Source organism: Lycium ferocissimum, chromosome 2, assembly GCF_029784015.1.
Source record: "Lycium ferocissimum isolate CSIRO_LF1 chromosome 2, AGI_CSIRO_Lferr_CH_V1, whole genome shotgun sequence".
NCBI classification, from domain to species: Eukaryota; Viridiplantae; Streptophyta; class Magnoliopsida; order Solanales; family Solanaceae; genus Lycium; species Lycium ferocissimum.
The window spans coordinates 34,462,826-34,534,914 of NC_081343.1; the positions used below are offsets into that span (position 1 = coordinate 34,462,826).

A 72,089-nucleotide genomic window follows, 5' to 3' on the forward strand; every position below is an offset into this window, starting at 1 on the left:
CGGGGCTAACCACCGTGCACCACTCATAGTACTAGTAATCATACTTATTCCGTGATCATTCGTTAATAGCCTGCTCATAATCATAGGGAAACCATTTTTATTTGAAACATAATTACTGATATATACATAAGCCCTCTGGCTATCAAAATAGTGATACATATATACACATGGGAAAAAAATCGTGAGACCATACTACCCACACATGCGTATCTATGAGCCTCTACTAGAGTACTAGACACATGGATAGAACAGGACCCCGTCGTGCCCGAAATAGATATATACACAAAATCATAAGCAATGGCACCTCCGGAGCAATGGAGTGCTCTCAAGTCTGCTGATAGCTCCTATGACTCTAGATCACCTCCCTGTCTACCTGTCGGCATGAACACAACGTCCAAAGAAAGGGACGTCAGTACGAGTATTGTACTGAGTATGTAAGGCAAAAATAAAATGAGCATAATAAAGAAATCCTGAAACATAAGGTGAAAACATAACCTGATTAGCCTTTAAGAGTAAATGCATTTTAAACATATCACATACATCAACTTATCACATATATAATCCTCATTTACCGCGTCTGGGTACCATCATACGCCGCCCACTAGTGGTGTCATGTCCGGCCCTCTAGGCACGGTAAAATTACAAGCAACCCGCATTAGCGGTGACATGTCCGGCCATCTATGCGCGGTATAATCACAAGTAGCCTGCATTAGCGGTGACATGTCCAGCCATCTAGGCGCGGTAGAATTGTATCATCGCGTACATTACATAAACTCATCATAAACATACATTAGAGTCCCAAGATAATCTACAACCATATCGGGGTGACGCAAGGGCGAGAACCACCGATTCTATTATGGGGAAATCATAATCATTGTACCTCACCTTGAAGGAACTAGTATCATAAGGTGGGTCTATCAATAATAATTAATGTCATATCATAGGCTTTGGAATCTCTATATGATGTTGACTCATATTTCCCGGAATGTAAGAAAGTCATAGAAGGAAAAAGGGAACTCATTTCATGAGAATCATGCCTTAGAAGGAAAGGACTAGCCTTTCATACCTTAATGATTTGTTAGCTCTATCCCTTGGTTGCTTCTCTCCAATGCTCACGTTTCTACCTTTAAGGAAATTCGTACCAAAATTAGATAATCGAAGACATACTTATGCTTAACTAAAGCCAACGAAAATCGGTTAACATCTTCCTTTATTTTGATAACTTCCTCCACATAATAATAATAATAATAATAATAATAATAATAATAATAATAATAATAATAATAATAATAATAATAATAATAATAATAATAATAATAATAATAATAATAATAATGATGATAATAATAATTCCCAATATCACAACAACAACCACCATATCTTAATCCCCAATTTCGTCAAGCTAGACATTATCAATCCCGACATTCCCTATCACTCCTTTATAACCCTAGCTATGGCACCATCTGTGTCCATCCTCATACAATGCCTCTACAATATCTTTACCACCATTCATAGAAAGATTGCACTCATTACATATCAAGAACTATGATTCAAGTCAAGTCATGATTTAAAAATATCTTTATTTTCATACTTGCACCTCATGTTCCCTTTTTCTCCATAATTCAAGTCTTTTAACCCTTCAATAGTTTAAATAACATGGAAGAATCATAAAACTTACCTTAATCACTTGGAAATAAGCCTTGAGTTACTCCACTCCATTAGAATGAAATCCTCCACTTGCATGCCAAAGAAATTCTTACCCTTCACAAACCCTAATAGGCTTCCTAGTATTTGAATCTCTTAATCCTTGGCTTTGATCTTGGCTTTTTGGTATAGATTGTTATGAAAATGGAGGGAGGGTCTTTGGAGGGTTCTAGAGAGATATAGAGTCTGATATTTGTGGAAAATAATGAAATAAAACATGGGTTCTTATATTTATAAACAGGGCTGGAAACTTCCAGATCGGCGAGTCGACGAGCAGGGTCGACGGCTCGTCGACTTACGCCGTCGAACCGCCACCTGAAATGTCTGAGTTCTGAACCCTGTCGACGGCACCAGTCGAAGGTTCGTCGATGTGTCGATTGTTCGTCGATGTGTCGACGACTCGTCGTCGTGGCCGTTGATGCTGACTGGTTTCAGCAGTTGCCAGAACTGCTTCGCCTTACTACGATTCGATTCGTTTCACATCCAACTCCCCTGTAATGTCAAGGATGCCTACTTATATTCCTGTACACATACAACGTAAAGTATCTCGAGAGTAAAGCTCTGGTGCGGACTACCGAACCGAGGGTATACACCGCCAATAAGTCAAAATCTACTTAAAATAACATGGGAGGTGTAACAGTATGATTGCTGACTTCTGAACTGGTAGAATTTTCTCGAAAATTCTGCCCAAATTTTCTGATCTGCTTTGAGAAGCCCTTGCTTTGTTTTGTTATGCAGGAAATTTTGAGGTTCTCTAAAAAATTCTGCCCTAGTGTATGGCTTTTTTTTCCATTTTCTTTATTAATTGTTTGTGGTAGGAATTTTTGACACCCTCTCAAAAATTCTGCCCCAGTGTAGAGTTGACGCAGGCTAATTCTTGCGTCAGTCCTTATAGCTAGACCACATTGATTTCTCCTGCTCTATTGCCTCTGAGGTTTCATAAGGGTTTCTTGGGTTTTTCTTTTATGACGACCGAGCTCGAAAGCACCTACGTATCCTGTCGCAGTAGGAATTCAGGTCGAACGTAGTTAGGAACAAAGTAACTGAGCATTGGTTTTACTAATAATGTGACCGGGTCCGATATGGACTGCCTATGTATCCCACCACGGGAAAGTCAGGTAAATGCGTAGTTCATTACATAGACAATTTATTTTTTCCTATTCTATAAGAGAAGTGCGATTTCAAGAAAATGATAATGCGATTTTACAAGCAAATAGAATCCTAAACATAGTATCTCTTAAGTGCGTCTGCATTGATAGCTTTGGGACACTCTTGTCCGTCCATCTCGACTAGGACTACGACTCCTCCTGAAAGTACTTTCCTAACCATGTACAGTCCTTTCTAGTTCGGCGTAAACTTTCCTTTGTATTCTTCTTGATGAGAGAAGACTCTCTTAAGTACGAGTTGACCGATTTGAAAGAGTCGGGTTCTGACCCGCTTGTTGAAGGCTCGAGACATTCTTTGTCTGTACAGCTGTCTTTTGCATACCTCTACCATTCTCTTTTCATCTATCGTGGTTAGCTTCTCGTAGCAATTTCTGACCCATTCTGCATCGTTTAGCTCTGCCTTTTGGATGATTCTGAGTGAAGGGATCTCCACTTCTACGGGTATGACTACTTCTGTACCGTAGACAAGGAGGTATGAGGTTTCCCCGATTGAAGTTCAGGTTGTCGTTCTATACCCTAACAAAGCATAAGGCAACTGCTCGTTCCAATTCTTGTAGTTATCGATCATTCTTTTCAGGATCCTCTTGATGTTCTTGTTGGCAGCCTCTACGGCCCCATTCATCTATAGTCGGTAGGCGGTAGAGTTTCTGTGGGTGATCTTGAATTGTTCACATATGTCTTTCATCAAATGGTTGTTCAGATTGGCACCATGTTTGTGATAATGGATTCCGGTACACCGAAATGACATATCAGATTGTTTTTGACGAAGTCAGCCATGACTTTCTTGGTTACTAATTTGTGTGAAGTTGCTTCTACCCATTTGGTAAAGTAGTCGATGGCATCTAAAATGAAATGATATCCAATGGAGGTCAGAGGCTCGATGGGTCCTATACCATCCATTCCCCATGCCACGAATGGCTAAGGCGAGAGCTCATTGCATGTAATTCGCGGGGGGAACCTTAATCAGATCTCCGTGTATCTGGCACTGATGGTACTTTTGTACGAATTTTCACAAATCATGCTCCATGGTCATCCACTAATATCCTGTCCTCAGGAATTTCTTAGCAAGGATGAATCCATTCATGTGGGACCCGCATGCCCCTGCGTGCACCTCTTTTAGTAATTTTGTAGCCTCTTCAGCGTCCACGCACCTGAGCAACCCAAGTCAGGTGTCCTTTTGTACAAAACTTCTTTGTTTAAGAAGAATCTATTAGCCAACCTCCAAATGGTCTTCTTCTGATTTTCTGAACTCTCTGAGGGGTACTCTCCTTTCTTTAGGTATGTCTTTATGTCGGCACACCATGGTTGGTCATCCGGCCTCGACGTGGGCGTAGTGAGCCTGTTCTTCTCTCAGTGTAATCTCTAGTGGACCAATGTGAGCACTCTCGGGATCTTTGGATCATGGAGGCTATCGTAGCCAATGCGTCTGGAAACTCATTTTGAGGCCTCGGAGTATGCCTGAAATCAATACACTTGAATCTCCCGCACAATCTTTGCACTAGATTTACATATGGGAGTATCTTATCATTTTTGGCCGCCCAATTCCCTTTCACTTGATTTATGAGCAAATCGGAGTCCCTGAATACCAACAACTCTTGTATGTTCATGTCCAACGCCATCCTGAGGCTGAGGATACATGCTTCATAGTCCGCCATGCTGTTAGTACATCTGAAGTTGATCTTTGCAGCCATCGAATACTGTTGTCCTGTTTCTGATATTAACACTGCCCCAACGCCTGATCCTTTGTAATTGACTCCACCATCAAAGAATAGTCTCTAACCTGAGTATGGTTCTGTCACCTCTTCCTCCATAGCCATTACTTCTTCCTCTGGGAAAAAGTCTGTAATGGTTCAAGTTTGTCATCGACGGGACTTTCTGCCAGCAAGTCAGCTAGGGCTTGTCCTTTGATTGCCTTTTGTGCTACGTTTACGATGTCAAATTCTCTTAGTAGCATCTTCCATTTAGGCAACTTCCCCACGGGCATTGGTTGCCGAAAAATGTATCCCAATGGATCCATCCTGGCTATGAGGTGCGAGGTGAACACTGACAGGTAGTGCCTCAGCTTTTGAGTGATCCAGGTTAGGGCACAACAATTTTTTTCTACGAGCGTATACCGTGCCTCGCAAGATGTGAAGTTTTTACTAAGATAGTAGATGGCATGTTCCTTTTTACCTTCCTCATCATGCTGGGCGAGCATGCACCCAAAAGCGTTTTCTGTTACTAATAAGTATAGTAACAGAAGGCTCCCAGGCCCAAGTGGTACTAAGATAGAAGGATTGGAAAGGTATCTCTTGATTTTGTCAAATGCTTCTTGGCATTCTTCTGTCCAATTCGTGGGAGCGTCTTTCTTAAGCAATTTAAGGATTGACTTTATAATCACAGTTGACTGGGCTATGAACCTCCCAATGTAGTTTAACCTTCTTAAGAAGCTCATGACTTCTTTCTTAGTCTTGGGAGGCGGCAACTCCCGAATCGCTTTGATTTTTGTAGGATCCAGTTCGATACCCCTGCGGCTGACTATGAATCCTAGCAACTTACCTGCAGGAACTCCAAATGCGCACTTTGCAGGGTTCAACCTCAGATTGAACTTGCGAAATCTGTCAAAGAACTTGCGCAAATGCATGATATGTTCTGAGCTTTCCCTTGATTTTATGATTACATCATCCATATAGATTCCAATCTCTCGATGCATCATATCGTGGAACAGGGTAGTCATACTCTCATGTATGTAGCACCAGCATTTTTGAGGCCGAACGACATTATCCTATAATGGTAGACTCCCCAAGGGGTTATAAAGGCTATCTTCTCAGCGTCTTCTTCGCTCATGAGTATTTGATGGTACCCGACGAAACAATCCATGAATGACTACAGCTCGTGTTTGGCGCGTTTTGTCTATTAGAATGTGGATATTTGGGAGAGGAAAGTTTTCTTTTGTACTAGATGTTGGCCACCCGTGCACCCTGGATCCGAGTCATCCTTTCACTATTCCGCTACATGATTTTTCGAACAAGTTTGTGTTAGTTTGATGTGTTTTATGTGTTGTGCAGGTATTTCAAATTTAGAATGCTCGAAAAACAAAAAATGAGGAAAATAAGTGATCTATTTTGATAAGCATCAAGGACGGACCGTCAACATGCTCGACGGTCCGTCGAGTTGCCTCGTCGTTCAAGTTCCTGCAAAGTGACAAAGTCATCAGATCATCGACTTGCACCGTCGACATGATCGACGGTCCGTCGAAGTGCTTCGACGATGGAATTCCTGCAGAGTAAAAATATGTCATCAGATCGTCATTATGGTCGTCGAACATGTCGACGACCGTCGAAGTGCAACGACGACCCGTCAAAGTGCAAGCCGAGCTGGAACAGGACTGGATTGATTATTCCGAGTTTAACTTGTATAAATACCTGTTTAGGTTTTATTTTTCGGACATCTGGAGTTTTAGACTTGTAGTAATTACTTTTGAGTTGTTATTGCTTTTGAAGATTTTCCAGACAAATTACATTCATTACTTTCAAGTTTTATTCGTAAGTTCAATACAAAATTCAATTATGCAATCTTCAATCTTTTATTGTTTTCTTGTTGCCATGAGTAGCTAAACACCTTTACTAAGGTTGTGAACCCAAGGATGGGTGTGTTGTGATTGGGGATCGTGAAAGATATACGCATAATGGATTGTTAGGGTTTATTTGTTCTTCGTTTTCATCATATAGTTAGTGGTTGCAAACATTAGCTAACGCCATAAACTTTAGTTTATTTGGGAAAATAGCTAGGGTTAGGTAAGAACAAATAACAAGAACTCAAGGCTTTAAACCTTGTTTAATAAATTCACTTAGGAATAAGAGGAATTTACTTGGCATAATTAACCGTTCTTCATGCATACTTTCTTATCTTTGGAAAAAGCATAGAAAGAAATAATCTTTTCTTATTGGGAAATAGTTTAGATTCACATAGAGGTTAAGTGCATCCATACAAACGATCCATTAGAAGTATATCAAGATCGATACCCATGATCATACACTTTATCTGACGGGGACACAACCTTGGTTCTTTTTACCCATATATTTACAACTTTAAATTTCTAGTCACTTTAAATTAGTCCACAAACCAAAACAACTATAAAACCCTTTTTCTGGAATACACCAGGACCGCAAGATTAGTATAATACTTGTTTAGTAAACTTTTCACACCATATTCTCTGTGGGATTCGACCCCAACCTCGTTGGGTTACTATATTTGACATCGTCCGCTTTACGCTATTAAAAGTGTAAATTTGAGCGTATCAAATTTTGGCGCCGTTGCCGGGGAATACGGTTTTGAAATTACTAAATAGTGTTTACTCTTCTTAAAGTCTTTGTCATATTCCAACACACCTTGTTTGCTACCTTGTAAACCAGGTGATCATGGCCAACAACGAACTTCCAGTCGAGAATGTTTTTGCTGATGAATCAGAAGCAGATGAAGACTTTGCATCTGCAATCATTCATCCGAGGGTGATTGCTACTACTATCAAGTTTGATAATTCCCTCTATCATATGCTCAAACAAGAGGGATACTTTCGGAATGCAGTCGATGATGACCCTCACCAACATATAACAAACTTTCTGGATGTGTGCTCTCAGCATATCCAGCGGGGTGTGACTCAAGAAGCGGTTCGGCTGAAACTCTTCAAATATTCGTTAGCCGGAGAAGCGAGAAAATGGTTCACAAAGCTGCCCCGAAACTCTATTGCTACATGGGAAGAGATGGTCAAAGTGTTTCTCAGGAAGTGGTATCCCCCGAGTAAAAGAGCTGAAATTCGTGATCAGATTTACGAGTTCAAACAACGTAATGGGGAACAACTTTTTGAAGCTTGGGAGAGGTACAAAGAATATTTGGATAGGAGTCCAAACCATGGTTTTCAGATCAGATTTTGAAGGAGAAGTTCTATAGAGGGTTGGATCCTATGACCCAAGCGATAGCCAATAATGCTGCTAGCGGGTGTTTCATGAATAAGTCCTATGCTAATATTACTGATATACTTGATCGATTGACTACACACAGTCAAGCATGGCATTCAAGTAATTCTGATGGGCTATCACTTGGAACACCATTGATTCAAAATATTGTGAAAGATAGCCAGGAAACGCAGCAGACGTTGGCACAATTGGCCACTAGTCTCTCTTTACTGACAAAGAGGCTTGATGAGAGGGAATCGAAGAAGGTGAACGTGTGTGAAGATATCTCAGGCATGCCGCCTGGAATGTACCAATGCCAAGAAGGTCCATATCAAGAGGGTCCCCCTCAGCCAGTTGAGAATGTTCAATATGCAGATTATGTAGCGAAAGGGGATGTTTCTGGGCCAAATCAGAGATATTGGAGACCTCAACAAGGGCAGGGTGCATACAACCAAGGGAACTACAACAACAACCAAGGGAACTACAATAACAACTATGGTGGACCGAACCAAGGTAGATACAACAACAACAATGGTAACTTCGGGAACAGAAGTTCCAACCCTTACATTCCACCAAAAGGGCAGTCTAATGATCAAGGTAGTTCGAGGTTGGAGTCAATGCTTGAAAAAGTGTTGGCAAGTCAGACAAACACTGAAAAGACATTATCTGGGCTATCAGAGACAGTGGTTTCTCATTCAGCAGCTATTCAAAACCTTGAACAGCAGATGCGTGATCTTTCTAGAGAACAACATCCTGCTAGAAAAGGTGGGCTTCCTAGTGATACTATTCCAAACCCGAAGAATGGTGGGGGCGTGGAACGTACTTTTGCTATTAGCACGAGGAGTGGTAAAATACTTCAAGGTGCTGACAAGAAGGTGGTTGATCTAGATCCAATTATTGAGGAAGAAGAGGTGCATTCTGATGTGCCTATTATTGATGATGAGGTCCATGGTGAAGAAAAAGTTGTTGATATTCCAGAAGTTGCTGCTGATACAAGGAAACACACACGATAAAAGGGGCTCTTCGCCCTTTGACTCAGATGTACAAAGCAAAGCCTCCCTTTCCTCAGAGGTTGGCAAAGAAGAATGATGATGCTAAGTGTCAGAAGTTCTATGATCAGTTGAAGCAGTTAACAGTGAATTTTCCATTCTTAGATGCTGTCAAAGAGATGCCCGGATTTGCTAAGTTTGTGAAAGACCTGCTTACGAAGAAAAGGTTTGTTCAACATGAGACAGTGAATTTAACTCATCGTGTGAGTTCGATTATTGCTTCCACCACAGTTCAGAAGAAGGGAGATCCAGGGGCGTTTACCATTCCGTGCAATATTGGGCTTCATGCATTCGCCCGTGCTCTGTGTGATAATGGGGCAAGTATCAACTTGATGCCCCTTGCTATTTTCAAACAATCCGGATTGGGAATGCCTAGACCGACTTCTATGCGATTACAAATGGCGGACAGATCTATCAAGAAGCCAGTTGGGGTTATAGATGATGTGTTGGTGCAAGTGGGTAAGTTCATGTTGCCTGCTGATTTCGTTATTCTGGATTGTGCGGTGGATAGAGATATTCCCATCATCTTGGGAAGACCCTTCCTTGCTACGGGCAGAGCGCTTATGGACTCTGAAAAGAATGAAATTAAGTTCCGAGTGAATGATGAAGAAGTGACTTTCCAAGCAAGCAAGGGGATGAAGTTGCCAAGTGCTTATGAGAGTATCTCGGTTATTGATTCGTTTGATGGGATTGATGATGCTGTCGAACATAAAATGGAAGAAGAAAGTCTGGGAGAAGCTCTTGCTGCGGTTCTGATGAACTTTGATGCTTATGATATGGAGGGCTACGTGGAAACTATAAATGCGCTTGAGGGTCTGGGTTCTTACACTTACCACCCAAGAAAGCTTGATCTTGACCTTGCAAATAGAACTACTCCACCAGCTAAGCCTTCTATTGTTGAGCCACCAAAGCTTGAGCTTAAGCAGCTCCCATCACACTTGAGGTATGAGTTCCTTGGTCCGAACAAGACATTGCCAGTGATCGTTTCAGCATTACTGACTGAGGAACAGATTGAGCGTTTAGTGGAGATTTTGCGCGAGTACAGACGTGCTATTGGTTGGACCATAGCAGACATTCGGGGTATTCCTTCTGGTATTTGTGAGCATAAAATTCAGCTAGAGGAGGACAGCAAGCCGAGTGTTGAACATCAGCGGAGATTGAACCAAAACATGCAAGAGGTCGTGAAAAAGGAGATCATAAAGTGGTTAGATGTTGGGGTAGTGTATCCGATTGCAAACAGCAAGTGGGTGAGTCCTGTTCAATGTGTTCCAAAGAAAGGAGGTATCACTGTGGTGCCTAATGCAAAGAATGAGTTGATTCCCACTCGTACAGTTACTGGATGGCGTGTTTGCATGGACTATAGGAAGCTGAATACTGCCACTTGTAAAGACCATTTTCCCATGCCGTTCATTGATCAGATGCTGGATAGGCTGGCTGGGAGGTCTTACTATTGCTTCTTAGATGGATACTCTGGCTATAATCAGATCAACATTGCCTTAGAAGATCAAGAGAAGACGACTTTTACTTGTCCTTATGGGACGTTTGCGTTCAGCCGAATGCCCTTTGGGTTGTGTAATGCACCAGCCACTTTTCAGAGGTGCATGATGTCGATCTTTTCTGACATGGTAGAAGACTTCTTGGAAGTATTTATGGATGATTTCTCTATTGTGGGTGATTCGTTTGATGATTGTCTTGGCCATCTGGGTCAAGTGCTGAAAAGATGTGAAGAGACAAATCTCGTGCTAAATTGGGAGAAGTGCCACTTTATGGTGAAGGAAGGGATCGTCCTCGGTCACAAAATCTCTGAAAAAGGAATTGAGGTCGATCAAGCGAAGATAGATGTGATTGCAAAACTTCCTCCACCCATCTCAGTCAAAGGTGTCCGAAGTTTCTTGGGACATGCTGGGTTCTACAGGCGCTTCATCAAAGATTTCTCCAAGATTGCTAACCCGATGTGCAAGCTTCTTGAAAAAGAGGCTAAGTTTGTGTTTGATGACAAGTGCCGAAAGGCGTTTGATGAATTAAAGGAGCGCCTCCTGCTCCTGTTATTGTTACTCCTGATTGGTCCTTGCCTTTTGAGTTGATGTGTGATGCTAGTGGTTTCGCGATAGGTGTTGTGCTTGGCCAGAGGCACAATAAAATTATGCACCCGATCTACTATGCTAGTAGGACACTTAATGCGGCGCAGATGAACTACACGGTGACTGAGCAAGAGCTGCTTGCTATAGTATATGCTTTTGAGAAGTTTCGGTCCTATTTGTTGGGGTCCAAGGTTGTGGTGTACACTGACCATCTTTGCGCGTTGAGGTATTTGATGGCAAAGAAGGAAGCTAAGCCGCGACCGATTCGTTGGGTCCTTTTGTTACAAGAGTTTGATTTCGAGGTAAAAGATCGAAAGGGTCCGAAAATCGGGTGCGACCATCTCTCTAGGCTTGAGGAAAGCGGGGTGCCAAGCAGAGAACTTGATATTGAAGATGCGTTTTCAGATGAGCAAGTTTTGGCAGTGTCTATGCAAGTGGCACCTTGGTATGCAGATTTTGCTAATTACTTGGTGACTGGTATCATTCCTGACGAGATCAAATCTTATCAGAAAAAGAAGTTTTTGCGGGATGTTCGTCAGTACTATTGGGATGAACCATACTTATTCAGAACTTGTGCTGATAACATTATTCGGCGTTGTGTTCCAGAGAGTGAGGTATTGGAGATTTTGAAGGCTTGCCACGACTCTCCAATTGGGGGACATCATAGTGGTACGAGGACTGCTGCAAAGGTTCTCGAATGTGGTTATTATTGGCCTACTCTCTTTCATGATGCTAATTTGATGGTGCGTTCTTGTGATCAGTGCCAACGGTAGGGGAATATTGGTAGGAGGCAAGAGATGCCTATGAACTTTGTAATGGAAGTTGAGGTGTTCGATGTTTGGGGAATTGATTTTATGGGTCCCTTTGTAAGCTCTTGTGGCATGAAATACATCTTGGTGGTTGTTGATTATGTTTCTAAATGGGTAGAAGCGGTGGCTTTACCTAATAACGAAGCCAAGAGTGTCATGGGATTCTTGAAAAAGAACATATTTACTCGTTTTGGTACCCCAAGGGCGATAATCAGTGATGGTGGTTCTCACTTTTGCAATAAAGCCTTTGCGGGATTGATGGAGAAGTATGGAGTCAAGCATAGGGTGGCAACCCCTTATCATCCTCAGACAAGTGGGCAAGTTGAAGTCTCTAATCGGGAGATAAAGAGTATTTTAGCAAAAACGGTGAATGCGAACAGAACTGATTGGGCCCGCAAGCTCGATGATGCTCTATGGGCTTACCGGACTGCCTTCAAGACTCCGATTGGGACTTCGCCTTTCAAGCTAGTTTTTGGTAAAGCATGTCACCTACCAGTTGAACTTGAACATAAGGCCATGTGGGCCTTGAAGAAATTGAACATGAATTGGGAAGAAGCGACCAAACTCAAGTTGTTTCAACTCAATGAGATGGATGAGTTCCGCTATCAGGCCTATGAAAGTGCAGCGTTATACAAAGAGAGGATGAAGCAGTATCATGACAAGAAAATCCTGAAGCGGGAATTCTACAAGGGTGATCCTGTCCTGCTATTTAATTCTAGATTGAAGCTGCTACCGGGCAAATTGAAATCACGGTGGTCAGGTCCCTTTGAAGTGGTAAGTGTCTCACCCCATGGAGCTATTGAATTGAAGTCCGAAGATGGAACTCGGACATTTAAGGTGAACGGGCAGAGGGTGAAGCACTACCATGGTATGATTTCGGGGGATAGAATTGTTGACCGATATCGGTTGAAGCACCTTGGAACGAATGCTGACTCGGCGAGTCCTGACCAAGAGTAAATTGGTAACACCGTCGTGCTGCGACGTTAAATCAAGCGCTTCTTGGGAGGCAACCCAAGTTTAAAATTCTGTAATTTTGTTTCTGTAGGTTTTAGTTTTTTTTTAATTGTTTAACGGGTGTTGAGTGCGCAGGAACTGAAACTCGAAAAACCAGCAAAGTGACACCAGAGCACAAAGACGGGCCGTCGACATGTCGACGGACCGTCAATGTACAATGACGGTATGCAGAGTTGGAATTCTGAGAGTTAGCAACTGCTACTCTGCAGGTAAGTAAGTCGACGAGCATGTCGACGGACCGTCGACACGTTCGACGACGCCGTCGATGTCGAAGTCCGTCTTTTCGTCAATAGGTTCGGCACCCTTTTTTTTACTTTATTGGTCGTATTTACGCTTTGACGAGTCGTCGACATGTCGACGACTCGTCCAAAAATTCAAAAAAAAAAAAAAAAAAATAAAGGCAAAAAGTCGCGATTTTTTAAAAAAAAATAACGGGCGCAGAGTTTATTTTATTTTCCCACATACCGCCTTTCACTCTCCCTCAACCTCTCCACTTCTCCATAATTCCCTCCATAACTCCCCATTAATTCCTCCACATTCCTTCACCCATTAAAACTCCCAAAACCCTCCATTCTCACCACAAACCGAAAACCCAAAACCCTCTCGCCCTAGTTTCTCTGTTTTTTTTGATTTTCTTCAATTTTTTTAGTCAAGTTTTCTTCAAGTCTCTCACATAATCAGGTATGTTGCATTATTTTCGGCCCTTTCTTGGTTTTTGTTGGCGTTATTTGTTCGAAAATTGCTAGAGAGTATGCTTAGGGTTCCTAAATTAATGGCAAAATTGGATTATGGGACCTAGGTTTGTCTTTGACCATGTAATGAAATAAGTTGGGGGCATTTTTAACTGGGATAAATGTGTGATATCTGTGATGTTGAATGCTAAGGGTAGAAATTATGACTTAGGGTTTGTACTTGTTGAATGAAATCCATGCTTAAATTTGCAAAATTGTGAAATTGTTGGTTGGGGGAAGGGAATTTGGTATGATTGCTGTTAGTAGGACTCGTGGGGACGAGAATATCGTACCCCCATTGAGTCGGCGGGCATTTTGATCAACTTGTTGGTTCATTATGCCCGCCAATGGTCCGTAAAAGAGGAATTCTGTTAAACATGAAATTTGAGGAGTGAAGTCTGAGTAACTCCAACGGGTTGGAGGGTATTTCGATTAAAAATCTCGATTTGATATCGTTATACCCACCAAACAAAACCTGAACAATTACCAAGGGTTGAAACGGTCAAAAATAAGGGTGAAGTCTGAGTAACCCGAAGCCCCAAAATCGAAAATGTGCAAAATAATTGAATATGGGTTCTCTGATTGATTGGAGTTGAAAACGCAAAACCGAAAAAAAAAATTTAAACTTTACGGTTACAATTCGTTATACCCGCCGCTGGGCCGTAAATGTGTCGACGGCACCGTCGACAGGTCGACGGACCGTCTTTGTACAAAGACGGTACCGTCGAGCTGTTCGACGGTCCGTCAAAGCTCGACGGTCCGTCAAAGAAGCACAACGACGATCGTAGACTTCCAACATCGAGAATTGATATTTTTTTTCTGAAACTAACTGTGTTTGATTTCACTCGTACAGATTGACTAGATTTTGATTTTTGATGATTACAGGTATGGCGCCACCCAAGTTGACAACTACCCGAGGGGTGGCTCGAGGCAAACTCAAAGAACAACGGGTCGAAGGAGGCCCAGTGGCGAACCCACACTTAGAGATGAAGCCTCGGATGATGAGCCCGAGGTTATGCCCGAGAGGAAGAATAGGGCTGCCGTTCCCCCTTGGAACAGGCAGGTCACTGTACCGGCTCCTACACCACCCAGTTCCTCCCAGTCTGACGAGGAGGGATCATCTACATCTGGGTCCGGTGATGGATCCGAGGAGGAGGGTTCGGAGGCTGCTTCTGGAGATGCCTCACCTGCCGCACGAGCACGCCTCACGAGGATCGTTGCTCGGTCCTCTCAGCACCTTCTAGATCCCGGACCCGTCGAGCTCACGCCCGGTGATGATGATGATGATGATGATGATGATGCGGCTAGGGCTCGGGAAATCAGAAGCAAGAGGCTTGAGGATCGTTTTACTGTTGAGGGTGCCAGGGAGCTATATGAGTATGGCATTGAATTAAAAGGTGACGACACCCAGCATGAAAACCGCACCATAAATGAAGAGCGGCGGATCAGTTTTGAGGGGCTAGAGATCTTACCCAGGGCCAGAGAGCTCATTCGCCATTATCAGCTAGAGTTTATGCAGGAGCTGCCTGGGGATTATTGTCGATTTTGGTCCGAGAGATATATGCCGCATATGGGGCCTTGATCAAGAAAGTCAGAAAGAGGCGCCAGAAACTGCGGGAGTTAGAGCCGCTGAGAGAGGTTGAGATCAGAGGGGTGAGTGTTGATATATCTGCCCAGGCCATCAACAAAGTATACTTCGGCGATAATTACACCGCCCCGAGGCAGACAATTGAGTTGGAAGACAAGCTGCTGAGACGCAAGGAACAGTCCGTCAGGGACTGGGTAGCTACAGTGGTAGGTCGTCCGAGCAAGAGGGCCGAGTGTACTAACTTGGCAAATCGGTTAGTGAAGAGATGGTTGACTTTGGAGGGCAAGTTTTGGTGGAGCGTGGTGCAGTTGCGGCTTCTCCCCACTCAGGCCGATAATGCACTTACGGCTGACAGGCAGGTGGTTGTTGCTACATTGATGTCTAGATACCCGATTAATTTCGGGGCATTGGCGAGTACTGAGATTCAGTTGAGGGCTTCCCAGCCCAACACTTCACTGATATATCCATGCCTGATTACAGAGCTTGTTCGGAGGTCACATGTGCATTTTATTCCTGATATCGACCACCGGATTATAGCTTCGTCGACTTACTCTGTAGAGAAGAGCAAGAAAGAGGCCGTCGATGATGGCCAGGGAGAAGAGGATGGGTTCCCAGTGGCACTTGGAGGGGTACCTATACCTCAGGAGCTGATTCATCCAGGGGCCGCGGGTGACTCTACGGGAGAGTTACCCGCCACTACTGCCCCTATTACCGAGATCCGTCCAAAGCCGAGATCCGAGATTTACCACCGATATTGGTGATGCTTCCATTGAGACTCAGATCGCTATTCCGAGCCACGACTTCGCTCCACATAGCTCCCGAGGCTAGCCCCGCGGCCACGGGTCTTGGGCCGCACAAGCCCAGGGTACAGCCAGAGTTGATCCCTATGCCTTCTCGATGGAAAACTTCAGAAAATTTGCAAAACAGGCGGCTACAGCGGATCAACAGTCGAAGGTCATAGTGGCCCAGCTCGATGATTTTGTGAGACAGAGAGTGGGTGAGATTGTAGAGCCTGTGAGGTCGACACTGTCGGCTCGGCTGGATGGGTTTGAGATTAGATTGACAGCATTGGAGATGGCCCGCCCGACCACTTCCACTGATGCTTTGAGGGTAGAGCTAGAGCAACTTAAGGCTGATGTTTTATTGTTGAAGGCTCGTGATCCGAGCCTAGTAGCAGCACCACCATCTGTTGCGGCGGAGATTGAGGAGGAGCTTCCAGTGGTGTAGTTAGTTGCGCCTACCGCGGCGGGTGGTCGGGGAAAGAGAAAGAGAGTGGCTCTTGATGAGGAAGAGGAGGTAGAGGAGGTGAGAGAGAGTACTCGCCCGAGGGGTTCGAGTCTAGAGGAGCAGCACATGGCAGAGGCCATTCAGAGATCTCTTGTGGAGAATCTCCCTTTTGGGACCACAGGAGCCACTTCGAGCAGTGCTCCCATTTGAGAGACATTGCCACCGCCCCTTCCGACTCCAGTGCCAGCTGCTACGGGTACTACACTACTTGATCTTCGATGCGGCCACGCGATACTACTGCTGGTGCGGTTGCACCACCTGATGCCTCGCAGACCGATGAGTCGCGAGATGAGCAGCGCGCCTAGTGCGCCACAGGTATTCCTACTCCCTTGTTTTACTTTTACTGCATTGGGGACATTGCAGACTTTTTCAGTTGGGGGTGGGAGTATTTGATTTGTTTATATTGTATATATGTGTTTAGGACCCCCTCGGCTTTTCTTTGCCATGGTTCTTTTCCTGAGGGGTTTATTTTTTGTTGAACCTGGAATGTTTAGGTCGTGTTTAGATAAAATAGAGTAATTTTGACTTATGTGGTGGTGGTTTGATTAACTTAGGGCTGTCTTGTTTTGATTTGAGAAAAAAGTACTCCCCTCCGAATTTTTTGAAAACTTGGACTTGGTTGTTTAATTGACATGCATGCTTCTTTGTGTGACATTTAGATTATTGAGTTACCTTGTGTGCGGAATTATAGCGGGGAGACTAGTGTGTTGACAATTCTGATGCCATGTGTTGTGAGGTTTTGTAGATATATTCTCTAGTTGTGTATGTAATCTAGAACTTGCTCGGTTAGTCGTGCTCGCATTCTGAAGATAAGTGAAGCTGTGAAATGATCTTAGGCCTTGTTTGTGTTAGGAACCCCTGTTTAGCCTAAATATAAGCCTACCCATAGATTAATATCCCTTGTTAGCCATTTTGAGCCTTAAAACCTATTCTTTGACTAGCCGTAATAAGCCGATACCCGTTCTGAATATCCATCTCTTTGCACCCGGTCCCTCCTTGGCACTAAAATAATAAGATTGAGGCTAAAAGCCTAAGTTGGGGGTGATAGGTGGAATAAGGGAACATGAGGCGTAAGCCTAAAGTGGGGTAGAAGTGAATTGCCTAGTTAAAAGATATCGGTGTGGTAAGTGTAGAAAAAAAAAAAAAAAAAAAAAAAAAAAAAAAAAAAAAAATATATATAGAAGTAGAATAGCAATAAAACCACACCGAGGCAATAAAACGAAAAAAGGGAAGAAAACAAAAGGCGAAAAGGGTAAAAGAAAAGAATAAGATGTAGTGTTCAAGGAGGGTGAGTCACAGTTATCCAAATATCCATCCTACCCATCCCCGAGCCTACATTACAACCTTGAAAAAGTCCTAGTGTGATCACAGCCGAACTGTCCAAAGTCGAGGGCACTGAAAATAAGGGCAAGCTTATGGTATTTGCATGCTTAGCTAGAGAATTTCTTTGTGAGTGTGAGTGTTTCTCTTCTCCTTTGTCTTTTGTCCCATTCTGTGTGTACATATATGTTGGGACATTCTTTGGTCTTTGTGAGGGCATGAGAATTTGTTAAGTGACTGGTTTCCCGTAAGTCTTGATTCGTGTGTGCTATGGTTTCTTTGATAACTAGATGTCATAAATTGAAGCCTCATTGTTAGTTGCAACGAGTCCTTGATTGGTTTTGTCTTTATTGGGGGGAGAGTCATTGTGATACACATGATATGCCGGAAGTTAATTGCCACAACCACTGTAGACAGTTTTACTTTGTAATATCGAGACATTTGTAGATTGAGTCTGTTAGTTGACTTGCTTGAGGACAAGCAAAGACTTTAAGTTGGGGGTGTTGATGTGCCGTGAAATTATGGCACATCTAATGCTTTTTAACTCTAAGTTTTACTTGTTTTCGAGCAAGTTTGTGTTAGTTTGATGTGTTTTGTGTGTTGTGCAGGTATTTCGAAGTTAGAATGCTCGGAAAGCGAAAAACGAGGAAAATAAGTGATCTGTTCTAATATGCATTAAGGACGGACCGTCAACATGCTCGACGGTCCGTCGAGTTGCCTCGTCGTTCAAGTTCCTGCAAAGTGAAAAAGTCATCAGACCGTCGACTTGCACCGTCGACATGATCGACGGTCCGTCAAAGTGCCTCGACGATGGAAGTCCTACAAAGTTGAAAATATGTCATCAGATCGTCGTCATGCTCGTCGAACATGTCGACGACCGTCGAAGCGCAACGACGACCCGTCAAAGTGCAAGCCGAGCTGGAACAGGACTGGGATTGATTATTCCGAGTTTAACTTGTATAAATACCTGTTTAGGTTTTATTTTTCGGACATCTAGAGTTTTAGACTTGTAGTAATTACTTTTGAGTTGTTATTACTTTTGAAGATTTTCCAGACAAATTACATTCGTTACTTTCAAGTTTTATTCGTAAGTTCAATACAAAATTCAATTATGCAATCTTCAATCTTTTATTGTTTTCTTGTTGCCATGAGTAGCTAAACACCTTTACTAAGGTTGTGAACCCAAGGATGGGTGTTTTGTGATTGGGGATCGTGAATGATATACGCATAATGGATTGTTAGGGTTTATTTGTTCTTCGTTTTCATCATATAGTTAGTGGTTGCAAACATTAGCTAACGCCATAAACTTTAGTTTATTTGGGAAAATAACTAGGGTTGGTAAGAACAAATAACAAGAACTCAAGGCTTTAAACCTTGTTTAATAAATTCACTTAGGAATAAGAGGAATTTACTTGGCATAATTAACCGTTCTTCATGCATACTTTCTTATCTTTGGAAAAAGCATAGAAAGAAATAATCTTTTCTTATTGGGAAATAGTCTAGATTCACATAGAGGTTAAGTGCATCCATACAAACGATCCATTAGAAGTATATCAAGATCGATACCCATGATCATACACTTTATCTGACGGGGACACAACCTTGGTTCTTTTAACCATATATTTACAACTTTAAATTTCTAGTCACTTTAAATAGTCCATAAACCAAAACAACTATAAAACCCTTTTTAGTCCACAAACCAAAACAACTATAAAACCCTTTTTCACGGAATACACAAGACCGCAAGATTAGTATAATACTTGTTTAGTAAACTTTTGGCAAAATGGGAAATTCGAAAGTGAAACATGCAATTCAAGTCTAAGTGATCAAAACCCACTAATCAATTCCTAAAACAACTCAATATTAAGCTAAGTTCGTATTTAAAATGAAACCCTCAATTTTGGGTATAAACCCTAACTCTCAAATTCGTAAATTAGTTACTAATAATGAAGGATTCATGTTTATAATAGCTAGGCATAATACATAAACAGGCCCTTAAACTTGGCCTCAACTGGAAAGTATGCTCTCCAACTTTGGATGTGCACAAGTAGGCATCTCAACTTGTATAAAATTGAACATGTAAACACAAATTCTGACGTGGCAATGACGTGTCACATAAATTTTGAAGGGCCACGTCAGTGCCAAGTCAATGCCATATCAGCATTTGTGTTTACATGTTCAACTTTATACAAGTTGAGGTGCCTATTTGTGCACACCCAAAGTTGGAGGGCATACATGACAGTTGAGGCCAAGTTTAAGGGCCTGTTTATGTATTATGCCTAGTATATTTGAGAGTTGATTGACGAATATCCTTGTATGATTGTTGAAGGAAGTATAAGAGGCTCATATGAGATGTTAGTTGTTGTTGTTGGCATGTTATGGCTGGAATTCTATGGTAAATGGGTAGTAGGTGATGGTGTTATCATGTTGTTATGATTCTGCTACATAGACACGAAAAGGAAGAGAGTATAAATAATCATTTACGAAGTATATTTTGGGTTATTTGTTATGTAACTTTGGAATACTTGTTGAAGTAGGTTTAAGGAACTTATGTAAATTTACTATGGTGTTGTTGGCTGATGCATATGTTATTGTGACTAAGGATAAGGGGAAATGCTGCCCGTTTCTTCGTAAGAATCGAGTTATCGTTTGATATACGTGATATACTAGCACCATCTAAGTTATGTATGTGTTCCTTTGTTATAGGATTGGCATGCTAGTTGTGATAAGCTCATTGTTGGATTGCTTGGACGACTTGAGGTATGTTAAGGTTAACTTTCTTTCTTTTGGCATGATCCTTATGAACGAAACGAAAACGTAACGCTACTCCATAATAACTTTATTCTTAGTAGCTAGGGATGTTCCATGTTGATTCATGTTCTAGAATGTTATTCTCGCTAAGTCCTTCTTCAGGTTCAGTGTGATTCATAGAGTCACTTGTTGATGGAAATGCTACCTCATAATGATGTTAGAAGGTGTAACGACCTTATATCACTCCGACAGATTCAGAATGTACTCTTATCATATTCATGCGTTGCATTATATATATATGTACAGACCTATGATCCGTTTGGCGTTATATATATATATATAGGGTATGGGGAAGGTGACGACGTTACATACGCACTACCACCTGATTAGCTGGTCACATGATTATGATGATGCTCGCAGAGGCTGATATGATACGATGGGATGCCCACATAGGCTTGACAGGCGTTATATATGCATATATATGTATGACCCTTATGCATGCATGCACAATATTTATGCTTATCATTGGCCCACAGTGGCGTTTTTAGATGTGAGTTGATTCTCTCTTGTCTCATGTTACTTTCATGTCTCTATTTTGCTGTTTTTCCATGCTGTTTTTCCATGCCTTACATACTCGGTAGATTTTTGTACTGACGTCCCTTTGCCTGGGGACGCTGCGTTTCATGCCCGCAGGTCTTGATATACAGGTTGACGGCTCTTCCAGTAGGATATCAGCTCAGCAGACAGTGTTGTTGCACTCCACTTGTTCCGGAGCTACCTTGTGAGCGAGTATGGTTATATATGCATATGTATGGGTATGGCGGGGCCCTGTCCCGACCACGTTATGTCATGCACTCCAGTAGAGTCTTGTAGACAGTTATGTACAGTCAGATGTCGTACGGCCTCGTCGGCCCGTACAATATATCTAGCTTGTTTATGTAGTTACGTCCTTTCAGACTTGTCTTATTTCAGTCTATCAATTCTGTGAGTCAGCAGGTTATCTCATGGCGGCCCTAACGGCCCACCTATCCTTATGATTAGCTTACGGATGTATGTCTAGTGGTACTCGACAAGTAAGGCCAGGTGTCCGTCATGGCCCTCCAGTTTGGGTCGTGACATGAGAATTAATTATTCAACAAATATAGTTGTTAACAACGGGGAAAAGAAGATGGAAGAATACTAATATCATAATTTATGTGAAGAAAAGTTTAAATAAGATTTTCTATAAAATATTAGATAATAATACGATATTTTACAACTTATTATTCCACTTGAGCTAAATTTTGATATGTAAAATGGCATCAAGCTGTTCAAACTTCAAACATAGTCATGATTTTGCCATGTTGCGAGCTTACACATATGTTACAAGCTTACGGATACTCCATAATTATTGAGGTCTTTTTCAAGTATCAAAGTCTGATTAAGAATCTTCAAACCTTTTGCCACTATGATGGTCAAAGTTTGCCCCTTTATTCCTCACATTTTAAGTCTTTATGTTTTCTTTTAGTCTTATTTAAATAAAATAGAAACGTCCATGAAATGTCTAAAAAAAGAAAAGGATAAAATTCTTGAACACCCATTAAAATAGCTTTGAGATATAAATTAACCTTGTCTTGGTGATTCAGCAATCAAAACTATTGGAATATGGATGTGTTTGGTGTGGAGGAACCATTTTCCAAAATTATTTTTTTAAATCTTTTTCAAGTTTGGTTGGTCAATATGTTTTGTAAAACAAATTCCTTAAATATGAGGAAACGACTTCCCTAGTAAAAGTAAGGAAAACAAATTCTTTCAAGTTCATGTCTCCTCCTCCACCCACCCAACCCCATCCCTTGACCATTCCACCCCCCGCCAACGCCGAACCCCACCATATTCCACCCCTGTGTTTGCTAGATTACATATAAATATTCTTGGGATAATATTTTTTTTTTTTGCTCGCATACCAGACACTAGAAAATAAGTAAGAAACTCATTTATTTTTAAGAGAATATTTTCTAGAAAATTTTTCTTCATACCAAACACTCTTTTTCTTCACAAGAATAATAGGCGAAAAAACTTAACCGTACCCTCTATTTGTACCAATTTCAATTACATATCAGATGCGAGTAAGTTTTTACCGTTAATACAACGCTTTGAGATTTAAATTCTTTCTAAGTTGAATCAAATTACGGTATTTTGATTTATGAATTTTCTGTTAAGACATTAGAAAATCATCATTCTAAGATGTAAAATAAACATCAATTTTTAGAAAATTCACATCTCATATGAATAGATAGGCCACATGACTCACTCGTGGCCAAAGTGGATGTTCAAGAAGCATTAAGCTAGCTAAAGGAACACCTACATCAACACCTAATATTGTGGAGATTGACAGTCTTTTGATTTAACAAGCGTTGGTGAAATTTTGCGGCAATAACTCTTATTTTGATGTTATTATTCATGATTGTAACGCACTCGTGTGTTACTTTACTTCTATTTCTTTATCTTTTATCAAAAGATCAGCGAACCAGTGTGCCCATCTATTAGCTCGGACTTCGGATTCTACGTATAGTTATGGAGTGGATACTAGATCCTCATCTTTAATTAATGACGTACTCAACTTTGATTTGATTAATAATTGATCAATTAGCTCATTTATTAGGATCCACTAATTTTAGAGAGAGAAAACATACACATCCATAATACATATCATTTGGTACCAAAGCTAGGGGTGTACATGAGTTTAGTTTGGTTTTTATCAAATTTTTGTCTGTTTTTCCAATTTCAAAACAAGAAATTAAAACAAGAAAAAGATAACAAACTCTAAATAAACTAGTGGATTAAATTAAAGAGAATAATAATGAGTAAGGTCCCTACATTTGCTCAATAATAATCCTAACTTAAGGGCGTTGGTTGGGGGTGTACTTTTGCTACATACGCTAATACTTAAACTGTATCTATCTATCATTTTGACCCTTTTCTTCTACATTGGTTGAAACGGCGTTTACTGGTGGCGATGTGGGAGTTTCAAGAATGGAAAAAAAAGAAAAAGATAATGCATAGCTGATCTGATAGTACATATAAGGTGGCATTTTGTTTGTTGTTTTCTTGATTGATTGTTTTGTCAGCTCTAAAAAGTTTTGTTTTTTCTTCATCTCTTTTTTTTTTTTTTTTTTTTTTTTTGCTCCTTGTTGCTTGTCATTTGTGCTTTGATTTAGCTTCTGGGTGCTTTGAGATCCTACTTTCTTGATTTGGGGTTTTATATTGTTTCATTTTTTGTTAGGGAAACTGGCATTTTTTTAAATTATTGAGTATTGGAATGAAATGGGTAGGGAGAAATGAATGTTGAGAATTCTCAATTAGTTTGCGATTGAGGCGTAGCTGCTGTTGTTGTTGGCATTGTTGCTTTAAAAAAAAAAAAAAAATTATTACATAGGGGGTAGGGGGAGTGGATTAGTGGGCGGTAAAAGTTCAGGTAGTCAAGAAACTGAGCTACTGAGATTTCCAAAGAATAGAGAAAAATATAAGGAACCGGGGTTGATTGTTTTGCCAGCTCTAAAAAAGTTTTCCTTTTTCTTCATTTCTTGTTTTTCTCTCCTTATTGCTTGTCATTTGTGCTCTTATTTAGCTTCTGGGTGCTATGAGATCCTACTTTCTTGATTTGGGGTTTTCTATTGTTTTATTGTTACGGAAACTGGCTTTTTAAATTTCTGAATTGGTATTACTTGATTGATAAAGTTTTGATTTTTATTCGTGAATTACACAATTAATCGTGGAAATATCAATGGTTTTGTGGGCTTATTTCTTCCAACTTACTGGAATCTTGATGCTGATTGTTGGGGTGGTTATCAGTTCATGCCTTTTTGCCAAAAAAAATAAAAATAAAATATATATACATATATATATATATATATATTGGGTTTAATTCTTTATTAAAGACATTTAGGTAATCTATTTTAATTAAACAGAGAGGGTGAACCACATTGTTAAGATATGCTAGCTGAAGACATGGTATATGTAGTTAGAAAGGGGAAAATTGTAATTCTTTTCCATAAATGTTTGCTCGAGATAGACAAGGAAAGGATAGCCTAATCGTTAGGATTATAGTTGGGGGTTCGAGTACCAAAAGAGCTAAGTGAGAAAAGAATTACTGATAGGGTTTGGGGAGGTGACGTTTGTCATGTCAAAAGAATATGTGGTTGATGTTTGAAATGCAGCAATTATGCTGCCTTGTTGCCACTCCATTGAAGGAAAGACTTGGGAGATTTTTTCATTTTTGGCCCTCGTCCAAAATTAGGTGTTAGCCAAAGTATACAAAACCTATACACTGATTATGTGTATTATAAGTATATTTATGTATATTTATGTATACAATATGTATATTTATACTTAATATAATATACAAAACCTGTACATTTGCGGGCTATTATTATTTTGAGCGGTCCAAAAATGTAATTAATCCCAAGACTTGGTTGATGTGATCAACAGAAATGTCCTTCAAGAGCATTGTGCGTGAGCTGCGCGAGATGAAAGATGGGATAGGGAATATATCAAGGAGGAGGGGAGTGGAAGGAAGGAATTGGCGCAACAGAACCCGGTCACATATAGCCCCAGATGTGGCCCCTTTTGAACCAAGTGAAGAAGGGCAATGGGCAAATTTACCACCTGAGCTACTTTGGGATATAATTCGTAGGGTTGAAGAGAGTGAGACAACTTGGCCTGCTCGAACTGTGGTTCTCTTTTGTGCATGTGTTTGCAAGTCATGGAGAGAAATTACAAAAGAGATTGTCAAGACTCCTGAGGAATGTGGTAGACTTACCTTTCCCATTTCACTGAAGCAGGTGACTGTTCCTACTCTGTTCAGTTATCATCTTATTCCTATTGCCAATGTGTCAAATCAAAATGAAGAAAGTTTTTTTTTTTTTTTTTTTTTCTGTTTCTGTTTCTGCTTTGAACCAGCCTGGTCCCCGTGAAGCCCCAGTCCATTGCTTTATCAAACGGAGCCGAGATAATTCAGTTTATCTCCTCTACATAGGCTTGACTCCATGTAAGTCTCACTCTTCTTCAAGCCTGTTCTTTTTTTCCTTTTTGACACTATTATGAAATTGATTTCCTCTTCAATGATTGTGTGCTTTGTTGCCACCTTGAAGATGTGCCTTGTGTATCTGATTGATAAATCGATTTTCATCTCGTAAATCCTCGAAATTCTACTTCGATGAGATACTTACACATGGGTTGATGGGTCTTTTGTGATACTTTTCAAGTTATTGCACTGGAATAGAACTACAAAACTTTTAAAACTTCTGCTTAATGTTTGTGGTCTGTACTTTTTCATTGGAAAAATAACACATGAATTTTTTATAAGGAGGTGCACATCTGAAATTCTTTTTTGATTGTTAAAGGACATTTTATTGAGTATTCAGCAACAAGAAAGTATTTACAGAAAGATCTTCATTGTTACAAGTGTAAAGAACTCAAAAAGTCTGTCATGGCTTTTATTTTATTTGCAGTAGTCGTGGTACACCAAAACAACAGTAAGAGAGATATATTTGTACTTAATGCTAATTAACAATTCACTTTTGCTTTCAAAAATTCTTGCATTCCTTTTCCTTCCAAACTGTCCACCAGACAGCTGGGGGGGGGGGGGGTGATTGAGTTGCAAAGTTTCACTTTTGTCTTTCCCAACCGTTTATTGCACTACCACTCTATGATGCTTGGACTCTTCAAAAGTTCTGATGGGTGCGTGTCTGATCCTCCAAAGTAGTGCATTTTTGGAGGATCCAACACGGGGACAGCAAAATTCTTGGAGAGTCCGAGCAATATAGACTGTAGCAGTTCCATAGTTGTCTTTGGCATTATCCAACTAACTCCCTAGACATTTGAATTTTTACTTCATGACAGCTGGGGATGAGAGTGATAAACTATTGCTGGCTGCCAGAAGGATCAGGAGGGCAACAAGCACAGATTTTGTAATTTCATTGGTTGCATATGATTTTTCTCGAGCGAGCAACACATACCTTGGGAAATTGAGGCAAGTCCTCTCAAACTGCTAACTATCTTCTCATCACTTGTGCCTAAGTGCGTCAAAGTGAGCCCATGAAAACATGACCCGCATTGACCCGCCCATTTATTTGCTCAGCCCAGTTCAGTAGTCCAAATCAACCCGTAGAAACTTTGTCAAAACAATTTCAAAAAGATATTTTTTATTTGATAAATTACATATAGCCATAATAAAGAAACAGAGTTACCTGGTATCTGTTGTTGGTGGGAGGTGGCAGGTATCCCGTGGAATTAGTGGAAGTGCGTGCAAGCTGGCCCGGACACCACGATTATAAAAAGAAAAGGATAGTTTAAATAGGTACTTAAAAAATTATACAAGAACAAACAAAGAAATTTAAACTTCGAAAAAATTTGGCGGACTGGGTTATGACCCAATTTTTAGCCCAACTTTTGGGCGGGTCACTTAACTCAGCCCCTTTTGACCCGTCCAAATCCAGCCCAACCCGCCCATTTGACACCCCTACTTGTGCCTAACCATCCTTCCATAGTACCCATCGAAGTTTTTGTCCTTTCATTTTGCTAATGTAGTGTTGAAACAACTTGAGCAGGTCTAACTTTCTTGGGACGAAGTTCACCTTATATGATAGCCAACCTCCGAATGATGCATCTATTCAAGAAAGTAGTCAACATAATAGGAGATTCCGTGCAAAGCAGGTATCTCCAACAGTACCTGCATGCAACTACAGTATTGCCAATATCTCCTATGAACTCAATATTCTCCGTTCAAGAGGACCTAGGAGAATGCTTTGTGCCATGCATTCTATTCCTTTCTCTTCTATCCAAGAGGGAGGCACTGCTCCAACACCAACATCGTTTCCCCAGTCTTTTGGTGAGAAGACATCTCCATCAGTTTCAGATGTAAAAGAGACAGCTAATGATGTCGGCCCTCGAGAATCACTTGTGCTAAAAAACAAGGCTCCTAGGTGGCATGAACAATTGCAGTGCTGGTGCCTAAATTTTAAAGGTCGTGTTACAGTGGCTTCTGTAAAGAATTTCCAGCTAGTGGCAGCGGTTGATCCTTCTCACAATATACCTGCCGACGAACAAGAGAAAGTAATTATACAGTTTGGAAAAATTGGAAAAGATATATTCACCATGGATTACCGCTATCCACTTTCTGCCTTTCAAGCCTTTGCAATCTGCTTGAGCAGCTTTGACACGAAACCAGCCTGTGAATGATTTCATGCAGATTCTATTTCTTCCCAAAAGTGCCTCTCTACCCCACAAGAGATAGGGGTAAGATCTGTGTACACCCCACCATCCCCAGACCTTACTTGTGGGATCACACTAGGTATGTTGTTGTTGTTGTTCTGATTTAGTGTTTTCCATTTTCAGCTATATTTATAAATAAATTAGGATTTTCGTAGTGCAATGTGCAGCTTCTCTAAAAGTAACTGTCTAGATAGAAGCACCTGTATCAATTTGTATTTGCAAAGTATATTTATCATGTTAGCTTTGCCTCTTAAATTTTGAGTAAGCAGCATTAATCTCTATAGCCACTTTGAGTTATCGTGACTCATATGATATCTTCTGAATTTGATGTATTCCGAAACTCTCGAGTTCTATGCTTTCACTGTAGATATTAACGCAATCAAGTTACCTATTAGGTTATATGTATGATTACATTAATTTAATTAGTAATATGATAGAAATAGTAATAACGCCGTATAAAATATGTTTTACACCATCATTTTGTGTAATTTAAATCCAATCAGCTTGTCCCAGGCTGTGATGTTAACTATGATACTGTTAAAGACATACAGGGAGTGTGGTGCTCATGGTGCACCTCACTACATTGTATAGTAGTAGCTAAGTTACTCGGACTGTTCGGAAGTGTTGCCACACCCGGGTTGGATCCTCCAAAAATACACTATTTCTGAAGGATCCGACATGCACCCGATGACATTTTAGGAGAGTCCGACTGTAGTAGTACTAGTCGACATAGCCTAAATTGTTGTGGGGATAATATCCGCGACTGCATCATTACAATGAGGACTGGCTCGTGCACTGTTTAGATTGTGGATCCTCTGATACAGGATTGTGATTTTCCCTATTAACATAGCGGATTTTGTTGGGGGGGGGGGGGGGGGATTCCAAAAGTCGTTCTTGAAAAAAATGAGGCGGAAGAAAAAAAAAAAAAAAAAAACAATAATGCTTCCTACTTCCATTTTTGCTACTTTATTTGGCTTCCGGCATGCGTGGCTGATGAATGCATTATGTAGTTGGTGGATAGGGAACCTGCAATCATTTAAGATGTTTAAATTTGAATTGAGAAGTGACTATTAATTACCTCTTGTTAGTCGATGTTAATTTCCAATGTAGTAGTGAAAGTAATTCCATGTGTAAGATAGTTGCACCTGGTTTTGAGCCTGCATAGCCTAAGATCCAATTACCTGATGAATATTTTTCCCATTGAATCAGTGTTGAGCTTATAACTATCTTGTTGTGGTGGTTAACCAAAAAAAAAAAAAAAAAAAACGGATTTTCAAATTTTCCATAGGGATGAGATATGATCAAAATATTTAATAAGGGGTAATTTGAGTTTTGGTCCTTTCTTCCAACTTTGATTCATATAAAATTTGACTAAAAATATTGACCTTCAAGTAGAAATTTGCAATTTCGTCTCCTTTCCTCGCGATTTTTCATAAATTTAATCGGCTTTCATACGACTACATGCCAAATAGAAATATGCAATTTCATCTCCCTTCCTCCCAATTTTCACAAATTTAATCTGCTTTCATACAACAACATACCTAGTTTAATCCCACAAGTGAGATACGGAGGATAGTGTACACAGATTTTACCCCTACCTTGGAGGTAGAAAGATTGTTTCCGATGAACTCTCGGCTCGAGAAAAAGCTTTCATCTATTACTTCACTATACTTAAAGAGAATCTCTAAATTTTGTAACAACGTGACATGTCAAAAGAAGCAAAAAGGCACAATTCAAATAATTGAAGGCTTAACTAAATAACATGTGAACAAAAATCAAAATTTGTTAAAACTGGGAACCAACTGCAATTGTCTCTATATTACTAGGGGATTATAATATTTTATGAATCATTGAATTGTGGATAATTATTTAATACGTCTATAGCTTCTTGAAGAAGTTTGCAAACAATAAAGTGTATTGCTAGTCGCTCATGCAAGTAGCTTCTTGAAAAACTTTGCAATAGCTTTCTAAAGAGACTTGAAATCAAATAAGTAACTCATTTAGGCAACTCCTGAAAAACTTTGCAGTTTCTTAAAAAGCCTCAGAACAATTTAGTCTATATCTAAGATTTCCTTTGTTCTACTTGCTTTTTAATTTTTATTTTATCACATGATATTAGCACGAGAGTCTGTCATCGCAAACAAATATTTTGAAAACATCTAAGGTACGGAATTTCTTCCTCCTACATAATGGTAAATCTTACTAAACTTAAATTTATAGCTCCAGACATTTAGGGCAAAAGTTACCTGTCAAGGTTTTTAGATGCTAGAACCAAGATAAAACTTAGGCATCCGACCATGCCAAAGCAATGATAGTCCTTTACAACACTACCAGCTCGATGAAAGTTTTAAAATAAAATATGTTATTATGAAGATCCATTTATCTTTGTGCAATAACCTGAAAGATTAATATGACCGCCAGAACATGATTGTTTTTTCACAGGCACATTATGATTAAATCCATTTGAGCTACAAGATTTTAAATCTATCTGTGAATATAATTCGCTATGCAGAATTATTTCTCAATTAAATTATACGAAGAAATTAACACTATTATTGGTTTGCCGAAGAATCTCCCGCAGTGGAAAAGCATGGACAATTTACATCATATCTTTATTAGTGATATTTTCTCCTTTCAATTTCAATTAAGAATAACTCTAAACATAGCAAAGTTATACTCACTGATAAATTCAAAATCTTGCAGCTTTTAAATGAAACCAATCATAATGTTCTTATGGAAGAACGACTATTTTCTAATGATCATACCTATTTTTCAGGTTATTCCACAACATAAAAAGATCTTTTAAAGTAAAATACTTCATATTTAACCTTCATTAAAGTGGTCATGTAAAAATGTCATTGCTTCGACATGATTTTGGTTTGATGCCTAATTTTAACTTGGTTTTAGCATCTAAAGCCCATAATAGGTACTTTTGTCCTAAATGTCTAGGGCTATAAATTCAGATTTAGTAAGATTGTCATTATGTTGGAAGAAAAGAAAGTATCTTAGCTGTTTTCAAAGTATGTCTGCTGGAGACGACAAAGCCTATTATTGATAACATGTTATAAAATGAAGATTACAAAGCAAGTAAACCAAAGAAAAGTTAAGAGAGTGATTGATATCATGCTTCACTTGAAACTGATGTATAAATGAATTGATTTAGCACCCTACTTGTAGAAGAAAGCAAGTTGCTGCAAGACTTTTCAAAAAATTGCTTCAAGGCTTTTCAAAAGCTGCTTGCAAGCTCCCTGTATGGACTACTTGCAAGCTGCGTGCCTAATTGCAAGCCTCACGAAGCTGCTTCAAAACTGTTAAGTAAGCTGCCTATATGAGTTACTTGCTTGGTTGCAAGCCTCTTTTCAAAATCGCTACAAGGCTTTTAAGAAAGTTGCTTGCAAGCTGCCTGCATGAACTACTTAAAAGTAATTTTAAGAAAAACATAACTTGTAAGCTATTTGTTTGTTTGCAAGCTTGTCAGGAAGCACAAGAGTACCAGATAGACATTTATAATTCAGTATATTCATAATACATTTTTATTATAAGACAATTTTGGACCCACAGAAAACCTTGGTCGTCGTACTGTCCAAATAGATTTAGTGAAGTCTCCTGATAGTTCACTAGCCTCACAGTCACATTCAAATTCTTAAAATAGTATTCGGTTTTTACCCCTTTGAAACAGAAGACAACAGGTACAAATGAGTACTAAATAGAAGTAACAAAGAAACTATCTGATGTGAACTAGGAAACTAGTTGTCTAGTGTATTTGTAGAGTAAATTCCATAAAAGGTCACCTATGTGTTGAGAATTTCCCTCTAATATTACTTTTGTTTCTTTTAAGACTAAAATATCACCCAACTTTTATTATTTTCCTCAGAATATACTAAACACACAAAGCTTTCCTTCTCTCCTAGTTGGCATGCCATGTCACATAAAATTCTATTTTTTTAATGATAAATTTATCCATTTAACTCAATCCAAACCCGTTTTAACCAACCCACCCATATCTTAGACCCATTTAACCCATCAACCAAGTGTAACTTATAGAAAACAAAAATCAATTCTGCTAAATTCATACAAGCTTGTGCTTATATTGACTACTACTGTCTATTACTTGAAACGAGTGTACTTGGACCAAGGAAAGGCAATACACACACTGCCTGTTAAAGACACAAATGTTTCATACCGCTCCTTTCCTTTCTTTCTGTTTTCTTTCCTATATTGCCGCTTTTCTTCCAAACAGTTTCTATTTAATTTCTAATGCTACTTGGACCTGCCAGTGGCATGGCCCCTGAGTCTTTTAGAGGATCTGAGTAACAGCAATAACAGTAAAATAGGATTAGCTTATAACCAAGGGTAGATTGATTATATGATCTAAAGAACCAACATTAGAAAGAGGGTCATTAAATAACACAGCCCCAACTCCCTAGGGGTGACTAAACTATCAAAGAATTGGAATGTCAATCTTGAAAATTATGGTTCAAATTCCAACCGAAACGACAGTAGGTGAATGCTCCATTTTGCCCAAATTTTGTGTGAAGAATTACTGCCTTATATTTATGTTAGTGGAAGGTAGTAGACATTAGCCGTGGCGCGTGTAAACTGACTCAGACACTAACACAGTACCGTTATGAATAAAAAATTTAGATCCACTAATGTTTATATACTAACAAAGGCCCACAATTTAAAATCACACTAAATTAAGTAATTTCAGTCAGCTTTAAGCTTCAAATTGATACAAAGTTATCTATTAATAATAAGTTCAGTCCGTCCCTACGCTTTGGTTCAATGGTAGGAGCGCGTCTAATTTTAGGCGTTTGATTTTGTTTTCTATAAGTTACGCTTGTTTGACATTTTTTTGCACGGATTGCCCTTCGTTTGGGGTGGTCTTTAAATTTTGCCACTCAAATTTGTGGTCTTTAAATTTTGCCCTTCATATTTGTGGTCTTTAAATTTTGCCCTTTGCTTGGAAAGATGAGCGAATACATGAAATTAAGGTTCGAACCCCGCTCAAGCATAAAATAAAAAAATAATTTCGCAAGGCGGGACTAGGGGAGTGTATCGGATCCAAAGATACAATCTTTAAGAAAAAGTTAAAGTTATGCGGATCAAGATAACTAAAAAGTCCGCCCCTCGAGGCAAAATACTTTCACCTAAAGACTTTTAGTTAAACATAACTAAAAGTCACTGGGAGATAAGATATAAAATTTAAACTTTGCCTTATAAGGCAAACTTTTTTTTTTTGGTTGAAAGTCTATTTTATTCCATCCAAAAAACTTGTATAAAGACAAAGTTGAAGCCGACCTTGTTGTACATGGTAAAATTCCTACTCACTAACTTGTATAAGTCAAACTAGGAGCAACTATTACATTAAAAAAAAAACAACGATGAGTTTTAATCAACTACACTTAGCTAGGGATAGCAATTCATAGCAAAGAAGCTCTCTGCCATTTGAAATTGTTCTGCCTTGGATGTGAATATGTTGTGCAATCTCTCTGCAGTAGTCTATCGGGAAGAAACCGAGTATTTTGAAATACGAGTAGGTTCCTTTCTCTCCAAACCAATGCCACTAGCATACCAAAAATACGCAACAAGTAATGGAGCGATTGGCTTTGATTTGTGTCTAGCAATGTGTGAGATCCATGTGATTTCATCTTTACCCCTATTCTTCTAGTGTACCAGCCATACCAACAATCTGTACCACAATCCTTTTGTGATGGAGCATTCAAAATAAAGATGGGAAAATATTTCTTGGGTCACGTAAGATGGGAAAATATTTACGAAGTCTATCAACGATTGCTTTAATCTACCTTGTATTGCCACCAAAGTGTGAATTTGTATCGGGATGGACATTTGGTTGTAGCATAATACTTTTCCATGTAACTTTGGTATATATGCTTGAAAAAATACATATATATGCTTCAAGGCAAAGTTTGCCCATAAGGCATAAGTATGCCCCCATCGGCATAAGTTTGGTAAATCCTTAACAAGTTTATCTTAGATGGGGCATACTTTTAACGGGCAAACTTTTATCGATTCGCATAAACTTATGAAGGAATTATCAAAGTTATCACGGAACCAGGCATACTTATGTCAATACGCCCATAAGGCATAAGTATCCGGTCCGCATAACTTTGCTAATTCCTTCACAATCGTATGTCGATGGGGCATAGCGAAATTTAAACTTTGCCTTGCGAATTTTTTTTTAAAATTTTGATGTGTGGGGGTTCGAACTCGAAACCTATGGGATTTAGCGAAGGGCAAAATTTAAAGATTTCAACTATGAAGGGCAAAATTTAAAGACCACCCCAAAAGAAGGGCAATTCTGCGAATTGCCCCTTGTTTGATGGGTTAAATGGGTATAAGATATGGGTTAGTTGGTTAAAATGAATTTGGATTGAGTTAAATGGATTGAATGAGTTAAACAAATTTATGATTAAAAAATAAAATTTAATGTGATGTGGCATGCCAACTAGGAGAGGAGGATTTTGTGTGTGTAATATATCCTGAGGAAAATAGTAAAAATTGAGTGATATTATAGTCCTAAAGAAAAACAAAAGTGATATCAGAGGAAAATTCTCAATGAGTAACTTTTTGGGGAATTTGCTGTGTATTTCTACTACAGATGAAATGATGAAAATGAGATGCCAGCCGCAGATACACGATACAGGCTGATTTCAGACCTTGGACTCCTATCAAGCCTACTGTCTTAAAGAAGTATAACTTGTATAGTTACCAAGGTCACGTCTAGCAATATATCTACATAACCAACATAAGAACATCCAACAATTTCTCAAAAAGCTAATAATCGATAACTTCCAAAGGAAGTCGTAATTCCATTCTCAGTTGGAAGGACTATTCACTTTTGATGCCGCACCAGTGTCAAATTCTCCAAAAATACACTATTTTTGGAGAATCAAACACGCGCTCGTTGACATTTTTGAAGAGTCCAAGCAACATAGGTTCCAATAGCTATGTAGCAAGACCATTCTTCAACTTTCATGAAGAGCTAATTATGACTAGAAATCATCTTAGTGCGCCATGTTATAGATCTCCCCATTCTTGCTGTTTTTTAATTGGTTGACAAATACCGAGAGTCGGGAAGGATACAATCAAGAATGAAACATGTCGAAAGTAGATCAGACCAAGGTTTACAAATATTTAGCCAATATGCTTGCGAACAAAAACCTATTAAAGAGCAAGCAGATCCACAATCATCCTCTTCCAGTTATAGCAGACAGATTGCAGAGAACTGGGAGAAATACAAATTAAACAAGACACTGCATGGTTGTTAGTTACAGGGTTTATATGCAGCCAAACATGGATTGTAAACAGGAAGTTTCTAGAATAACACAAACCAAATATAGATATCTGATAGGCCTACGACTAATCAATATCATAGAGAAGAAAAGGAAGTAGTAAGCCTGATTCATGAGGTTCTACCATTGCAGGGTCCAATTGCCATTCTCCCATTACTCAAGTCATCCAAGGGACAGGATCTCGGATTTGGTGAGGATTGGTCTCTTTCAAGAGAAAAAGGATCCTTTTTGTACCCCCAGTTTCCATTTTGATATCAATATATATTGTTGGCATTTTTCCTCGTTGAGATAGTCCCTTGAGCTTCATCTCACAGCAGAATAAGTAATAAACTCTGTAGAAGTGAACTGAAATGGCTGAAGAGGGATAGGGTTCCTGCATAAGCCATCTAAATCAGATTCTTAGCACAATTACTGGAACTTATGTTTTACATTAAGAAAAGAGGAAAAACACAGAGAGTAATGACGCACGGTCTTGGCCCATAGACTTTAATCTGGCGGATATGAGTGTCCCTTCCATTAAGATGATTTGAGAGCACAGCTATTTGCAGCATGAAAGTGTTGACAAAAGTTTCACTGTCACATAAATTAGGATATTATTAGTCAATGAACTTATGCTGAAAGAAACTGCTTTCACAGGCACATGATAGGTTAACTGATGCTTTTTTGTGATAAGGACATAAGGTATACATAATATTTTATTGGTAATGGGATGATAGGTCAACTGATACTATTTAATGTCCATCCAACAATTTTTCAGGTTAATAAATGAGAAAATTGAGATATTGTTTTTTTATATGGGAACCCTGAACAATTTAAACCCAAGATGTGGCACAGAAAAAGTTCGTCACAGCATGCACAGGAAATTCGCCAACACAAACTAACATGCTCCTCCTTTCCCTCCTTTAGAATGATAACTTAGTTGGCTTGTATCTTTTCTATCAAAGAAACCGGATCAGAAACTCATCCACTATTCATAGAATAAAATCACCAGAGCTCGAGACATGACGATGGTGTTCAACACTTGCAGAACATATTTCCACAAGGCAATTGGAAGTCATTTGAAAAACAAACAGAAAATATGTTAAAAGTGATTATGACAATTTGCATTTGCAAGTTGTCCAGATCTTGGTTGACTCTTCGTGTCAGTGAAGAACAGAGACCCCAAATCCATAAAAGAAAGGGAAGAGGAAATAACATGTTTCGTCCCTCATGTATTTTAAACAAAAAACAAATAAATCATTTTAGTTTTGGTTGGATCCTCCATGTATCTCGACAAAATCAACTAAAACCCTTCATATTGGTTTCGTTCAGATTTGATGCCATTTGGACATGCCAATAATTTGCATATATTGAAAAGATATTTGCGGATCAATATTTGGACATCAATTTGCTGAGTAATTCAACTTCTAATTGAAATAGAGAAATTGAAGTTGACACAATGGTTTGAACAGTACTTCAAGTGAAGTTCATGACCACACAACTTACACTTTCAAATAATTTGTTTCAACTTCAACTTCAAATACTCTTCTCTTTCTTCAACATCAACTTCAACTTCAACTTCAAATACACTTCTCTTTCTTCAACGTCAACCAAATATTGTCCAAACGACCTACTTAGATTTTCATGTATGTTCAAGAAAGCAACATTATCTTTCATTTTCAGTTTTGCACTTTTGCTCAGACTTAGCCACTCACTTAAGCTGAAGAAAGAAACTTAGCTCTTTCATATTAGTTTTTCTTGTATTTAATCCTCATTAACATGTTGCGATTATAACCATCTAAAAACATTCTTTTTACTAGGAATGTCTCAGGTTAAGTATGTGATCAACATAAGCAAACATGGTATGTTATATCTATGATTAAAAAGAAAGATAATGTCCTCAATAAATATAAGTTGGTACGAGAAATGAGAGAAATCTCATGTCATTTCTTATATTTGTTTCTTTCGACAGTTTTAGATCTTTAAACTAAATACTTGTCTGTATTTATGTCCACGTGATCATCTGATTATAATTATAATAATTGGAATACCTCATAGTGGCTCTAGTCTAAACACAAGCGAATTTGGTATCATACTATCATACAATCTTTAGAAGGACTGAACTATGTGTAGAACTATCGAATAACATGCAACATAATCTGGAAAAAGAAGAATAAAGGAAAAAGAAGTTAAATAACTTGCCAAAAACATGACATCAAAGTCTTAATTGCTTACCGTGGATCATTACCAGATAAAGATATATGCACCCATCCAGCTGGCTTGACAAGCTCCACTGATTTTATCTCCTTTTAAAGAACAAAAGACATAACATCTCAAGTTCAGAAAATGCAGTGGTATAACCATTCAGGACTTTGACAATTAATCTCAGAGTTCCATTATACTATTACCTTCAAGTTGTGAAAGCCATCGCCGGCTCTGATAGAGATCTTACCAGGTGTATAGCTTTCGTCAAGCTTGAAATCAACATACAGGACGACTAACTGAGAATAATTAAAACAAGAAAAAAATTAAAACTAGTCTCAAGTGATTAGCCCCAAAGATTACTGCAAAAAAATTATTCACAAACGGTGAATGCACCGTACCAATAAATTCATGACATATATGATCCTTTTACACCTAACACTTTATCCTAAAAAACATAGTTAAGCTAAATTAAAATCTAAAAGAATTTCATACAACAGTAAAACACTTCAAATCATAGCAAGAGTTGATGTACAAGAAAAGAAAAATTAAGAGAACAAATTGAATGTTAATCCATAACTCATAGAAGAAAGTGTTAAACCCTACCAAAAAGTAACCTTTGAAAAAGAATGTTTCCTATTGTCCATAAAGATAACATCTTTTATTGTATTAATACTAGTGATGCATGCATTTGGTGCGAGTAAGTATTTTTCTAACAGGACTTCATAATAGCAAAACTTGTACATAAGATAGAACCTACTTGAAGCTTAACTTTCTTCTGAAATTGAACATTAACAAGATGAGGCTGTGCACCATCTGATCTGAAATACACAACAAAATAAAAACCCAAAATCAGCAAAAATAAAAACAACAACAATATAGTGAAATTAAGTGTAGACACCAGTGAAAGTGAATGTTATAGTTAAGGATAGAGAAGATGTTACTGCCAATAGGCATCAAGGTTATCACCGCGAAGGGAAAGAACGCCGTTGCGGGGGTTTGAAGTGGAAGGTGCTTACCACCTGAGCAACCCCCTCTTGTCTTAAATTTTATTAGTATTACATAGGGGGTAGGAGAAGGCGGAAATGGTGTAGGGGATTACAAGATGGGAAATTGAACCGTCACAAATAAAGTGAAAGTTCAGGTAGCCAACCAACTGAGCTACTAAGCCTGTTTGGATGGGCTTATAACTTTTGGCATGAGTTAGGAATCTTAACTTAAGGCTTTTGGCTTATTTTTATTATTTTTGCTTAAAAACGTTTTTTATCTTACTCAAATACTACCTAAAATAAGCCAATCCAAAGAGGCTCTAAGATCCCCTAATCAGCAAAAAGAAGTATGACGATACTCCTATATAGTGAAACTTAAGTGTAGACAGCAGAAAGTTATAGTTAGGGATAGAAGAGAATTATTACTGCCAATAGGTATCAAGATTGTCATCGCGAAGGGAAAGAACAGCATTGCCAGGTTTATAGGAGCTGACACTCCAAGCAGCCTTTTTACCCATCTCGCGAAGGTCATCATCTACAACTAACTGTTGGCTTCCTCCTGTTAGTTTCCCTTCTTCCTCCCCCTCTGATGAATCTGCCATTTGATTAAGCTCTTAATTCAAAATCCCCAATTGCAAGAACCTAAACCCTAGGTTTTTCAGCGCAATAGTGTTTTCAATTTTGAAAAATGCACTGGAGGAATGGAGGGTGTTTCCTCATTTTTTTTTCATATTCGAATATTCTGAATTATTATGCAAGGATTCAAAGGACGAGATTATTACATACTCCCTCCAAAAACCCTTAAAAAAACTACTCACTTCAAAAATATATATATAAAAATTGACGGAACTTTCCCTAATTAAATATTTTAAAATTTAATCACATAACACTTAATAGGGAAATCACATAGTACTTAATAGGGATAAATCTGAAAAGATAAGATTAATTCTTTCTTTATTTAATAAGTGAACACTTTTGAATAATGGAGCGGGTTTAAAAAATGTGATCCTACGATCACATTTTTTCACCCTGGCCTACATGTTTGAAGGGGATTATAGGATCGTAGGTTTTTATTTAGTTGAGTCGGGTTTAAATAATGGAGCGGGTTTAAAAAATGAAACCAAATTATCTTCACGGATTTGGGAATTTCCATTAAGACAGGGGTATATGTGAAAACTTTGATGACACGAGGGGTATTTTTGACCTAAAATTAGTTTGGAGGATATTTTTAGCCCTTTTCCCAAAGTAGAGGGATATTTTTGACCCTTTTCCCTTGTATAAATGTATGATAAGTAATAGTTTAAGCATATGCGCTGGTGTAGTTAAAAATTATACAAAATATTGAGAATACACATGGCTGTAATTCTTTTTGATTATATAAATATCATATAAGTAATATTTTGAAACTAAATTTATATCAGAAATAAACTTATACAAAATATATATAATGAATATGTAAATTCTCCTGTAACTCTTTCTATATCGTATATATATTTTATTATACCTTATATAATAAATTTTGTATACCTCGTATAATTTGGTTATACATTGTATACATTTTACTAAACCTTGTATACATGTCATATATAAACGTATAATTTTATTATACTTTGTATGATAAATTTTTATACCTCGCATAATTTTGTGTGCTTCAAATAATATTTATACATGCAATTATACCTCATATAGTAATTATCTTTCGAATTTGTTGTTTTGAAATGTATTTGCTGGATCATTTTTTAATAAAAAATTTAATGTAAGTCAATCTATTTTTTATTCTAATCTTAGCCTTGCCCAAATCCTTGAAAATTCTCACAGCCAATACGGAAAAATGAAATGAATAAGAAGATGTAGTAGCAGTTGAAAAGTGTATAAGAGAGAGAAGTGAGAAAAGTAGATGTTTATTTATTGAAGAAGAGAGATAAATCTATATATAATATAAAGCTAGGCAATAGAAAGATGATGTGGCACCTCTCTTTGGTCAAGGATCTCATTTATCTTTTTTCTCCTTTTTTTTTGCCCCTTTCTTCACTTTTCTTAATTATTTTATTTTAAAAAATTCTCTCCATAATTCACACCTCTTCGTCCTCATAATTTCTCCTCTAAATTACTTCATAACTCACATCAAATCAGCTTAATTATAAAAAGCTTACTTCCTTTCCTCATTTTTTAGACTATTTAATTTGTATGGTTGAATAACTGTTAATTTTCTTCACTTTCTTATCTTTTTCACAGTTTAAGTCGTGGCACTCTCTATGAGTAGAATGTATATGTCTCTCTTTTCTTTTCTTTTTTTCAATTCTTGATGTTCTTTCTCCAATCTCTTCCCTAACTATTACAATAGTTACCAAAGTCTTAAATTTTTATTGACATCGGTGTTTCTCTCACTTTAACTTCTAAGAAGACGACAACACTGATAAACGGAAGAATGAAGGCCGCTTCTATGTTACTAAAGGGAAATAAGATCAAGAAGAGATTGGAAAAACTAAGCCATAGTTGTGTTAATGATTCCTACTAATATTTTCTTGGGGACTTGCAAAAGTTGAAAATTTGGAGCAATAAAATCTGATAATAAGAAATCTCAAGTCCCCAAGGAAAAATGATCAACAAGTCTTACTTTTTTGATGGCTTCTAAATGTGAGATGAAGAGATTAATATATAGAAAGAAGTGTCGTTTGGTTTGATAATATTCATCATAACTCCTTCAAATTCTCCCAATATGTGCACTGACTGATTTGATCATTCTAATAGTTTAATTAGATTTTAAGTTTGACGTTTAGCACCAATACACATGTATCTTTCTTTCTAAGACTTTATGTTTAAACTAAACAGAGATTATTTTGCACTTAGCATTTTAGAGTTACATTATTCTCTTTGTTTCTCCTTTGATTTTCTTCTATTTACAGTATTGCACCAATAATTTTGGGGTAAAACAGTTTGTCTTATTTTTTCACTTGATATGCAATAATTATCATTATATAAACTTTTCTATTTGTATGAATATTTAAATTTTCGTGTTAACTTAATGCTAGAAGCAAAATTAAGATTTTAGTTAAGTTTAGACTTTAGTGTAATTAATTTGTACACTCATTTTTTACCGGACAAATCCCATACAAAAAGACAATTTTTAAAAAAAAAAAAACAAATTATACTCCAATAGGCATATTGATGCCTATCAGAGTCTTTTTTTTAATTAATAATCGCAGCAAAAACAGATTATTTTATTTGGCATTTCAACTTATTGTGATGATTCATTTTAGTTTTTTTGGTATCGTTTGTTAATAGGGAAAAGTGGTTTCGGGTCTAAGCAAAATAAATTCTCTCATTCGTTTCAACTGAACTTACAAAGGATCATTTTCAAATTCGCAATATACCGGCCGAAGCGAGGTCAAATTCACTAGTGATATAATAGAGATAGGTTTATCCCCTAAAGTACGGAGATAGATGATAATAAATAATGAGTAAATATTATTGAATCCCTAATTTAGAGGGATTCTTTTTTGTATAATATTTTCCTTAAAAGTATAAAATCTGTTACTTTTGAGAACTTTAAAAGCTGTGCGATTTATGTCCCTAACTCTAAAAGCTTGACTTATGATGTAATTTTCCCATAAATAAAGGCCAAATGTTTAATTAAAAATTGAGATAATTTCAAATACCTCCCCCAAGTTTGGCTTCGTTTCATTGACCTCTCTTGTGGTTTACAATATTACGCTTATCTCCCTTATTTTGATTTATTTGTAACAATTCTATTTACATATTTATTAATAACTAGTCTCTATGAACGTGTCTCGCACGTTATCCCATCAATCATGACAAATGTTAGGTTTTAATTTTTGAAATTACATATTATTTGTCTTATGATCGTTACAAAGATATTATGAAAGACTTACTATCTAATATGATTAATACCCCACTTCAAACATAAGTCTTGTTTTATTAACATTTCTTAGAAAAGAATTACTTGAGTTGGCAATAGCTACTGGAGCAACACTTTTAGCAATAGCAACCTAAGAGAAAATCCCCCTACGTTGCATATACATAGATAGCACTTATGACAATTTGCTCCTATTAATTTACAAGAATCCCGAAACTTTATGAAAATAAATGAATTTGGATATACATTGGTGAGAAAACATAATAATTTTCAATTTAAGCAAATTGAAATCAACTACATTAACCCTTATTGACTATTTGGTTTATCTTAGGCTCATCTTGTGTTGATATTCAACCAATATTAAACAAATTGAAATTAACTATAATAATCCTTATTGACTATTTGGCTTATCTTAGGCTCATCTTGTGTAAATATTCAACCAATATTAAACAAATTGAAATTAACTATAATAATCCTTATTGACTATTTGGCTTATCTTAGGCTCATCTTGTGTTAATATTCAACCAATATTATACGCTCTCCGTTTCAATTTGTTTGTCTGGTTTAGACTTGACACGAAGTTTACGAAAGTAAAGAAGACTTTTGAATTTTGTGGTCTTAAATTAAAGATATGTTGAATGTACCAACATGCCTTTTAATTTTGTGGTCTTAAATATGTCATGTGAAAAGTTTGTATTAAAGAGTTGCCAAAAAGGTAAAGAGACAATTTTTTTTTGAATGGACAAAAAACGAAAGTATGACAAACAAATTGAAGCGGAGAGAATACAAGATATAAAAAGTAATGTAGAAACATGCCTAGAGAAAATTTGAGGGAATTAATTTACAGCTTACTATTGTTTGGGTTAGAAAAGACTTGAAGATATTAGGGACGATATATATCAACTTAAATGATTTTCAATTGTCAGCCTCTAATCTTTGAAAAATGTGATGCCTATTATAACCGTGGGAAAATCTGTTGCTAGTTTCAAACAAATTGACATCGAGTTTACGAGATCGTTGGAGAACTCTTTTATATAGTCTTCAAGTATTCTTGTTGGAAAGTTGGGAAATCGGCGGGTCATCGAATATTATCATAGGCTTGAAAATGTTGATGCCTTCATGGGCATGGTTACCGTGGAATTACAAGTGTACGCGGACTCTTTATCCACTGGTATAATCTAACTGGAATTAGTATGACATAAAAAATAAATATTACAATTTTATTCTTAGATGAAAAAGTTTAAAAGAATTAATCTAATCTGAAAGGGCATAAAAGTTGTTCAATATTTAAAATATATTTTGGTCAACCAACATTTATAATCACGCTTTCATAATAACAAGAAATTAAGTTTGAACGAAAAATCAAAAGGTTAAAAGCAAAACAAACGGAACACGAAGCAGACCTAAATAATGAAATCTTAAAACTCTTAGTAATTACTTTTATTGAAAAATTGACTACAATTAAACTTTAATTAAAACCTAAAAGAATTATAATCTCCAACCTTGGTGTTTGATTCTAAAAACTACCGTTTTCAAGAATTTGATTGAGAATAAGATTGGAATTGTTATATTTACGATTTTTTTTTTATAGATATGAATACACCACATTCTGATTTGGACTATACAATCAGTATTTTACATTTTTGTACATTTATATTGTAGAAAATAAATTGGATTAGAGTTTATTAAGGGCATAAAAGTCGTTCAATAGTTGAAGAATATTTTGGTCAACCAACATTTATATTCATGCTTTTAAAATAACTAGTCACTAAGACCGTGCCTCGCACGTTATTCCCTGTCAATCTCTCAAATGTCAGGTGATTGTTATTTAAAATTACATATTATTTATTTTATATGGTACAATAGTATGTTTGATTGTATCCACTTAATAATTACCATTAAATATTTTTGGTATATATCCTTTATGTTTTTACCTATGTGGAAAAATATGTTATGACTAAAATAACCCAACGTTAGAAATTGAGCTAGTGACCATATATTTTATAGTTTGAAGAAATAATTTACCTTTTGAAGGAAACAAGAAAAAGGCACAAACTTCCTCGGCTTATTCTGCCATCGGTGAGCTACAAAATGATAGCATAAAACTACGGTTCAAGACAAACACAACGTAACAAAAAAATATGATAAAAGAAACAAAAAATATTCTAATAACGTGATGAAAAAAATCTTATAAAGAAGAACTTGGAAATCATACCAATTAAAAATATTACTGATCAAAGAAAAAGTTCCCAAGGAAGAACCATAGTTGAAACAAAATCAATACTATAGTTTAAACTAACCACGTAATCGAGGTTCAAAGGATATTTAGCATCTCGAAATCGCAAAGTTTGGTTAATTACCATCTCCATCAACGGCTGTCCTTGACCCAATGTATGCAAAACAAATTTAAAAAAAAAAAAAATACTTGATCATTTGATTTCCTTTTACTTCCTTGGCAATTCACCTCTATTATCCATAAAATAATTTAAAATTTCATATCATAGTAATATTATACGCGCATAATTTTTCTATATCAAAAAACGATGTTTCGTTATAAAAGAACGGAAATTATATGTACTCACACAAAACCCACCATATATATGTGAATATGATCATTATAATACAAAATTAAGAAAGAGAAATACCCATACTTAAAGCCCCCTAACGAAACCTTAGCCCACTTTACCAAAGCACATTCAATAAGAATATTCGTGTGTTGCATGCCTGAGTTATTGAGACCATGTGTTCATTTAAGTAGATAGTAAGATGTGTGGTTACTAATGCCGTTTTGAACTTCACAAATAGTTACGACATGAAGTTGGAATCTGATTGGGATTAGAATCCCTTGCAAATTCATATTGCTTAGGCAAAGTTTTAAACATTACAATTTTATCCAACATAGGACTATATTTTAATAAGTAATTTATTTTTTGAAGGGCAAAAAAGTCGTTCAATAGTTGAAGGATATTTTAGTCAACCAACATTTATATTCATGCTTTTAAAATAATATAGACTAGTCTTTATGTGCGTGCGTTGCACGAATATCCATTATCGATTATTATAATATTTATGTAAAAAAAATTAAATTTGTACTTGCATGTGGTGCGGTCACCTAATATCTAAATTTAATATAATTAGATATTGTTAGAACCTTAAAATATGAGTTCTTTGGCTTTCTAATTATGAGAGCTTATATTATAAAGCACTCATTTTTTTTTAACTGATAAACAAGTTGAAGAAAATAGTATATTATGAATTAAATAGTAGTCAAATTAGTGATTAGCTAGCATAGTAATTTTTTCAAATAATGAATACTACTTGGAAACTATTGTAGTTATAATTTTATTCAACATGGGATGCGTTTACCAAGATAAACTTACAAATTTATAATTTATCCCTCTTGCTTTATAATTATCTGTGTGTTGACTTTTAAATGTTATCGAATCTGAGTATTTGTCACGGTGTCTTTCAACAATTATAACTCGCAACTCCCTAATAACATTATTGACTATAAATGTACTTTAAAATATAAATGTTTTTCTTTAACAAATTTAATTTGTAGTATCTCTTAGGATAAATTGTGTAGTATCTTCTCCACGTGAATTTTTATCTCTTGGAACTTCAAGAGTAATTAGGATACAATATCGGTAAAGTTTGAATTTTATTAGTATTAGAAGTCCATGAAAACAATCTTATTAGGAAAATCTTGTAATATTACAATTTTATCCTATATACAATTGATTTTTACAACTTTTAAAGGGTAAAAAGTCGTTCAATATTTAAAGAATATTTTGGTCAACCAACATTTATATTCATGCTTTTAAAATAATATAGACTAGTCTCTATGTTCATGCTTTGCACGAATATCTCTTGCTTCAAATAATACAAATATTTTGAGTCCAAGTACTAAATGCCTCACTATTTTCTATTCCATCAATATTGAATATTATTTCTCTTTTTGTTATATTTTAGGTTGAGGATCCTAAACGTAATAATTCAAAAAAATTGCATAGTATTTTCTTGCTTCATTATCTATCGAGTTTGTGTTGGAATACTTATTGAGGATGGTTTGATTGACAAACACTACATCAATTTAAAATTGTATTTTATAGTAGTACAGAAGTGTTACTATTATTTAGTTAGAATTCATATATTTGATAATTTAATAAAAGATAAAATAAAAAGTTGATTGTTAGACATATATATTACTTCTTCCGTCCCAAAAAGATTATTTTAGTTTGACTTGGTACGGAGTTTAAGAAATAAAGAAAGACTATTGAAATATTGTGTGGTCCAAAACAAGCCTTAGATATTTGGGTGGCTGCAAATCATCGCATAAAGTTAAATTGTTTCTAAATATAGAAATGTGTCAATCTTAATCTTCTTGGGACAAATCTATATCTATATATATAAAAAAGTAGAGGTACAAGTGATGTGGTTAAGCCAAGTGGCAAGCTAATAACGAGCCACTTGGCAATTTTAAGACAAAGTTAATGAGAATTAGGACAAAGGTTTTTATAATTATTATCAAATTCCTTAATTGATGAATTAATTTTATAACTGAAAATAAATTTTTAATTTTTTAATATAAAGCTAGCATAATTACCTAAAACAACTACTCATCTTTATCATTAGCATCGTATAATTTTAGGACTTCTCAAATTCAAACTATCTCTTTTAAAAACAATTATTTATTAACCAATGAAATTCTGTTCTTTTTTTGTTTTTGTTTTTGTTTCTGCTTTTTTTTTTTTTTTTTTTTTTTGCTACTGGTATAGTAGAATACGTAAATATATATTTTCACAGATATGGAGACAATTGTGATAGAAATAAATACCAATTTTATGGCTTTTACGTTTATAACTAAATAAATATTTGCTTGAGCTATGTGATTGAAAATTTAATCTTAAGCAATTCAAAATATTTACTGTAAGTATCAAATGTATTTCGATAAGCCAATTAATGATATTTTATAAATCTATATCTATACATATAAAATAGGAGAGGTATAAGCAATGTGGTTAAGCCAAGTGGCAAGCTAATAACATGTCACTTGACAATTTTAAGACAAAGTTAATGAGAATTAGGACAAAACTACTTTGAAAGATAAAAATATAAAATTAAAAGATAAATTGTTAAATTCGAAACGAAAATAACTACTAAAAACACTAAATTTCGAAACGGAAGTGAATTTGACTTGAAAGATAGAAACTAACAACCCAAAATTCAAAATGAATCCCTAAAGTCAATTAAATTTAACCACACTCAAATTCAATTTAAAATTTTTGCATGGAACGGCCATAAAATATTCAACAAAAGTATGGTACTGTATATACTACACAATACACACTCACGAAGATGTAGTAGTAATAATAATAATACATAATACACACTCACGAAGATGTAGTAGTAATAATAATATAGTAGTAGTACTACTACTACTAATATACTACTAATAATAATATTAACTTATGAATTTTAATTGAAAGATACAATTTTTTTAATTTGATGATTGAAAGATAAATATGTTTTTGAAATTAATCAATGACTATTCTTCAGAAGAATAATGCCATTTTAACTTAAAAAGATAAGAACCAAAAAAGTATGCTTTGAATATGATTATCGGTTCCAAAAATTTTGGTAAGTCTCAATGATCTATTTGAGTAAGTAGATTTTTATAGATTTCAAAAAAGAAAGAAGGAATCCTAATATGCTGAAAGAAGGAATCCTAATATGCTGGGACTTTGTAACTAACTATCTTTAGGACTGCTATTAAAACGGAAAGAGTCCCAATGTATAATATAAGATGGAGAAACTTAATCTAGAATCCTATTCAAATGTAAATAGTTTTTTATTTGATTTGAATTATAGTGAAAATTTGGCCTCTTATATATACCCCTCCAATGGCATAAATCACTGTTAACTTTTTATCATCATTTTATTGTTGATCATTATTTTATTCCTATTATAGATTTTTTGTCAAATATTAACTTTGATTTCCTTCATTAGTTTCAGGCTTTATAATATTGATTGTTGCATAAATGGCGATGACCACTGTCTTGAACGTATTAATGAAAACGAAAGGTAAGATATCGTTCAACTCTTAAAAAGTGTTTATGGCCAATTTGGTTATTAGAATCAATGGATAGGAACAATGAGAATTTTACTCATCTATAACGTTAATAATGGGAATCATTTTTATTATTTGGTGTGATATGTTTACTGATCTTTGAGTACCAAACAAAAGTAGGATAACAGTCCTCTTTTGGCATTAGTTTGGACATCAGCATTTGTTGTTCTCTTTTCTTTCTTTTTTTCCATCTAATCTAGTTTTTTTTTTTTTTTTTTTTTTGGGTTATGAATTGAAAAAATATCCATGCTACTCTTTCTATGTGATCAGAATTTGATAATGAATGAATTTACACTGATCGACATAAAACACACATGTAAGTGTGAATAGAGAGTTGTAGGCTAAATTATAGGAAAATTTTAGTTAATTTTTTAGTTTAAAAAAAAAAACAATATTATTTAGTTAATTATTAGTTTCGACGATAAATGACTTTATTTGATGTGACTATTATGCATTAGTAATAGCATAGACATCAAGATTTTTGAGACTTGATATTTAACAAGCCCTTTTGTTTCTCTTATTTTCTTATTTTATATTTTAGCTACACATGTGGGATGTTTCAATTATTTCTTTAAAGAACTCAAATATATAGATTATAAGATAAGGATATCTCAAAATCTTATCTTTTCAAAGAAACATTGAGTTTTTTAAGGGTTCATAACAAACTGATATGATATTCAAATTTGAGTTGGAATGAAGTTTCAACTTCTTAACCTCTTATATATATCCTCATTGATACAAAAATCAATGTTAAGCTTTCTTCTCCCTTTTTTTTTTTTTTTTTGTTTGTTTGTTGTTGTTGTTGGACATTAGCTCTATTTTTGTTTTCGGGTTTCTCAAATGAAAGAGTTATTACTACCTAAAGAAGAGTTATTTCATCCGACTCTAATCACTATTCGAGGAGCAATGTGCAATTATAAGTTCATTTTGAGGTGTTCATTATGCTTTCTTTTATCATCTCTGTTTCGTTACTAACTTAGTAACTTATATGGTACAGTACAAGTTAAATAGGCTTTGTTTATTTAGTATCAAAATGAAAAGATAGCTTTCTCTTTCTCTCTCTCTCCATTTTTTTTTTTTTTTGGTAGTGACTTCATGTCTCCATCGAGTTGGGTTGATTCGGTAGGCGTTCTACAAATCTTCATTGTAAGCATGAGTGATATTCGTTTTTTTTTTTCCTTCTTAAAGTGGATTTTATTTTTTTTTATTTTATTTTTTAGTTATTTGACAAATCATGTAATGCATAATTAATCTCCCAGCGTATACAAGTGTGAACTGCTATTTTTGTTAGAAAATGAAGTGGAGTTGAAATAAATCTTGGATTATTACCTGATTGTCATAAAGTTATGTAATATGGACATAACTTCACAACTGCTCTTTCTTTATCTTTTTATGTTATGATGGAAATATTATCTAACTGATTAACGTCTATTTATTATAAGATATAACTTAATATGTAAATTAATGATACTTATCTTTTTAATGATCTCACTGATTATTGTACTCTCTTTTCTCTCTCTTATCCAACAGTAACGAATGGGCAAAGGATCAAGAGGTAATTAAAAAGCACAACAAGTGAATCTTATTTGGTTTTTTATTGTATTCCAAATATGCAATCATACGGGTTAGGATAAGAAACTATGCATGATGCATTTTAGTACTTTTTGTCGTAGTATAACATAGCTAATAGAATTGATATTGGTTAGGATAAGAAACTATGCATGATGCATTTTAGTACTTTTTGTCGTAGTATAACATAGCTAATAGAATGATCTTTGTTTGTTATTTCTTTGCACGACTACTTTATGCTTTCTTGATTTTACTTGCAAAACAACATATATTCATATGTGGAAAGTTTTCTACTAATTTTAGGAGTCCTTTATCTAATACCTGCAACTGCATTCTTTCACAATACTGATTAGTTAAGAAATTTCTTAATGTAAAAATAAAAGAGAACTAAGAAAGATACATAGTTTTTAGAGTACATGCGAGTAAGCCACAATAATGAATGTTAAATCACAACCCAAAAAATGTTCAAAAATACATTTTGTAAAAATGTTCATTTATTGGCGCTTTGAGTTTAGTTAAAAAAAAATTTACTTTTTCCTTTAAATTCATATCCAGGAGAATCTCAGTGCACTATGGAATACTTCTAAATCTTAGGACAAAATTAATAAAAATTGTATAACATAAATTTTGAATTTATAAAAGATTTTTTTTTTTTTTTTTTTTTTTGTGAAATTGAATAGAAAGATTAATTAATTGCAATTGAGGTGAAAGTTTTAACTTGAATTCTAAACCATAACCACTTCTAACAGAATGGATTAGATTGGGGTCGTCTGCAAATCTATATGAATTTTATCATTTTTTATTATGCATATAAACAGTAAATGGAAAAACTAAATAAAATATCACAGTAGGAAAAGAACATATAAATAGGAGAACAAACATGGTATCGGGATATTTAAACTTTGAATTAATTAAAGAATACGATAAATTAAATAAATAATACTAACAAAATTTAATGGATAAATTTAAATAATAAAAGTATTTCGAGCCATAGAATAAAGTTTTTGGATAAATTCAATTTCATTTCAATATTAAGAAAACTTTATTTTTAGTTTATATTATCTAAATTATCTATTTTTGTAGTAAATACACGATATTTAAATACAAAATGTTAAATGGAGAAAAAAATAATTAAAGTACAGTAGAAAAAACGAACAAAGAGGGAGGGGGAGGGTGGGTGGGTGGGGGGGGGTGGGTAGAGAGAGATGAGGGTATTTATATTTTTTTGCATAAAGTTAAGATCATAATGAAGTAATTAAATAATACATGAAATATTATTCATAATTTAAAAATAGAAGGATTGTGAGCAATAGAATAAAAATTAGAAAAAAGAATCCCGAGTAGACAAATATATATATATATATATATATATTGTAATGATATGATTTTTTATATGTCATAGATCAATAATTAATCGGGAGAGTACTCGATAAGTATATTAAGCCAAATGTAAGCTAATAAAAATTCATATTAATCATTTTATAATTTTTGATACTGAATAATGTAATATAGAAAGATATAGGACATAAAAGTTATTGGGTGATTATATGATGTATTATCTTTATTTTCATATAGATTAGGTTACTGGGGAATGAGTTATTGCTCTGCAGTCAGAATGTTTGCTTTAGTACTTTGAACAAGTAACTTCTCAGAGTATAAGATCATATATTAGCATTTGAAATAAAAAATATTTTAAATTATATTATTATAAAAAAATTATATTATCAATAAGATCATATAACGAAAGACATAATAAATAGAACCAAAATTAAAAATATCATATATAAATAAATTCAAGTACCACATTAAAAATTGAAAATATAAATTAATTTCTAACTCTAAGACATAGCATGCATAAGCTCTTTTAGGGTCACATTTAGAGTAAGTTACTTAATTGTAGTTGTGTCAAATAAACTTTTTTTTTTTTAATGATATGATTTTTTATATATCATAGATCAATAAATAATCAGGATTGTATGATGAACAAGGTTAATCATAACAAGATTTTGATTTTTGTTAAAATAATATTATCTTATATTTCAAATAAGTAAGATTATAATTTAATATTTCACAAATTTATTTAAATTGAAGTAAGATATTAATAATTTTTTATGATTAGCTTCATTTGATACCCGCCGGTCGCCGCGCATCGCGCGGGTACGAATACTAGTTAATAAAAAAGTAAGACAATCTTTTTGAAACGGAGGGAATACTTGATTGTTTTTATCAAAGGTATAGTGTGATGATAAATGTGATTGAACTTATAATTATTTACTGTGCTTACGGCTGAGTTACCCAACACATATCTTGAATTTTTTTTAATTGGACTAATGAGATTGTTTTTCATCTATACAAATTGCACGTGTTCTTATTTTTATTTTACGTACACTAAAACTTTTATCTTAGTTTTATTTTGCTTGAGTTTGCTAACTTTTTAAAATTCAAAAAATTACTTATTTTGGCTGAAATGAGTTGCCTAATAATAAGTAAGTAGGAATCCTTGTAATCTAATAACTCAAACTTAAAAAAAGAAAAGAAAGTTAGAGAAGTACGTTGGTTTTCGGAAGAATTTAGTTTTCAGTTGAATTCGAAGTCCTAGATATTAGGGAAAAATTAATATATCAATTTCATACAATATGAAATTATTAGTTAGTGAAAATTTCAACTTAAAAGGGTATAAAAGTCGTTTAATATTTAAAAGATATTTTCGTCAACCAACATTTATATTCATGCTTTTAAAATAATATAGCTATAAATATAAAAAATGTGATGTGACTAATATGCCCTTTCTAATATACTTTTTGTTTTAAATTTATTTCATAAACATACTTTAAAAAAAAAAAATTCCAACCATCCCCAATTATATTACTCTGAAAAATTCATAGAAACACCTTCCATGGCACTGATGGTTTTACACAAAATGATGATGCGATGTTGTTCGCTAGAATTCATAGTATTTGCTTGGGTTGCTTGGTTGTTTCATTTTCACTCGGTTTCGAATTTTTTGAAGAGAACTTGTGAACCTAATAAAGAAATTAGAATATTGGATACTTTTATGCCAGTAGAATTTAATGGGTTTTAGCTTATGACAAACACCAATGATGGATGAAACTTTTAGGGGTTAATGGGATTACTTACCCTTTACTCTATTAATAATTTCAAGCTTGGTAAAATATGTCATATAATTATGTCGTTAATAGAGGGGCAATTTTAAGCCTGAAAATAACGTTAGGGGCAAATTTAATCCGATAGGTGGAAGTAGGGCATTTTAAAGCCATTTTCTAATATGTTTAGGACATTTTTTATCCAGTAGGTGGAAGGAAGGGCATGTTTGATCCATTAGGTGGAAGTAGGGTATTGTTGAGCTATTTCTAATATGTCAAGGGTAATTTTTTACCGTCTTTCATTATTTTTAAATCTAATCTTTATACGTTGACAATATAAATGTTGGGGAAAAGGACACAATTGGCCGTTCGGCCCAAATTAAACCCACCCGCTCGCCCAAGTTTCCCCAAACCCAGAATGTAGCCATAAAACAAATCCCATCCTTTAGCCAAAACTTAAATAAGGCAATTTTCAAATAAAAACCCAAACCAAAAAACTCTGAGGTGATTTCCTCCTTCAATCACTCTTAAACGTGCAAACTTCAACCTATATAACACTTAAACAACAGCCGTAAAAATCAATTTGATACAAAATCTAGGGTTTTGAAATCACGAAATTCATGTCTTCTGTTACAAATTCAACTCAAAATTTGTTTCCAATTTTGATACAACATGGAGGTAATTGGTTGAACAACAATGAATTTGTTAATTACACAATTAATGGAATTCTGATCAATTCAGACTGTAGTTATGAGTATTTTGTTGGTGAGATATACAAACAATTAGATAAGGATTCAACTACTACTTTAATGGAGATTAAGTATGTAGTAAGGGCTGGATCAATGCTAATATACAATGATATGAGTGGCCGATTGTATATGGCAATGAAGAAACAAAGCTTAGATATAAATGAATATCCACTATGCATAACATTATAAGATGTTGCTGAATGTTCAAATCGAATGTTGTTGGGACAACTTTAGTTGCTATACAAAATCAATGGATAGAAGGAGTACTGATTCCTCCTATGGTTGTAGAAGGAGTTGACATTGATGATGCTATTATGGTTGATTATGGAAGTGAAAATGATTTTGAGGACATAGCAGTTGAGGAAAAGATAATAAATGATTCACTTCATAAGGGAATTGCAGAAGGTCAACTGTATTGGAACAAAGATACAATATGTAGTGTAATGAAGCACTATACAATACGAGAGAGATTTTAGTTTAAAATTGACAAATCATTGAAAACAAGGTATGATTCCCTATCTGTAATGTATAGCAACTGTATAAAATATGAATCACTAAGGTATGTATCATTTTTGTATATAATATATATCATTTGTGTATAAAATATGCTTCAGCACTGTGCCCTGTATAGAATAGAAAATTGTATCATTTTTGTATATAATATGTATCATTTGTGTGTAAAATATGTATCGGCACAGTGCCCTGTATAGAATAGAAAATTGTATCATTTTGTATATAATATGTACCATTTGTGTATATAATATGTATCAGTACAGTGCCCTGTATAGAATAAATTTTTTTATCATTTTTGTACATAATATGTATCATTTTTGTATAAAATATGTATTAGCACAGTGCCCTATATAGAATAGAAAACTGTATCATTTTTGTATATAATATGTATCATTTTTTTATAAAATATGTATCAGTACAGTGCCCTGTATAGAGTAGAAACTGTATCATTTTTGTATATAATATGTATCATTGTTGTATAAAATATGTATCAGTACAGTGCCCTGTATAGAGTAGAAATTGTATCATTTTTGTATATAATATGTATCATTTTTGTATGTAATATGTATCATTTGTGTATATAATATGTATCAGCACAGTGCCCCTCTATAGAATAGAAAATTGTATCATTTTTTTAATATAATATGTATCATTTTTGTATAAAATATGTATCAATACACTGCCCTGCATATTTCGACTGAACTTGCAAATTATAATTTATATGTTTTAAATAGGTATTCTCTTAAATGTGTCGATACAAGATGCACATGGGCTTTTAGATCTTCAAGTCAACAAGATTTAGAAATCTTCAAGGTGAGAAAGTTCATACTTGCCCAATTGTGGAGAGAACGTTGTCACAACGTCATGCTACTTCAGTAACCATTGCAAAAATGGTGAAGAACAAGTATATCAATCTTAAATCAACATACACTCCATCAAAAATCACGGAAGACATGATAAACCAATACGGGATTAGGATGAATTACAAGAAAGCATATAGATCAAGAGAAAAGGCGCTTGAAATGTTAAGGGGTTCGCCACCTGAATCTTATCGTAAACTGCCAGCTTTCTGTATATGGTAAATAAGACAAATCCAGGGTCTTTCACAATGTTACACAAAACAGCAGACGGGCACTTCTTGTATGCTTTTGTCGCATTGAGTGCATCAATCAAAGGATAGAAATATTGTATGCCCGCTGTCGTGGTTGATGGGACTTTCCTTAAATCATCATACGCAGGGACCATGTTGTGTGCTACTGTACTCGATGCAGCAGGTAAGTTATGTGAAACTTCATTTTACTGACATGTTTGAATATTGCTATTATGTTCAGTTCAAAGAATCTTTTTAATATATTTCTTGCTAGTCAGTACAGTATTGATTCTTTCTAATTTGCTCAATTCAGGTAAAATCCTACCACCAGCATATGCTATTGTTGATTCTAAAAATGATGCGTCATGGGATTGGTTTTTTCAAAAGTTGAAACAGGATTACGGTGAAAGGAACAACATGTACATAGTGTCTGATCGGCATGACAGCATTTTGAAGGCTGCTTCGAATGTATATCCAGATGTGCCTCACTATAATTGTATCTACCACCTATGGAACAACATCAAAGTTAGATTCAAGAAGAACCATGAGCAATTAAAGCCCATATTTTTTGCAATGGCCAATGCATACGTGAGGGCAAATTTTGATCGCCTCATGGAAGATACAGACAAGATCGATAATTGGGTGAGGGGTTACTTGATCGATGTTGGCAATGAAAAAGGGTCCATAGCTCATTCCTCAGTAAACAGATCCATGGTGATGACTTCAAATATAGCGGAGTTCCTAAATTCAGCAACTAGACATGCAAGAGACCTGCCAATCAAGAGTTTGCTAGAATTCATGATGGATTTGGTTATGAGATGGAACAATGACAACAGAAAGGATACAACAACAACATTTACTGAATTAGGGAACAAATATAACATAATAATGAAGGAGAATATCATTTTCTTGGATAAAATGATGGTAAAGCATTCCGTTTTCATTTTTATTTCATATACCTGACTACACCCCCCCCCGATTTACTGATGACATTTGGTAAAAATTCAGGTAATGGCTTCAACTGATTATGTATATTCAGTTATAGACGCTGAAAAGCGCAACATAGTGTGCATGCGTGAAAAGAAGTGCAGTTGCCAACGATTTCAAGTCGACGGGATCCCTTGTCCACATGTTATGGCGGTATGGAGCTACACACATATGGAGGTGCAAAATTATTGCGCTACTTATTACACCAGAGAATACTTTGAAGGCATATGAAATGCCAATGAATCCACTTCCTGATGAGAGTGCATGAGACGTTCCAACAGAGGTATTAGATCAAATAGTCAAACCACCGACATGGAAACGCAGACCGGGTAGACCAAGGGTTAAACGATACAAGGGAATTTTTTAGTACTTGCCTACTACGAATCCAAGCTCATGTGATCGGTGTGGACAAAAAGGGCACAACAGAAGGACATGCAAAAATTCTCTAACAAGAATCTAACATATGCTGTCCCAAAAATGCTTTACTGTTTCCTGTTCTTTTTTTCGTTTGAATGAAGCAACTGTTTACGTTGCAAAAATGTTGGCAGATAATGCATTTACACTACTATTCTCTGATTTTTTAGAATAAAAAAGCTACTCTTTCATTCTGACTAATCTTTGTTGGAAGATTGTGTTAATTCTTCTATACCTTTTTGCATAAGTGCATTTGTGTTGCTATTTTGTATAAAAAATAATCTTTGTTGCTCAACAGGTACGCCAATCTGTTGCTATTTTATCCTTCAGGGTTGAAACTTGCAGTAGGAACATGAAAGAAGTCTAAAATCAAGTTATGTATACAGGTTCAAAATATACACTATATAGACAAAATTGTGTATATATATATACAGAAAATATACAACTTATATACACATATTTTGTGTGTGTCAGAAAAAGGAATAGCCTCCGGTTTAGATTCTCAACCACACAATACATGAGCACATCAAACTAGTTCAGGTTATATATACAAGTTTTATACATAAGAAAGTTCACCATACAAGAAATATACAAAATATATCTTTGTTATACCCCATTTTAACCAGGGTCAAAATGGTTTACAACATTCCGGTAATTCCGGGGTTAATTAAAGTTAAGGAGTCGCCACCTAATTATTTATGGTGAATTAGGACACCTAAAATTTACTAAAGTTATTGTTTAAAGTTAACTCCGTTTTAAAGTCCACGAAACCAAAAAGATTCTAGGTAAGGGTTCAATTAATCTAAAGGGAAGGTATTAAGCATCCTTTAAGATCCATTAAAAATGGTTAACCGACCGGACTTAGAGTTAATTAAAAAGGCTGGTGTGAGTGTAAAAATGCTTAAAATCTAGGTGTTGAGAGGGACATAACTAACTAAATATATTCAAAGGAAAAAAAAACATTTGTATCAATTTCGTTTAAGAAGGTCCCTATCTTAACTTGCAAAAATCTATCTCCTCATTTGAAAACGATGTTGACGACATTTTTATCTTATGAAAACACTAAATTTTGTCAAAGAGACTATAACATTAGAAAAGAAACTGAGATGACTCCACCTATCCGGTTAACACAAAATCCTCCAAATTAATTTTTTTTCAAATGCTCTTAAGGTTAAAACCTTCTTAACAAAGGATTGAGATTATGCGTTAAAAAAAAAAACGACATAAGGGATATACACCTAGATGCTATTGTCTTCTTAGTTACTAACTGTAGTTAACACCTATATGACTAAACAAGCCTAATTATCAATCATGTTGTTCAAAATCAAAGATCACATAAGTGTAAAATAGTTCAAATTTCTAAAAGATCACAGAAAGCAAATGCAATGTCTAAAGTAACAGCTGAAGCAAAAATATAGCAGAGCAAAAATATAGCAGAAAGTCCGTTGCTTTATCCTCACCCCTCTTTTCACTTCTGTTCGGATGCATTTTAGGAGGGAGCGAGGAAAATAAATGACAAGTAATGGAGAGGTAATGAAGATTCCCTGGCCTAGCGACGACATCGAGTCTTAAAATAAAATTCAAGAGCTCTCCCGTGTTCATGCAAGAAAGAAAAGAGACGCCAAAAAAAAGGGAATTAGAAAGAGTACAATAATCTTTCATAATGTATATAAAATAAACACAACAAACACATGGTCATTCAACAATATGGAAGTTCAGGAAAAATGTTCTTTTACGCAAGACACAAATTATAGCATGGCCAAGTACATCTAGATTCTATGCTGTGAAAAAAACGTTAACAGTGAACTATCCTTAAACACAAACACCTTCATTCCTATTTTATATCTCATGAAGACATGGTAGTAACATGTATTTTATATTGCGTTGGTTACTTAAAACAGAATGTGATGGTAGTCAAATAATATGCAGGGTGAATGGTTTAATCATGTTACTAATGCATCATACTAAAACACAGGAAGTTATTTATTTAGCGAGAATTGGAAGGTATCCCAAAGCATAGTTTCTAATACCGAAAAAAACACAAACACGATTAAATGTCTATCACGAATCCCACAACAAATTCAGCCAAGGTAAACACAAAGCATGATCTTTAAAATAGTATAAAGCTAAAATGCTATCAAATGAAACTTTACATTCCGAAACTCTAGAAACCGAGTTAACATGATTTAGTCTACGGGACTTTCACAAAGAAAACATACTCGGGTATAAGCAAGTAGCCGAAACTGAGACATGATTCTTAATGTCTATTTAATATTCGTCATCTATAGCAGCCACACAAAATAGGAAAAGTTATCATGGATTTAAATCCCAAATGGTAACAACAAGACGTTAAAACATGATTTTTCTAAGAGAACAGAATTTTAGCAAAATAATAAGTCAGAATAACAATGGATTTTACCTCTTGTAGGTGCAGTGAACGGGGACGTCGGGGCCACGAATCTACTCTTTCGTTATGAACATATCAGAAACTCGACACAAATGAGTTCAAAAACCTTTGTCACGGCCAAAGTCCACCGGGACGGAAAGGAAAATTTTGTAATAGATATTTTAGAGTTTTTGAGGGATAATAACAGTGGTAAGAACGAAGAAGTAGCAAAGTCTTTTTCTGAATGTATGGAGAGGCGGCTCTCCCCTCTTTTTGGGCTCCAAAGAGGGATATTTATAGCAGGAAGCTAGGGCTTCTTAGTATTTAACTCTTGAGCGGGAAATTGAAACTAACCATTTGAATTTTGAATAAAAGCAATGTTGGATCAATGTTTGATACAGAGAAAAATCTAATCTTCTGAAAAATATTTTTGTCTTGGCGCATTGAAAATATGAGAGAGAAAGGGTGCGTTTTGAACAATGACACACAGGGTACAAGCTTTGCACGAAATGATAAAACAATTTTCGTTGTGGTAAAAGCTATAAGGTGAAAGTTGCACCCAAAATGGAATGAGAAAGGGAAGGATGTTTTAACCGAGAAAGATGAGATTAGGTTTTGAATGTATTTCTGATAACAAAACTCTAAGAGGGCTTCGGTTTTGGGCCTTTCCTTTGGGCTGGATTGGTTCGAAATTAATTCAAGGTGTGGGCTTATTTTGGATGTAAAACGTGGACTGTTTTGGGCTGAATTAAATGGTCATTTTCCTCTTATCCTAATTCATTCTTTGAGCTTCTTTATATCAATAACTTGGGAAATATATGGAATAATCATGCAATTAGTAATTAATAGTAATAAGCTATAATTTAATGTTATAAATTTACTAATAATAGAGAAACTATAAATATATAGGTCATGTAATAAGAAAGTAGAAATATTATCTAGGTTAGTTTTATGATTAATATGTAATAAGCAAGTAGCAACGTACGAGGTATTAATAAAGTAATAACACTTAACAATAATAATATATTAGTAGCAATAGTAATAAAGTAAGGGCGAAAAATAAGATATTTAGTTTATTAATAATTTAGAAGCTCAAGAAAACGAATTGGAACAAAGGAGGGACAAAATTGGGTGTCAATAGCTTGCCCCTCTCGACCGGAGATGATGTAAGAGTTTTTGAGCGAAGAAGTTGACGTAGTAGCCAATTTTGTCCCGACCAACAGATATGAACTCAGAAGAACTTCAGAAAATACGAGGTAGAAGAAATGGTGGAAAAGATTATGTGGGTAGAAGGGATGTTGGAAAAATTATGGCCGAACCCCGGTTTCGAGTTGCCTACATATCTCGGGTTCCATGAGAATCAGGCTATATATAGTTCGACAGAAGCGGGTGATGTTGACAACATTTTTTACCCCAGTGTTGAATTATGGTGAGACTAGGGAGTTGTGAAGATTAGTGGAGTATTGAGATGTTGGATGAGTTGTGATTTGTATATAGGTATGCCCAAACTTTTGAGCGTAGGAGGAATGTAGTTCAAATTTGAGAAGAGTATTACTATTGCATTTGTAGTCTCAAGGGGCTGAAGACATGTGACAAGAATATTTGAGAATGGAACGTATGTTTATAGCCTCCTAATTATAAATGTGGTGCACAACACACCCATAAGTAGGAAAGACAGATGCATTCTCAAAAATATGTTAAGTTATGGCGAATGGGATATAGAAAGGGATATAAGATTGTGAAAAGAGTTGAGTGAGTAGAGTTTTAGCGGTGGATATGAAAGAAAATTTGATACCCCTACGTATCACTTGTTTGTGGACGTAGGCGGAATTGAGTTCGAGAGTAGATCCGTGACCTTTGCTTGTGAATTTGATATTCCTCTTCAGCATATTGCCCCAGTTCACTGCATAAGAGAGAGTTCCACATTGCGCTGCATCTATTGTAATTAATGTGTAGATTGTATTTGCTGTCAAAACTTAAGGTAAAGTATTTAGCAAATGAAGTAAGATAAAGTACAATGTAAAATGAAATATAAAGTGAGATAAATGTAGAGCCTATGGCTAGGAAAATGAAAATTTGATGAGTCGAAGTGATGTCTCTATTTTCGGAATCTTGATGTAGTTTTCTCAACGAACGATGTGTTATAATGTCACAAGCAAAGTTACCTGAAATTCATATTAAAGTCGTTAGTAAAGTTTGGAGTAAAGTCAAAAGCGTAAAATAGAATAAAATGATAATAATATGTGTATAAAGATGAGGATGAAGCCGTCTGGCTTATGAAATGACGAGGCCGTGTGGCCAAATATTGTCTCTAGTTGTCTTCAGAATGATGAGTGATGTTTATGCAGAAGATATAATAATATCTCCGGTTGTCTTTGGAGACTTTAATGATAAAAGAGGCTTTCCGCTGTCTTTCGGGACTCGATGATAAATGATGTCTGTAAAATTTAAGGTAAAGTCGTTAAAGTAGGTAAAGTGAATGATAAAGATAAAGTAATTGACAATGTAGAGAGTAAAGTAAGAGTGTAGCCGTTTTTATGCGATGGTTTCCTCGGTATAACCAAATGACGTCTCCGTTGTCTTCGGGGACTTGATGATGATTCCGTAAAGTTTTGGTAAAGTCGTTAAAGTAGGTAAAGTGAATGATAAGAGTGCGCCATGATAATAATTATGCACGTGAGAATATAGCCAAATAACGTCTCCAGTTGTCTTTGGGGACTTGATGATGATTCTTGTAAAGTTCAAAGTAAAGTCGTCAATAAAGTCATAAAGTATCCTATTCGAGGGCAGACGACCCAACATGTTCTATTTGAGGGCGAACGACCCGATGTATCCTATTTTAGGGTGGATGGACCCAATATGTCCTATTTTAGGGTGGACTAACCCGAAATGTCTTATTTTAAGGTGGACGAACCTGATATATCCTATTTTTGGATGGATGGACCCGAAATGTCCTATTTTAGAGTGAACAAACCTGATATGTCCTATTTTAGGGTGGACAAATCCAATATGTCCCATTTTAGGGTGGAAAAACCCGATGTGTCCTATTTTAGGGTGGACAAACCCAAATATCCTATTGAAGGCGGATGAGCCTAAATGTCCCATTAAAGGCGGACGATCCTAACTTTTATAGTTGTCCTCAGAGTGTGACGTTGATTTCTATAAAATTTAAAGTAAAGTCATTAAAGTAGTTAAAGTGAATAATAAAAGTAAATAATAAAATGGAGAGTAAAGTAAGAGTCAGTTCGCTAGGCTAATGATGTTGACGAGATCGTGACAGGCCAAATTAATGACGTCTTCGATCTTCGACATATAATCTTGATGTTAATTCGCCTTTGATCTCGACAACCTGCAAAAATAGGTGTATTTGTTAATAAAGTCATAAAGTTATTTTGATAAAAAATAAAATTAAAGATAAAGTTAGAAATAAAGCCGTTTGTCTTTTAAGGCGAGGCCACGGCGAGCCAAATGACACTATTCAGCAATGATTGATAGACTTAACTGTTGATCTCGCGGTCTTTTTATTCCCGCACTCAAAGAAATTTTTTTAGTTTGGGAGGGGGTAGTTGATTCGTGTTGACTCTAAGCTTGACGTTGTTGGCGCTCCGTTCGTCTTGTTTGTTTGGATCTTGTGATCTCCGTTCAAGCCTCGGTAGATGAATAGTAGTGAAAACAATTGAAAGAAAATGTATCATTTGAAAGATATATATGTAAGGAAAGATATATATGTAAATATATGTATATAAGTTGTAAAAATTCCTGCCAACTTTTAGATTGTGACACTTCCGAAACAATTGAAATGTCATTTGTCTATAATACTTCCTGTCTGGTAGCCTTAATCTTGTCGATGTGCAACCATTCTCTTGTCTATATCTTTCCAAAAATCTGCCCCAGTTTTGATTTTGGGAGGGTACACTAAACTTATGTCGTGGTGTGACTGAACCTTATGTAGGTTGCCTACGTATCCCGCCAAGGGAATTAGGTCAGAACGTAATTCGTAGCACACAAAAATGGTTTGAAAATTTTCTAATAAAGGGACCGAACCCGATGTGGATTGCCTACGTATCCCGCCGAGGGAATCAGGTCAGGCGTAGTTCTCCTTACATACAAATAATAAGGATTTTTGTTGGATTTTTTGACAATGAAACCGAACCCTATATGGGTTGCCTACGTATCTGTTACACCTCGCATTTTTGTACATTCGAATATTCCGAGGTAATGGCGGAAAGTTAAGGACAAGGCTAGTTTCCGACTTTGTTTTAGGGTGCGAGTTGCTAGTAAGTATTATTGGAGTGGAGCGATAAGGGCAAATTTGGAATAAGGAAAACTAGGAGGCTAATAATTCCATGAAATGGCACAAGTGTATACTATATATTCGTGGGTTAAATATACATGTATGGACCAAGGGATGACTAAGCCCAATTTAATTATGGACAAAGATGACCAAGCCCAATTTAGTTAGTCATCTTTTCTACTTGGAAAATTCAAGGAAAAAGAAAAGAAAAATTCTAGAAATATGAAGAAACTTGGAGGGAAAGACAAAGAAAAATCTAGAAAAATTTGGAGAAAAAAAAGAGGCTTGACCGGCCATGTGGGGGTCATGTGCATGAGAAATAAGTATATATATACTTGTGTGTAGTCATCTTTAATTGAAGAAAGTAGAAGAGAAAGAAAGAAAGACAAAAAAAAAAAAGAGAAAGGGAGTTGAATGATGAATGACCCTTGGAAAACATGGATCAAAATTTTTTCCCTTCTTGCTTTTCTACTAAATGGAAGGTTCCTATCATGTGGAGTGGTTGTTGGAAGAAGAAAACTAATCGTTTTGCAAAGGACAAGTTCTAGCCGAGAAAAGGAAGTGAAGGAACAAGGTAAGGTTCAATCTTTCTTGCATGTTCTATAGGTGTTTATGCATGTTGAGAAAGGAATAAATTTCATGAGATTGTGGTGTTGTGTGGTATGTGTGTGGCCGTGTATAGGAGGCATGGCATGGAAGTGATGAACTAATCTATTTAGCATGTTTATGTGTTGTTGTAATGTGTAGAAAATGAATGAAACTCATGAGGATATATATGTTGATGTTGTGGCCATATGGACTGATTTGGCATGGCAAGGAATGGACAAATTTTATTTAGTATCCTTGGTTATTGTTGTTGAGAATTATATGGTGTGAATGAAAGTTAAATGACCTTTATTGAAATTGTAATATTGTGTGGGCTGATTTGGGAAGCCAATGTGATCTTAATACGGCCTCTTGTTTTGATGAAAATAATGTTGAAAACGTATGGAATTGTTGATATGAGTCTATGAATTTGAAAGTAGAAAATGTGTTATGAATGTTTCTTGTTGAAGTTGGAGGATTCGGGTAGCCTTGGATGATTATGAGTATTATGGTTTTGTTAGAATAAGTGTTGACATTATTGATGATAGTTTGGCCGGGTTGAATTCCCGGGGTTGTTGTTGATTGAAATTGGCCAAGTTGGACTTGGTGGGATGGCGCATTTACAGGGGAAATGCTGTCGAAATTTCTGTAGGCAAGTGTCAACTCAAGATTTAACCTCTAAAGGTTCTAATCACTATTTGGTATATGTGACCAATTTGTAGATTTTGGCGAAATTGGAAGCTGAATTTGGAGCGGCGTACAAGGCGGAAAAAGGTATGTAAGGTCTTACCTTCCTTCTTTGGCATGTCTTAGATGTGTTAGGCTTGAAAACGTGTCTCGGGGACTATTCTAGTCCTAGAAATCCGAGATTGAAATTAGTTACTATTCATAAGATTGAATTAAAGGTTCATGAATGGTTGAAAGAAAGGTCCAAACACTTAGAACTTGCATGATTAGGACCCGATTACCCTAAAACTTCCATAAGTATTGTCATGAAACGTATTATACGTAAATTGCGTACGCCACCTCATTTGGTCCGAGGTGGGCCCATTATTCCCGAATTCCCTCCTATTGTCCCACTAGGCTTATTTCCGTACTATAGTCAGTGAAAGTTCTTGGTTATCATTCCGACCATGAAACAATAGTCGTTTTAACTAAACCCTTGACCCCAAGGCGTGATTTCCCTTACTAGAAGTTTACAAATGTTTTTCAAAAACAAAATCCCTTTTTCTTCAAAGACCAAGTTTTACAATCTTGAAAGTCCTAATGATTAAGACGACGACTATGGTTCTATGATGATAAAGATAATGCCAGATGTGAGAAGAAGTCTATGATGAGAATGCCAAGGATATGGCCCTACTACGTGTATGACGATATGGAATGTTAAGCTATCTCTTTGAGTTTCCGGCTCTACTCATGAACGATGACTATTTTTTTAAAAAGATTCCAAAGTATATGAGCTGCTGCCCTATGGTCCTATTCTATGTTTGCTCATGATGTCGCTCTCCATTATATATATAGGTGAGGCAAAGCGTCCATGGTTATTCCATAATGTAATCGGAGGTTTCCGACCTTACGTATACTCCGATAAAAGTTATATTTGATTGGGCTCCAACGCACGCCGATGATGGATGTAATATAACGACCGCCACTACGATAGGCGTAGTGGATCGCAAATAATTATACCGGTCTGTAACCGCCATATATGCGCATATAATCACACTTGGCCTATTGGCCGGGCACGACCCCCACTAGTGGCGCTGCAAGAAATACTTACCCCGGACGCGGGAGGCCCGGACGCGGGCTAATGATATTATGTAATGCAAGCAGGTTATGGATGTAAGTATAAAGGCAAGAGTGAGCGTGCATAATTCCGCCTCGTGAGGCAAGCAGATACAGTCAGATCTTTTTCCTCTTATTTTCCATGTCTTATTATTATATGTTGTCCGTGTCCTGTCTATTTTATCATGTTACCATTTATGCCTTACATACTCAGTACATTGCTCGTACTGACCCCTCTTCTTCGGGGGCTGCGTTTCATGCCGCGCAGGTACACCTAGACGGATAGAAGCCAGGATAGAAGATGTTCCAGCGAAGTTGGCAAACTCCATTTGTTCCGGAGTGTCGCCGAGTCAGCGTGCTATGCCATGATGTCTCGTTTGAAGTTAGAGACTTTGCAGACAGAGTCGTGGGTTTCGGGAGTCAGTTTGTAATTATGACACGAGTTTTGTACAGTTATATATTTTATTTAATTCAAGGGCAACAAAAGAATATCTCAGTAAGGTTCATTATGTAAACTTGATTTAGAGATTTCAAAAAAAAAAAAAAAAATTTAGTACGTAGTAAGAGTCAGTGGGTTCGCTCGGCTCCGGTTACGGGGTCGGGTGCCCATCACACCCTAGTAAAGTCGGGGTGTGACAGTATCCCACCAAGGGAATCAAGTCAGCATAATTCGTAATTAGATTAAAAATGGAAGTTATAAACTAGAGCACTCTAATCTAAAGTTGTTGGATTTCTTGAATTGATAGCCTTCATGTTTGTGTCATTATCCATTGGCTATTTCAATATCTTCCCAGTGGAATCTTGTCTTGTCCTCGAATCTCTCTGTTATTCTCTCGATATGTATTTTGTCTTCCAATTCTTCATAATCGTATTCAGCACATAAACTTTATTCAATCGTTTCATTATATGTCACAATCATAAAATTGGCAGATTTGATAATTTAGATACTAAATAAAATAGGAAATAATAAATAATATACAGTTAAGGAAAATACGAAATGCATTTATAGATTTTGCAGTTAAGCTTCCAAAAGATGAGGCAAAGCAACAAGTGTTTTGGGCACGATTCAGGCCTCAATTTTTAAAATCGTGTTGTTTCAAAAGTTCACTACATGTTCAATCTACCAAGACTCCCGGCGAACCAAGGACGGAGTACAAGTCCAATTCTTCAAAGTCTCTCCTGGTTCGGCACCCCAGATGGTTGGTGTCTCAGTGTTGCGAGTAGTTGTAGAAGTAACCTTCATTGGTGCTTGTCTTTGGACTATTTCCACGGGAGCGGTAAAGGTTGATGATGTGCCCCTTCCCACCTTTCCAATTGGCATGATGGTTTCTTTCAAATCCCAATCTTCCTCAATAGTTATCATGTTCACATTAGCATTTTCGTGAGTAGGTAGAGGGTTGTTGTCCACATTGGGCTGAGCCCCAGTAAGTTGAATTGCCCCTTCCTTGATTAAGGCTTCGATCTTGTTTTTGAGACCATAGCAATCTTCGGTATTGTGCCCAGCAACTCCAGAATGATATGCACAATGCTTGGAACCATCAAACCATCTCGGAATAGGATCCGAAATTTTCCCTTCAATTGGTTGTATCATGCCTGCTGCTTTCAGTCTTTCAAATAATTGAACCAAGGGTTCAGCGAATCGAGTGTAGTTACGGGTATTTTTTATTTCAGGTTTTGAACGGACTTTAGGTGTAGCATGTGGTCGATTTTGGTAAGTTGGAGCTTGAACGGATTGATATGGACGTGGGTTTTGATAGGGAGGTTCTCGGGGTTGGTAGTAGTTTGCTTAGGCGTTGTAGACAGGGTAAGGAGTTAGTGGAGCTTGGTAGGGTTCAGCATATTGGTAAGGGTAGAAAGGTTGTTGTGGATGGTTAAGGTATGTAATGGCTTGGCTTGTCTTACGTCCTTGGATATTCATGACTGCAGCTACATCTTCTTTCTTCTTTTTGGTCTCGCTGATAGAACCAAATTGAATAGCTTTGCTTACAGCTTGCAAGGCAGTGAGATCCTGAATTTTTCCCGATTTGATTCCTTCTTCTAAGGCTTCTCCCATTATGACAACTTCTGTGAACTTTTTTCCCATCATGCCTATCATTTTCTCATAGTATATACCAGTTTGGCATTCAATGAAGGTAGCAATCATTTCTCTATCACTGATCGGGGGTTGAACCCTGGCTGCTTCTGACCTCCAACGTAGCGCATACTCACGGAATGACTCAGTTGACTTCTTGGTTACCCTAGTCATGTAGACTCTATCTGGTGTGATATCGGTATTGAAACTGAATCGGTGCATGAAGTCTTGTGCCATATCACTCCAACCACGCCATCTTGTTGCGTATACCAAGTAAGAGCCTCATCAGATAAGCTTCTTATGAATAGCTTCATGCTTATATTCTGATCTCTACCTACTCCAACTAGTTTGTCACAATAAGCCCTTAAATGCGTATGAGGGTCGCCTGTTCCATTAAACATATCAAATTTCGGCGGCTTGTAGCCTACGGGCAAATCAACGTCAGGCTAAACACACAGATCTTCATATTCTACACTTTTGCTTCCCCTAGCAACTTGAAGGTTTCTCATTACTTCTTTGAGATTGTGGATCTCTTTTAACAATATATCATCTGCCCTTGCTTTTGCATCCCTTTCCATTTGCTCATATTGATCCACCTAGGGCTGGAACCTGACCGTCACTGGGTTGGTAAAGGCTTGTGTTTCCGCTGCATATACCGTAGGAACATATTGCGCATTAGGAGTGACAAAATGTGCCCCTTGTATATGATGGGTTGGATAAGTTTGGACGGTAGTAGTGTTTTGGATTGGAGGTGGTGTGTTATAAGTGGTATTGATAGGTGGTTGGTTCAGTGGGTTTAGAGGTGTAGCTGTAGGTGGTGGATTAGTGTTAGTGGATAAAGGTACATAAGGAGTGTGAACTAGCCATTGACTTAGTGGGTTGACGGGTGGTGGATTAAGAGTAGCATAGGTAGTGTAGGTGGGTGGTTGACTTTGTGGAGGGGTATAGACGGATGATGGATTTGGTGGATTTGCAGGGGTGATTGGAGGTAAGTTGTTGTTGGTAGGTGCATTATTTTGTGGAGGGAAATGTTCAGGAACTGGAGATTCAAGTGATGGAAAACGAGGTGGGTTTGGTGCGACATTTCTAGGTTTAGGAGGTGGACTTTGGAGTGTGATGGACAAATTGGTCAAGTCCCTAACCCGATTCAGTTCTCCACGTAGATCCTCAATCTCTTGAGTCAAGCGGGTGATGTGTTCATCGTGTTGGATAGTAGTTCTATGTTCGGAAGTATCGGGAGGATCACTAGGGATCACGATGTTTTCCAAACCAGTTGAAATAGATGCTGCTGGATCAGACATAATAGTTTTCCTTCCTTGAACAACCCAACTACGTCGAGGTAATGCTGACGACTTTGACCTTGTGAAGTAAGGATGGTCGGCCAGTTCGAATGTCAACACGAATCAACTTTTTTGTGGGAGTAATAAAAAAAATAAAAGAAAGAAACATAAAATGCAAATGATGTTAGTCTTATATTAAAATATCTAAGTAAAGTCATGATCACATAGATTCAAATAAGTCATGTAGCAAATAATTCATCAAATGAAGGCAAATAAGTTGTCAAGCAACATGTAAACAAGTATATCAAACAACAATAATGCGTCCTAGTATGCATGTGACCTCTTTGTGCCAGAGGTAGGCCTAACGTTTGTTTGAAGGGTAAAATGTGTCATAATACGTCATCCCATTGCTCTTGGCTAATTAAACAAATTCTTCCAAAAAATAAAGTACAAATGTGGTGTAATAGTTATTACATACCAAATGAATACAACATAAAACACTTCCTAATCTGAGTAAAGTAAATACAATTTGTCATGTCTAAATTTCTGGCTTCATTTTGTGATGTCCTTGGTTCTCGTCAGTTGTTGATCACAGACGTACTCCAATGTAAATCCATACCTGTCATAGAAGGGTTAGTCATGCCCTCCCTCCTAAAGTTTAATTAGTTAGAGCAAATGGTTAATATTTAGGCGCAATTATTCTTCAAATATGCACATAAAGTATGATTAGTGTCACTTGGGGTCGCGGACCCACTTGGACATTTGGGTAAAGTCATCTAATGGGCTTAATACACTAAGGGTATTAAACCTCCTAGGTCATGAAATGTATGATCCTAATAAAGGGTGTTGGTTTAGCTCAACTCTAGGTCGACTAAGAGCGGGTTAACTAGACGCAAGGTTCCCGGGCGGACAACTCGAGTGAGAAGGCTATGCGGTCACACAAAAAATCCGAACACCCCGTGCATATGCCAACTCTCCTAAATTTGGAATTTTGAAAGAAATTTACTGGTGCGCAAAAAACATCTCACGTGTACGTGTGATAGTGTGAATTTCTAAAAGTGGAGAAAAGTGAAACGATATGACAGTTTATATCAAAACATTAACACAGAAACATTTTATATCAAATAAAACAATATATCATGCAAACAATTTATAGCAAACAAACAATATATCACGCAAACAATTTATAGCATGAGAAACAATTTGAATCTAGTAAAGGAATTAAGTTAGCACATAAAGCTTAATTAAATTAAGTCCGTTATGGGTAGAACCTAAGTGAATCCCCAGCAGAGTCGCCAAGCTGTTATACCCCATTTTAACCAGGGTCAAAATGGTTTACAACATTCTGGTAATTCCGGGGTTAATTAAAGTTAAGGAGTCGCCACCTAATTATTTTTGGTGAATTAGGACACCCAAAATTTACTAAAGTTATTGTTTAAAGTTAACTCCGTTTGAAAGTTCACGAAACCAAAAAGATTCTAGGTAAGGGTTCAATTAATCTAAAGGGGAGGTAATAAGCATACTTTAAGATCCATTAAAATAGTTAACCGACCGGACTTAGAGTTAATTAAAAAGGCTAGGTGTGAGTGTAAAAATGCTTAAAATCTAGGTGTTGAGAGGGACATAACTAACTAAATATATTCAAAGAAAGAAGACATTTGTATCAATTTCGTTTAAGAAGGTCCCTATATTGACTTGCAAAAATATATCTCCTCATTTGAAAACGATGTTGATGACATTTTTATTTTATGAAAACACTAAATTTTGTCAAAGAGACTGAAACATTAGAAAAGAAATTGAGATGACTCCACCTATCCGCTTAACACAAAATCCTCCAAATTAATTTTTTTTTCCTTCCAAATGCTCTTAAGTTTAAAACCTTCTTAACAAGGGATTGAGATTATGCGTTAAGAAAATAAACGACATAAGGGATATACACCTAGATGCTACTGTCTTCTTAGTTATTAACTGTAGTTAACACCTATATGACTAAACAAGCCCAATTATCAATCATGTTGTTCAAAATCAAAGATCACATAAGTGTAAAATAGTTCAAATTTCTAAAAGATCACAGAAAGCAAATGCAATGTCTAAAGTAACAGCTGAAGCAAAAATATTGCAGAGCAAAAATATAGCAGAAAGTCCGCTGCTTTATCCTCGCCCCTCTTTTCACTTCTGTTCGGATGCATTTTAGGAGGGAGCGAGGAAAATAAATGATGAGGAATGGAGAGGTAATGAAGATTCCTTGGCCTAGCGACGACATCGAGTTTTAAAATAAAACTCAAAAGCTCTCCCGTGTTCATGCAATAAAGAAAAGAGACGCCAAAAGAAAAAGGGAATTAGAAAGAGTACAATAATCTTTCATAATGTATATAAAATAAACACAACAAACACATGGTCATTCAACAATATGGAATTTCAGGAAAAATGTTCTTTTACTCAAGACACAAATTATAGCATGGCCAAGTACATCTAGATTCTATGCTGTGAAAAAAAAAAAACGTTAACAGTGACTATCCTTAAACACAAACATCTTCATTCCTATTTTATATCTCATGAAGACATGGTAGTAACATGTATTTTATATTCTGTTGGTTACTTAAAACAGAATGTGATGGTAGTCAAATAATATGCGGGGTGAATGGTTTAATCATGTTACTAATGCATCATACTAAAACACAGGAAGTTATTTATTTAGCGAGAATCGGAAGGTATCCCAAAGCATAGTTTCTAATACCGAAAACACCACAAACACGATTTCTAGTACAAATGTGTATCACGAATCCCACAACAAATTCAGCCAAGGTAAACACAAAGCATGATCTTTAAAATAGTATAAAGTTAAAATGCTATCAAATGAAACTTTACATTCAGAAACTCTAGAAACCGAATTAACATGATTTAGTCTACGGGACTTTAACAAAGAAAACATACTCGGTTATAAGCAAGTAGCCGAAACTGAGAAATGATTCTTAATGTCTATTTAATATTCGTCATCTATAGCAGCCACATGAAATAGGAAAAGTTATCATGGATTTAAATCCCAAATGGTAACAACAAGATGTTAAAACATGATTTTTCTAAGAG

General features: G+C 36.1%; 5 protein-coding genes across 6 annotated transcripts; 4 read left to right on the forward strand and 1 right to left on the reverse strand.

Moving 5' to 3' along the window:
- Positions 1-7,812: 7,812 nt before the first annotated feature.
- LOC132047530 (eukaryotic peptide chain release factor GTP-binding subunit-like) lies at positions 7,813-8,817 on the forward strand. The gene has a single exon (XM_059438562.1). It carries the CDS (start codon positions 7,813-7,815, stop codon positions 8,815-8,817), a length of 1,005 nt encoding a protein of 334 aa, XP_059294545.1.
- Positions 8,818-8,843: 26 nt separating this feature from the next.
- LOC132047531 (uncharacterized) lies at positions 8,844-9,453 on the forward strand. The gene is made up of 2 exons (XM_059438563.1): positions 8,844-9,312; positions 9,365-9,453. Exons 1-2 carry the CDS (start codon positions 8,844-8,846, stop codon positions 9,451-9,453), a joined length of 558 nt encoding a protein of 185 aa, XP_059294546.1.
- A 13,849-nt stretch (positions 9,454-23,302) lies between these two features.
- LOC132035249 (tubby-like F-box protein 5) lies at positions 23,303-27,925 on the forward strand. The gene is made up of 5 exons (XM_059425525.1): positions 23,303-23,498; positions 24,902-25,254; positions 25,373-25,460; positions 26,315-26,444; positions 27,022-27,925. Exons 2-5 carry the CDS (start codon positions 24,904-24,906, stop codon positions 27,650-27,652), a joined length of 1,200 nt encoding a protein of 399 aa, XP_059281508.1. The 5' UTR covers positions 23,303-23,498; positions 24,902-24,903; the 3' UTR covers positions 27,653-27,925.
- A 6,864-nt stretch (positions 27,926-34,789) lies between these two features.
- LOC132035259 (anaphase-promoting complex subunit 10) lies at positions 34,790-38,964 on the reverse strand. Of its 2 annotated transcripts, none has more exons than XM_059425543.1 (6): positions 38,598-38,964; positions 37,943-38,003; positions 37,389-37,481; positions 37,216-37,286; positions 35,453-35,574; positions 34,790-35,374 (listed from the first exon to the last, which is right to left on the reverse strand). In XM_059425543.1, coding segments are annotated over exons 1-6 (525 nt in total). In that variant the 5' UTR covers positions 38,774-38,964; the 3' UTR covers positions 34,790-35,372. The 2 variants fall into 2 exon arrangements, with proteins under 2 accessions (XP_059281526.1, XP_059281517.1); XM_059425534.1 differs by having other exon boundaries at positions 35,470-35,574; positions 38,598-38,961.
- Positions 38,965-55,356: 16,392 nt separating this feature from the next.
- On the forward strand, positions 55,357-56,971 carry LOC132047533 (uncharacterized). Its single transcript, XM_059438564.1, has 4 exons — positions 55,357-55,387; positions 55,517-56,127; positions 56,212-56,343; positions 56,903-56,971. The coding sequence occupies exons 1-4, from the start codon at positions 55,357-55,359 to the stop codon at positions 56,969-56,971; spliced, it is 843 nt and encodes a 280-aa protein (XP_059294547.1).
- The last annotated feature ends 15,118 nt before the right edge of the window (positions 56,972-72,089 follow it).

Bases quoted from the DNA above. Each gene is read 5' to 3' on its own strand.
- LOC132035249 (XM_059425525.1), top strand. From the start codon at position 24,904: ATGTCCTTCAAGAGCATTGTGCGTGAGCTGCGCGAGATGAAAGATGGG. The intron at 25,255-25,372 runs GTGACTGTTCCT...GCTTTGAACCAG, and splicing joins TTCCCATTTCACTGAAGCAG to CCTGGTCCCCGTGAAGCCCC. The intron at 25,461-26,314 runs GTAAGTCTCACT...ACTTCATGACAG, and splicing joins CTACATAGGCTTGACTCCAT to CTGGGGATGAGAGTGATAAA.
- LOC132047530 (XM_059438562.1), top strand. From the start codon at position 7,813: ATGACCCAAGCGATAGCCAATAATGCTGCTAGCGGGTGTTTCATGAAT.
- LOC132047533 (XM_059438564.1), top strand. From the start codon at position 55,357: ATGTTGTGTGCTACTGTACTCGATGCAGCAG. The intron at 56,128-56,211 runs GTAAAGCATTCC...GTAAAAATTCAG, and splicing joins TTTTCTTGGATAAAATGATG to GTAATGGCTTCAACTGATTA. The intron at 56,344-56,902 runs GTATGGAGCTAC...GTTGCTCAACAG, and splicing joins CTTGTCCACATGTTATGGCG to GTACGCCAATCTGTTGCTAT.
- LOC132035259 (XM_059425534.1), bottom strand. From the start codon at position 38,773: ATGGCAGATTCATCAGAGGGGGAGGAAGAAGGGAAACTAACAGGAGGA. The intron at 37,287-37,388 runs GTAATAGTATAA...GTTCTTTAAAAG, and splicing joins ATGGCTTTCACAACTTGAAG to GAGATAAAATCAGTGGAGCT. The intron at 35,575-37,215 runs GTAAGCAATTAA...TTTATGTGACAG, and splicing joins TTATCTGGTAATGATCCACG to TGAAACTTTTGTCAACACTT.
- LOC132047531 (XM_059438563.1), top strand. From the start codon at position 8,844: ATGTACAAAGCAAAGCCTCCCTTTCCTCAGAGGTTGGCAAAGAAGAAT. The intron at 9,313-9,364 runs GTAAGTTCATGT...TGCGGTGGATAG, and splicing joins TGATGTGTTGGTGCAAGTGG to AGATATTCCCATCATCTTGG.